This window comes from Aptenodytes patagonicus, chromosome 9, assembly GCF_965638725.1.
Source record: "Aptenodytes patagonicus chromosome 9, bAptPat1.pri.cur, whole genome shotgun sequence".
NCBI lineage: Eukaryota > Metazoa > Chordata > Aves > Sphenisciformes > Spheniscidae > Aptenodytes > Aptenodytes patagonicus.
The window spans coordinates 3,186,165-3,257,367 of NC_134957.1; the positions used below are offsets into that span (position 1 = coordinate 3,186,165).

A 71,203-nucleotide genomic window follows, 5' to 3' on the forward strand; every position below is an offset into this window, starting at 1 on the left:
ATTTTGTTATCCTTCGATTTTCCAACGCATATCCACTGCTGAACTGCATTCTTCTAGTCACCGTAACTGAAAAAAGGAAATGCAAGTTAGTACACTCTCAGAAACCAAGAGACAGACAAAAAAAGCTAAATGATCTTCGAGTTGATTTTTTTTTTAATATACACAATGTATACATTTGGATTATATTCAATCTGTCCCAACAGTATGAAAATACATCAATAGCTAAATACAATAATCAAAATTATCTGAGGACTACTTGTATTAATGCACACTCCTTGTACAACACTGTCTCCCTTGTACAACACTGTCTCCGGAGCAAGTACTAAGTGAAGCCTCTCTAATTCCTGCGCATATCCCCCTCCGAACTCTTGCCCACCACAAAATCCCACTAGCTCTTGACCACCTCAGCATGATACTCAAGAGTCCTGTAATAAACTGGTATACATACTGGTACTAATCTGTAAGTAATGATGTGCTAGAAATTAAATAAAACTTGTGATCAAGAGAAGGTGAACAGCTTGCTGAATGAGTACAATTATGTTGTTATTTTTTACAAAGTTAGTATTACCTTTCCTGCCATGTAGTCAGTTAAGTTCTATTTACCGCTCCCTAAACCAACATTCTCACCATGCCTGTTAAGAATCTGGAAATGTTTATAAGCTGCAGAGTAGGCTGAGAAAGTGTACTTTTATCTTTAATATATTTATTAATTACACCATGGCCCACTACCACCAGTAAGTGACAAAACATATCTAGTGAACTGAGAAAAAAAGCACTTCATTTTTCCAGAAGAGAGAAGCTTTTTCACTTGCCAAGAGTAATTAATCTTCAGCTTTCCAACTAATAGAGAATTGAAGCTAACATGGCACATACATATAAAAAAGTTGAAAACATTCTGACACAACCTATATGATGATTTGGCAAAACCTTTTAAAATCACCTAAGATGCTGCATATTAAAGACAGTATTCCATCTATTTATTAGAGGATTCATGATCTGGATCAGCCTTAAACTGTAAATTTAAAAATCAACTCCCGCTAATTTTTTGCAGGTTGGTGGGGGAGCAAGGGAGAAGAGCTTACTTTTAGACTGTTTCCCTAGTCCACTTCGGTGCCATACTACTGACATCAGTCATTTTTGAATGAAAAGTGATTTTTGAATGACAAAAAGGTTAGGTTTTTTAATCTTTAAGACGACACCTACAGTTCAAATGGTGTCCTTTCCAGTAGGATTTGTGATTTAAATATTTCAACAGTCACGCTTAAGAGGACCACGAAGACAAGGAAAGTAACACTTTTTTGTTGGTTGAAATTTTATCAAGTAACAGAAAAATAAAAAGCTGGTCAGGTAGCAGCTTTTACTTTATTTAACTACATGCTTCCTTTGACTCAAAACAGAAAATACCCATGATGCTTCTGTATTTGATCTGAAATACAATCCAGTACCCTGAAATAAAAGTGTATTTTTAATTCTTTATCAAGGTAACAGTAGCAATTTATCAGGAGTATTTACAAAGTATTACTGGCATATTCTGACAAAAGCATTGCACAGGTATTTATGCTGAGACTCTAAAAAGAATAAACTGTAAGCCAACTGAGATGACAAACATCACACAGTATTCAACAGAACCTATCCTTCACACAACATGAACTTCCCTGAAATCAGTGACCATGTGTCAGATGAACAACACTGTACCAACTACAGCTTTTTCTTTTCACAATTTCCAAGTTGGTTCTCAAAAGCAGTATTTGAAACTAATAGCAAAATATGTTCTTACGTTTACCGAGTACTTTGCAAACTAATTAAAAAAAATACATAAAAAGTACACACACTTCTTGCATAAATACTTCCCTTGGAAAAGGGATTTGTCCTTATCCTTCACTCTATACTAGATTTTAACAGACTTTGCACACATTAAACGTTACTTCCTTTTAATAACAATTATTTCGTAGAAAAGTTTTCTGAAAAGCTGTATTAGCATGACAGCCAGTACCACTTTTTTTCTTCTCCTAGTGAGCTATCAGAGAAACAGAAGAGACAGTCACTCTTCCACATACAAGTCTTGGAGACAGTTGCTCCTACATCTACTTGAAAAATAATTTTAATGGGGTAGGCTTCAAAATCATGAAACACAGCTGACCTACAAAGTTTTAAACCATTCTGGAGATGCCTGGAGGTTTGCAATTTAATCCAAGGACCTCTGCAGAGATCAATTCCTAATCAAAGATTATACTCAGTATAATCATTAAATTGCATGTTCCGCACATTTAACAAGACTGATTAAATGTCTGTGCTGACATTTATTATTTCAATTCAGATTTGTATGGTCTGGTCTCATGAAGATTCCTAGACTAAGTACTCTCTGCAGCATGATTTAAAGTGCATTTATGATCAGATTTTATGTTCAGCCATACCCAAATTGGACCAATTTCTGCACATCAGAAGTCTCTCGCTGTCATTCCTAACTTGGTAGACTTAAAAAGCCTACTTAAATCTCCTCCTCCAAAATTCAAACAGCAAGTTGAAAGCATTATTTAGCCACCAAGAATGTCCATCCAAATCTGTAAACACAGAACCACCAGAAATCTTCCTTCCAGCTATTATACTAGTATAATATTTACCTTATGTATTGGTACAGGCACCACCCATCTCTGCCATCAACACAGATGAACCAGAATTACTTCAGTGGCGTCTTCTAGAAGTTATCATCCTGCAATCAAGAGAAGATAAAACAAATTGAGAAAAGTACATTTTATGGCACAAGTCAACCTATAGTGCTTCCCCCCATTTCAAAAAAGTCACAAGCTTGGGTTTGCAGATTATTCTGTTGCAAGTTTTACTACCTCTCTTTTAAGTGGTGGAGGATTCACTGGCTTGGAATGGACTGGAATGGCTTAGTGATAGGTTGCATGGCTTATGGATTCTCATTCCTTTTCAATGGTGCACTGCCGTGTTAAATCCATAAATTGCACGACAAAATTTACTGAGGACTAAACAGTAGTACAAAGCTTTTGGGTTTGTGCCTTTTTTTTTTTTAGTTGGAGGTCTTCATGTCTACTATATTCAAGAGCATCTTTTGAACTTCATGGCTTTACCTGAGTCATAACAACTTGCCACAGGTTCTGCCACATGTACTAGATATCCCTGTAACGCAGTGTCAAACTAAACAGAGTCAGGCATCCAACTAAACGTCAAGTTTGCAATGGCTTGCTTCAAACTCCCAATAGCCGAGCTGGTATTTGTCAATCTAATTCCTTATTTCACAAGGCTTTAATTTTGTTTAATATAGTATATGCAGCCTCTTTAAGCATCTTCACTGAGAGATACTGGGCACCAATTACCCCCTCCCAACCCTACTTGGCAATATTCTGTCTACAGTGAGCTGCATTATGTCTTTAGTTTCAAAATTGGTGCCATAAATGCTTTTATCCAAGAAGAAATGTTGAATTTTGAGAACTTCTAATGTATTGAAGTATTTCTTTTCCTTTTTTTTTTAATCTAGACAGCACTTCCATTGCCATAATGTGCAGCTTGTCTCACTGTACTAGAAGATAACTTCGTTTAATTTTGACTTAGACTGAAAAACTAGTTTGCTTTGCTTACCATCTTTGCTGTTTCACAGGCATTTGATGCTTTAAATCAGCTGTGGAATGCTGAAAGATTCACTTGTTTTTATGAAGCCATAAGCCTTTGAGAAGTTGGAGAGAAAGACTTCTTTGCTTATCTTATTTTCTCCTTTGGAATCAAAGATGTTCCTTTAAAAGTGAAACACTACAGAGTTGCAAAAATTTGAAACAGTATGAGTAAGCATCGTTTTGCAGCTTCTTTGATGGAATTGGTCAACTTTTTTTTATTTTTTACAGTATTCTGTAGCTGACTTACATGTACATGATTTATTTGGAGGGGAGATCTTTGCAAACTCCCCTTGAAACAGTAGGAAGGCAGAAAATAGTATTATCCACTTGCTTTTTCGGGTTAAGCGAATGATATCCTCTATTTTTCTTTACACAAGGATCTGAAGGCATTTTGTACTGGGAACACTGTGACTTCAAATTCTAGGCAAAACTGAACTTTGTGTGGAATATCCCCACCACCCTCCAAATCACAAGCAATACTTTGTTTAAGAATGAGATGCTGAACATGTAGAACAATCCATCTCCATGTTAGATGGTTGGATGTTGTGTGGAAGATCTTAAGGACTGCTTGTTCCATTCATGAGGAAAATCAGATGGGAAGTGTGGCATTTCAGGGAAACTTTACTTTGAAAATTACAACACTAGTACACAGCTCAAGTTTTATACATTTAACATCTGCTTTTTGAAAGAAATGTTAACAATTTTGAAATGAAATTAAACATTGGTTTAACTTTTCCTCACAAAAGCATAAAAGTCATGGAGGGGAAAACTTAACAGGCAACAATAAAAAAAAAGGTAAAAACAACTTTTCCTTTTAGTAGTCCTCTGGTAGTAAAGATAGAACAACTTCCACTTTTCTTTTTTTTTTTTTTTTTTGAGAAGTAATCTGTCTTGGTCCAAAAGTTTAAGAGTGTTTTTAGTATCTGCTTCTGCCTCCACCTCTATCAGATCTGCTTCCACCACGGCCACCACCTCTGGGTGCTCCGCGGCTTGAACTACTGTAAGAATCACGAGGAGGTGGATAGCCCCTTTCCATGGATGGGGGAAGACCCCTGTCTTGTCTTCCAACACGATCACGGCCACTTGAGTAGACATCACTTCTGCTGCTTGAGTAACTTTCTCGGCTTCCATATCCATCTCGTGTGCTGCCGTAATCATCATATCGACTGCTTCCACCATAAGATGGCGGGGGCCCTCGTGCAGGTGGAGCACTACGTGAGTTACCTGCAGGGTCAATGGTCAGGTAATATGGCAACACCATAAGTTATATATAACAATTTCAATCTGAATTTACAGAATTGCTGTTATTAAATGTTTACTGCTACTCTTTTGTATGTATTGAGATGTTCTTAATATAATCTGCCACGTTAATGGTATTTAAAGTGGGGATTGCATATCAGGCAGTGAGTGGATTTAAAGACTCTGAAGGAATGAAGACGGTGTTTATTCAGGCAGGCTCTTTACTGGGTATTCCAGAACAGCTTGTTATTTTAGAGAAGAAACTCAGCCATATTTTCCAGAGATAGTTGCAATTCTGAACTGTAGACTTTGCTTCTTTAGCTTATAGCTTATTTAACAAGATGATCAAATGATAACCAACAACTGCACTTTCACTGTAAGGGGAAAAAAAAGCGTGCCACTTCCCCCAAACACAAGCAACCTAGTAAAAGTCATGTTTTATAAGACACCTGTACAAATTACATGATCCTCAAAATGGATTCTTACCATAACTCTCATATGAATCTCTGTAGGAGCCTCCACTTGGATGATCCGAGTAGTCTCTGTCACGTCCACCACCGTATCCATCACGATCACTATAGGAGGAAAGACTACTAAGACTTAGTACAAATCAGTGAGATCACAGCAAGAGTAAAACGACAGGAAGAAAAATCCAACAGTAGGTACCTATATCCCCTAGAGGGGTATTCGTCACGTGAACTGGAATGACCATAATCACGATATGCGTAGTCTCGTGGAGGTGGCGCATAGTCCCGTGTATCCCTGGAACTGGGATAATCTCTGCTTGAATAACTACAAAGAACAAGAATTGAGATGTTAGCTATATGTCACACCTCAAAAGATCAGGGATCAAAATCCTTCTCTGAACAACAACAAAAAAAAGACTAAACTAGTAAAAGAATTTACCCATCTTTAGTGCTATAGCCATCATCTCTTGGAGACATGTAGACATCTCTTCGTGATGGCATCGGTTCTCTGCGTGGAGGACCACCATAACTGTCTCTTCCACGTGACACAGGAGCTTAAGAGAAACAGTCCAAATTTTTTAACTTAATTAGCATTTAGCCACACAGAAGACTCCAAGGCAAGTAAGTATTAGCAGACTGTTTATAGCCATTTAAACGCATCTCTGTAGCCTGCATTTGTAATACTTTAAAACTGTACAAGCAGAAATGTAAAGCAGCACTAGAAGGAACATATCAAATCACACCAAATTGTTCCAAACAGCTACAAAATGATATAGGTATGAAGAGAACTGATAGATTAGAAAAACAATACTATCCCACAGCAGATTTAAGTTAGAATCAATGATTTGCAACAGTTCCTGAAGAAAGACTAAGGTGCTACAGCTGACTAAGCAACAAAGTAATTCAGAAAGTCCTTACCTCTTCCTCCCATACTACTGCTACGCACTGGTCCTGAAGGTGCAGATCTTTTAGGTGGAGGGCCTCCACTTCGTGGAGGTGGACCTCTCTTCATGGGAAGTGGCCCTCGCGAAGACCCTAGAAGGATAAGCCATGAACCAACTTGTTATTTCTGTGATATCCACCTGTACACCCCCTAAAGCCTGAACTACAGTAATATTACCACTATGTGATCAACACTAAACCTCTAAAATTAGTCCTCAAAGCCTTCTTTTGTGTTTTGGCCACTACTAGATGCTACTGGCAGAATTGAGAGCCCACCACGTTAACTTTTCCATAACCTGAATTCCTGTCAAGAACTGTCTTTTAGAACTTATCCAAAAGCCACAGGGTGTGACACAAGGGAGAAAGACAGCTGGTATCTGTAATCAGTCAGAACTTAAATGCTCAACAAGTTACTGTTCTCAAAAGACAAGAGCCACCTGGGAAGATGTACTAGAGAAGATCCTACAGAGAGGGAACAGAGGCACTACAGAGTCTGTAGAACCTACTACACAGACTCTTCAAGACAAGAGTTTTCACTGTTTCGGGGGGGGTGGGGGGGGTGTGGTGTGTGGGGGGTGTCTGCATTATAGCTTTTACTGTTTTACCTCAGATGCTGCTTGCTTTTTCTTTTAAGCGACAGTTTTGATACTGAAAAGTCTCTGAATAAATAGCTGTATCTTAAATTAAAGAACATCCAGTATCAAGTAATGTACTACCCTTCCACTTCAGAAAGCTTCAACTCAACACACTATTTTATAACAACAAACAAGGCTTAGCTTCCCTAACTCCCACCATGATCTGGAAGGATCAGTCCTAGAATTTACTAAGCTTAGACCTCTTGCTAGCAAGAATGAAAGGCAGTTCCCTTTCCCTGGTGGAAGAGAATCGCTTTTTCAACTTGAATACCAGAAAGCTTCCTTTCTCACGTGCAGGGCAGGAGTTTTGCTTTTCTTTCATAGCCAAAAGTCAAGTGGAGTGTTAGTTGTAGAAGGGAATCTTCATATTTGACAGCCTTTTCTTAAGGTGTACTTGCCTAATCAAAAATTGACTATACTGCTGAGATCATATTTCATCATTTTAATAAAGAACAAGGAGTGCACTATTCGGCTGTTTGACTTTTTTTCCAGTAGGATTATTGTCATCTTCCAATGGGATTGTCTTGTATGTTGTCCAAGTATATAATGAGAGAGGTAAATACATACCCAAGTGACTCCCTCTTGAAGGTGGTCCTCTCGCGCCACTTCCGCCTCTTCCACCTCTAAGGCCCCTGGGAGGACCTCTGCTTCGTGGAGGGGGTGGCGGCCCACGCCTACCACCACTTTCAAAGGATGGCTTGGTTGCTTGTTCCACTTTAATTGCTTTCCCATCTAATGACTAAAGAAGAAGCTGCTTTACTTACTGCTCAGTCATGTTTGTATTTCTTAAATTAAGCCCCTCTTGCTTCACTATTATAGGGCTTCCATTTTATAAAGTTAGAGCAACTCTAGAACTGATTTCAGTCTTCAGTATTAGTCCCCATGTACTCAGCAGCATGTTGGGCCTAATTCCTACAGTACTTCATTCTTGTGGTATTGATGAAAAAAAATACAGAGCAGCATCAGAAAGGACTTTCAGTGAAAACACAAGCGTCCAATGATTACGGCAGCCCCATGTCATTTATTCTGTAAATGAAACATGATTTATGATCTCCAATTTACTTTCAATTGCCACGGACTTTTGTACCAAACTAGGACTGCACCAGTAGTTACAGGATTAAGCTGAAGGTATCTTAGCTTCAGTTGGGATTTCTGGCAATGGGGAGGCCGTTTAGTACATTTTCTTGATGTCCTGATAAAACGGTGATCACTGAAGTATTTAGAAGTAATTTCAGCATCTACAAAGCAGACCGAGTATGATAATTCACCCCTCTTTTCTACTGTTTCAAGCTGGGTTTTCAAAAAAGGTGACTGTCACAATTTACTCTATTACTTGCTTTTCCAAAGTGGAGGTGCTTTGTGGGGTTTTTTTTGTTTGGTTGGGGTGTGTGTGTGTGTGTGGTGTGTTTGTGGGAAAAAAGTGGGAGCTTTTTCTGGAATATAGACCTGCAATAACAGGAACTCTGCAGCCAATTATTGTACCTCAAACATGAGCAAGTGGTAACACATATTGAGTAACTCAACCTAATTAATCAAATTTCTGTATAATCCTTCAGAAACCACACATTTGGTTATTATAGCAGAGCCAAGATCACAAGCTCTACTGAAGTTAGGTTACTGCGCATCTATCCTGGCAAACATGGTTTATTTGCCTTTTTTAGCAGTTAAATATTAACTCTGCTATGACAATTAATGAATTATGCATGCAGGAAGTGTTTATTGCACTTCTTTGCTGCAATAAGTGAACAAGAACATGACTGCTTGTAATGGCTTACTCTGAACTGCTTACAGTCGTTTACCGATGTCCTGAATCTTTTTTGTTCTCCATGGAAATCTAGCCCTCTCTGAAAGCATCCACTTTAGTAGCTCATGTATTCTGCCACCATATGTAGTCGTAGCTACTGTTTGAAAAACCAATGTGTATATCCACAGGTCCAACTTGATCCATTGTGAGGAAAAAAATACTAGCAAAATCATATTGGTCTTGGCTTTGACTTAATAGAAGTATTTTACTTATGAAAGGTTCCTCTAAAAGCCTTTTGGCATGACAAGCTGAAACATTCCAGGAGTGAGCATTAGTACCTCTGATCACTGGAACTTCTCAGTTTGTATCGTATTATTTTGCCATCATCATTCATCTGTCTCAGTCATCCTTCTCAAAACAGGAACAGTGGGCTTGAAGCCTTAAGCTTTGCCATCATGACCACTGCTGTCCTCAATTTCACAGCAGATTCTTGACAGCTTATTTCGAGTTTGGAAACCAAACACCATCCCCTTCTGCTAGCATCAGTTCTGAAAACATGGATGCTAGGTCCAAGTTCTTTCCCTTTTTATGTAGGAGGTACAGTTTTCCTCATCATTTCTCCTGCTATTTCCTTCTGCCTTGCACTTATGCATCTTATCTAGGCAAAAGATAGGTTTCTTTTCAAACTGCTTTATGCAAGCAGTCTTAAAGCTATGCCTAAGTTCCAAAAAGACCTTTCATTAGGTCCAAGAAGATTTTTTTTTTCCCCTCTCTAACCAGGAGAAGATATTTGTCAAAGTTTGTTCTGTTTTAAAGCAGAAGGGACAACTTCATTTTATAGGTTCTTAGGTCAAAGAAAGGTCTCATCTCACTGAACAGATAAAACTCAGACAAGCCATCTCAGAATAAGGAATTTTTTTCAATGAGCCCAAAGCACCAGCTGTCAACACAAACACTCATTAGTTCGTGTTTATAACCTTGATTCAGAGTGTTACAGTAGTATTTTTAGTATGATATGGCCACCATAAAGTGCAGTCACCTTGGTGCTAAAAAGCAGGAAAGTAATTTAAGATATGAGTCATTTAAGGATAATAGATTGGCAATCATAAAAACTCCTGTAAGTGGAATGAACAATCTATACAGATTTGCAAGGTGAGCCAGGGAACCTTAACCAAACAGAATTAAGAGAACTGTCCTGCAAACTGTTCCATGTTCGAACAGAAAAGATGAATGAAATTTGGAGTTTTGGGAGTGGGGCAGAAATCAAATATTCTGAAGAAACTGTTACAGAAACTTGCATGAAACTGCAACCTAACAGCACACAGGGCTTTCCTCTCCAATGGATCATTTTACTGTTGATGCTGCAGTGACTCCACCATTTCTGCATGTTCCTTGATGGCACATCAAGTGGGCTTCCTTTCACCAAATATATTCAAGAACTGAAGATCATTTCTTATTAGGCTGACCTTATGTATTGTATCACTTCTTCACCAAAAGAACTGGAAACGCTTTCTGTTGATTAGAGGAAGACAACCTTCTGCAGCGCTGAGTACAGTTTAGACTGTTGTTTGGATTGTAGTATTTGCTTCCAACCTCTTAACACAGTCCAGCTGGCTTGGCAGGTCTACACTGGAATTAAATCACTGGCTTGTCCTGGATGTTTCCTTTAAGGTCACATTCTCTCTTTAATTATCCATTTTGTCCTCAGGACTTAAAATCAAAAGATCATGAGAACAGCCTACTGCACAGAATGTCCACTACAGACTTGGGAGTATTCACACTTGTGTCCAGATAAGCACGTGCATTTCATGACATCAGTATGTAGACTTGAATACCATGCAATTAAGGTTGTCCTTAAAGAAGGTTAATAATTTGCTGTGATGAAGTACTTCTAGCATTTCTTCTCTGCTGCTCAGACATGCTAACATTGATCCAATTCTGCAGAGAAAGTCATTTAAATGAAAAATCTCCACCCCCACTCCAAAACCGTTATCTCCTGACCTCTTTCTGCAGGACTGAAATTAATCTTCAACAAGCAAGCTTAGACTAGTCTATGCTTGTCCCATTTTACAATGAAATACCATTAACCTCCTTCATTCCCCCCACCCAGAAAGGGGCAAAACATTGGACAAAGTTTTTCACGAACATTTGCAAAGCAAAAAATCAAATCCAAATTTACTCTTGCAGAATCTATCCAAGTCAGCCTCATCTACTGACTGCAACTTTGAACTCTTTTGGAATGACAAAATGAGCAACACGCTGGCGACGCAGAACTCTTCCCCCTGGCCAGACAGGTCAACTAAATCCTTAAAGGCTGCTTGAACTACTGCCTGCACAGTGCTTCTGCTGCTGCTTCTGAAGTGCCTAGAATTCTCATGAGCATTCCAATCCATCATTTCCAAATGGACAGAAAAACTCCAAGTTCTGATTTATTACAATGATTTCTTCCCACAGCATGCCTCAAACATTGCTCCTCAGATCTAGAACGCAGAGTCCTTTTGAGGTACAAGCAGCACTTACGGTCCAGAAGGCTTTCTGAAGATGAGGACAAGAGACTACCTTATGAACATCTTCCACATCTTTCATATCCATAGTCGAACCAAGCTAGACCAGTACAGAACTGGTACTATACACAGCAGCACCTAAAGGTTTATGTTAAGAAGGTTGTTCTAAGCCAAATCCAGAGTGAGGATGTTCTTTTCATACGCTATTTGCTGCTCAAATTTCAAAGCAGATGAAGGCACTTTCAGATTTGTGGTGTTGAAGACAAACCATGAGAACGATGATCCACAAGGCAGTACTTTCGAGCACTTCTTGACAGTGATGCAGATGGTGCATTCCAGAACATGTAGACATCACCTCAGTCACAAACATTCAGTCTCATTTAGCTACTTTACTAAGCATTACTTTCCTGAATATTTCCAACATGACCAAACACATGCCACAACATTCAAGATTTAGACCAGTTGGTGATTATTTTCAGAGGGATTTTAATTTGAAAGCTGCACTCCACAAGCTTAGGATTAGTGACTGAACTCCTTTCAGTCTGACAATTAGTTGTTGGTGCTTGAATTTACCTTATGTGAGGATTCAGCGTAATTACTACTTCAGAGGAAATCAGTGTTTAAGAACTGCAGTAAACAAGTCTTCAGAACTATAGCAAACTACACAGCGAAGAAATAAATTCAATAAAAGGAGCACCTTTAAGGATGTTTAGGCTGGTACAGAAAGGACATTATCTGACTTGCCACTCTCGGCCTCGACAAAAACTACTAACTTGTTTAAAAAGGAAGCAAGTCTCCAAAGAAAGTAACACTAATTGTCATGAGGTTGTCCTGAAGCACCCAGAAACTAAGTACACACAGCAGGAAGCCTGCTGTAACACGAAACAAGGAAGTTTTACTATGTGTGTTCACAGTGAACACTACAGCAAGCTCATTTTCTTACTCCTAAAGTGCAAATATTCGTTATGCTTTACTTACTGACTGCAATGACTGACATTTTTCTTTTACTTCAATGTCTTATGCTAACAAGACAAACAGCTATCAAAATCCCAAGTGTTAATTAATCAGAATCAGTAGAGGCTTCTTCACCTTACATGAATGGCATCTCAGAGACACTGCTTAGAAGAAGGCCAATGCAGCATGACCTTAACACCACCGTTCAGATTATGCATGAAAGACCAGAGTCTGAAATTCAAGTTAGCTGAGAAGATGGCTTTCACTGCCCAAAGACACAGTGCCTCTATGAAGATAAGCAGCTGTTGCCCATTAAGTTGCAAACTTGCATCTAGCTTTTCAAACACATGCCAGAACACACACAGATCACAATAGCCTACAGTCCTTTGACAAACTGTCCTGGTATTTATCTCAGAACTTTTGCTCCAAATTCCTAGGCTTTTCTTTTTAAAGACATTACAGATGCATTAAATTTTTATTTCCTCTTAAAGTCGTATCATTGCATTGTAGGGTGTTCGCAAGCAAATTCAAATGCTGGCTAACTGCAAAGCTATTTCACATTAACTGGCAAGACGCTCCTCATACATGCCAAGTAGATTGATGATGCAACTCACAAATGTAGGAGGTTATCTACAGATTACCAGATAGCGCATCAACACTCCAGCACAGTAGGGAAGTCACATTAAACCCATGTTAAGGGAACCATTAATAGTTTTCAGGTAAGTCACTTCCCTAAAGTGTAATTTACACAGTACTACATTCAAATATGATAAAACAAAACCATTACAGGAAACATGCAAGAATGAAGAGCCAACTAAAAAGCCCTCCATCACCAATTAAAACAAAAAAATAAAAGAGGAGAGTATAACTGACTGACAGACAGAATTCACTTTCTACTGTCAAATCCATAATCAGGAGAAAGTGATTCCAGCTTCATGGAGACAAGAGACATTTTGCCAAATTTAAGTTATGACTTGTCTCCAGGATCTTCTAACCCATTGTCCTTCCAACTTCTATTACTCATTAATTTACCCCAAAGATCAATACTGCTGGTCAACAGCAACAGCAACATATAATTGGTCTTAATTCCTACCTTTCCATTCATATCTCTGGCAGCATCTTTTGCATCTGCTGGACTCTCAAATGTGACAAATGCAAATCCTCTGGACTTGTTGGTTTCACGATCTTTCATCAAAAGGACTGCAGAAATAAAGCCAAGTTACCCTTTCCTGTAATTAGGCAGCAACACTTAACCTTTATTTAACCTTTTAAGCTCAGAACTTCTTAGAGGACATGAAAGCACCATCATTTCAGATGATCAACGCCAAAAAAGTCATCACAGCTACGTTGTTGCTTTTTATTTTTTAGTATCTTAAAATTGAAAGGTTTTTCTTCTTACCTTCCACAATGCGTCCATATTTGCCGAATACAGCCTCAAGGGCTTTTTCATTAGTCTCTGTGTTTAGGCCCCCAATGAACAGTTTCCCAGGACGATCTGCTTCAACCATTTTGATTCTCCAAATGACCTATTAAAAGCACAAGGTTGTTATTAACAAAACATCAGACTGCAACAGAGACTTTCATACCACCTCACAGAACAGAAGTTACTTCTTTCCTCAAAAGTACAAGCAAATTTTCTTGAGCAAGATGTCAATTAAGAGATATGAGATATAGAGAACATAAAAAAATAAAATTTTTAGACTGAAACAACCAGAAGTAGTACTGCCTTCAATTACTTCTTCAAATTATATAGTCTATTTCAAATTGATTAAATTAACTCTAAAAAGTGGAACAAAGCACTGATGAGAACTCTCTTAAGATCAAGTAATATTGGTGAGTGTGAAAAGTTTTTCAGGGTTACTGTCTTTTTGCCCTCAATGGTAATATCCTAGCGCTCCCTCCCTCCAAATCCTGCCATAGGCATGCCAAGAAGTTTACTTAGTATGTCAAAGTAATACCGAAAAATTAACTTTAATGTCAGCTTGGGCCAATATTCCAAATTAAGCTCATTCTTTAAATTATTTAAAGTACATCGAGACTACACCGAAGTCCTGGCCTGCACAACGTGTCAGTCTGAACGAATACCAGACTATCACTGCAGTTCTACACAGCAAGGCCATAACTAAGGCCAGTCGGGGGCGGAGGACTCAAAAAAAAAAAAACAAACCCCCCAAAAAAACAAAACACCACACCAAAAAAAAAAAAAAACCCAACCAAAACAAAAAGCCGAAGACAAAGCAAAACCTCAGAGTGCCTGGCAAAACGCCTGGCGCCTGTGGCAAACGTTACCCGCATGCCTCCAGCCCAATGGCGGGAAAGCTCGCAGCAGCGTGCAACGAGGGCCTGCGCAGCTCCCTCAGCACACAGGGGAGCAGGGACAAAGCAGCCCCGCGGGAAGCGGGAGGCCGGCGGGGGCCGGGCCGCCCAGGAGGCCGCCGCGCGCGCGCGGCCGCCCCCCTCTCTACCCCACGAAGGCGCACGCCGGGACGGGGAACGGGGGGGGAGCGGGAAGTGCGTCAGACCCTCCGCCGTCTCCAGGCACCTCCACAAAATGGCGGCCACCTCTGGCAGGCACTCTTCTGCCGGCGCCAAACGACCGCCTCGGCGCTAACCCGACCGCGCACCTCAACCCCCTTTTGAACTATCCGCCCGGCCTTCCAGGCGCGGCCGCCGCCCTCCCTTCGTTCCCCTCGGGGATGCAGAGGCCCACGCGGCGGGACCTCGAGCAGAGCCCCCCGCACTTAAAATGGCGGCCACCGCGCCTCACGCGGTTGGGAACCCCCCGCGCCCCGCTACAGCCGCACTGCTCCCTCCACCCTACACAGGGTCAAGCGTACAGGGAGGCAGGCATGGCTCCGCCGCGCCTCGCCTCGGGCCCGCAGCGGGGCGTGCGGAACACAACTCCCTCACCCACGGGCCGGGCCTTTCGCCACGCCGCCACCTTCCGCGGCCCACTCCCGCCCCGCAGGGCCCCGCTTTCCCCCTCCCCAGAGCCCCCGGGCCTGCTCAGCTCGCCTGGCAGCACTCACCTCCGCTCAGACCGAACCGCAACTGCGCAATGAGGGCGAACAAAGGCGCTGCAGGCCTTTATACCGCTGACGTCACCAGCCGGCCGGGGCCCCGGATGCACGCGGCGGCGAGCCCGGCAGGGGGAGGCCGCAGCGCGCCGCGGTGCCGGGGTCTCCCTGGGGCTGGCGCGCAGCCCTCCGCAGCTGAGGGGGGCGGGCACGGCGCTCCGGCGTGGCCAGTCGGAGGGCTTGCGGGGCCTGGAGCACCCCGTCCCGCCTGGAGACGGGGCGTGAGCCGCGGTAAATGAGCGCGACTTGATCCTCCCGGCTAGGAAAGGCGGGCTGCGGCGGGCAGCGCTTCTCTCTTTGTTTGTCGGCTTCTCCGTTGGCAGGCGCGGCAGCCCCTCGTCCCCCTTCTCAGCGGGTGTGCCCGAAGGAGCGGCTGCTTCACTAGTTTGGAAGCAAAATCACTCGCAATGGGGTCAGGTTAACTTCGGGGAAGTGTCTGTGCGGGAGGTTAACCCTGTTCAACTAAAACGGTCTCAAGGCAGTTTTAATTAATGTATGTGCACCCCTTCCTTGGAGACTTAAATAAGTGTAGCTTAAAATGAAATGTGTTGTTGACAACACCAAGTTTTGCTCTGGTTCAACTAGCTCAATTTTTAAATTGTATCTGAGGTTCAATTGCAGGTATTTTGCTGACTAAACCTCATAGCTGAAAAGTTAGGAGAAAGTCTGCATACATTGGCTAAGTTTTCATAATTTTAACCTTTAGATTATCTAAAATGGTATTAATCAGTCAACAAGGCCTATTTTCTTCGGGTCACCTAGTCTAATTACCACTCAGTCTTTTAATTCAAAAACAAAAATGGATTTTTCTGTTACCTGCTTAAAACTGATAAAAACAAAAGGGAAGTTGCCTGATTATGTATTCTGTGTGTTTTTTAAAAAGGGTAGCTATTTTGCAAGTCTGTCTCCATTTGTTACCTTTTAGATTCCAGAAGCACAGTGAACATGGTCACTGAAAACTGGGAGCCAGGACCTGTAACTGATACCCATCCCTACTCCTTGAAGAAGGACCCTTAGAGCTGATTTCTGCAAGATGCAAAAGCTAAAGAATTGCAGGTTCCTTGAACGTTTTAGTATTTTGTATAAGTCCTGACTCATCCTTATGCAGTGAGGGAACAGGGCCAAGATGTATCACAGGTAAATTATTTAATACGCCTGGTTCCCATGCTGAAATCCCCCTAGGATTAACCAAGGGACTTAAAACAGAACCTCAAGTGAATCCCCTGATCCCAGGTTTGAGTAACGGGATGCCAGTGGCCAGTCCCTGAGTATTCCTGGGGATCTGTGGTGCTGAGGGATGCCGGTCAGGTCTGAGGAGCTGATCTCCAGAGCCACTCCATGTTCCTGTACTGCATCTGCATCAGCTGTGGCAGGTCACCAGGCGGTTTTTCCTAGGGCTTTTCAAAGTGTATCCATGCTGTGTGGTAGGCAGTGGTGCCTGGTACCTACTCAGTCTCTTGCTTGTACGTACCAAGATCCCTTTCCTTATGGATACCATAGCATGTCTTCATTGAGAAGTCCCTAGGGCTGACAGGGCTCCACAATGAACCTGCTGGGAGCTAAAAGGAAAAAAAATACCACCTTTCCCATCTGTATCTGGTGCCCTCCCAACTCCCTCCCATGCTGTTATTTGTGCCAGCTGCACAGAGGGGGAGGAGGGGATGGGTGGGGTTGAAGCAATCTGAAATGGTGGTATAGTTTCCTACACCGTGTTGTCTTGTGAGAGTCACAAGAGACAATGTGGTCCACCAGCACATGACCTTATCCACTTTCTTAACGCATGGGATGGGTATTGCTGAACTCCTCTGTGACTTCTGTTCTCACTTGTGGTATTCTACAGACCTTTTTTTCTGAGAGGTGCCACAGATATAGACTCTACCGCTACTGCCCAGTGCTGTTACAGTCGCAGAGCTGCACAATTGTCGCATCCTGATAAGAGAACATCAGACTATTCTTCAGTTTTTCAGTCTCCTCTGTTCAGATACTGATATTCAACTGCTCTTTGTGTTAGGGAAAGCAGAAGGCAACATTGCTTCAGACTACCTCATAGATCTGTTGAGAATACAAAAGAAGGTGCCTCTCAAACACTTCTCTAGACTGTAGTATGTACTTAAAGATGATCACCTTTCCACAGGTGCTGAGTTTCTGGATGCTGTTACTGTGCATCGTAAAAGGGAAAGATGACCTTCGGTAACTAAGTGGGAGGGCACTGCACGTGATAACAATGCAGTTGTCAAAGAATGGCATAGCTAGATACTCATCCAATTATCATATGAAAAAAAGGTTCAAATTCTAGTTTCAATACAGAAGAATTTAAACCTCAGAGTCTCCCTGGAGTGGATAGTGAAAACTAAAGCAAATTGTTAGTCCTGTAAGAAACATGCTAAAAATAGTCTCTGTCTATGTGTGAAGTCTCTGTGACCTACGGTAGTGTATTTGCTGACCGTGCCCAGGTAACTGGAAGGATAAGCAAATGCAAACTAAAGCCTCTTTTTCCTCCTCTGATTAAAAGAGTAAAATACTTCATTGGTAACTCCTGGCTTCATTTTATTAACATTCTGTTAACACATACTGTACATGTAGGTAGATGGGATTAGCATGAACATAATTACATTTGAAACAGCATTTGAACATAACTGCTGTAATTGTATTAGGGCCAAATTCTTCTACCCTTTGTCCTAAAAGATATCTTCATCAGGCTTCTCATCAAAACCTTAGTTCCATCTGCATTGCAAACTGGAACAGTATTTTATTATATTCCACTACATAGTTTATGTATGGTCTTGCTCCAAGTTCAGTGAGACAGATCTTTTTCCTAGAGAATTAGAGGATATATAATTCTTCTAAGTCTTCCCCCTCTTCTTTTTTTTTTTTTCTTTTTTGTAAGTTTGAATTTTTGTAGAAAAATTACAGAAACCTTCAGGGAACAAACTGCAGTCTGAATAGAAACTAATCCTTCTTACGCTTCATTGAGTAAGAAGTTCAAGGCTGAAGAGCCATGACAGTTTCTTTTGCAAATGATCTTTCAACTTTGAATTTTCTGATAGGAAATTAAGATAGTAATAAGAGGTCCTAATATTGGCCCCTACAGAATAGGAAACAGACTTAGATGGGATGACTGGGGAAGCAGAGACCAGGAAAACTCCACCAACCTTTACGCAGAAGACAGTTGCTATCTAACTAGCATAGATATACTTGCCCTTGCATTGTCACAGCTTAGAAAATTTTCCTTATGTTTTTAAAAGTAGAAGAAACGCAATTAAGCATGTTACTTACCAACCCACATACATCTAAAGAAACTGATCCCTTCATGCCTTTTCACTGATAACCATAAAAATGAGCCCACTAGATGGGAGAGGTGGACAACATTCCATGAGGGTAATATTTTATGAATTTTTTTGGTAGCTTTCACCTAAAGTGTCACTCTTGAGTGAATCCTATGATGTTTAACAATGTCGTTGAATTTACACTACAAACCTGTTCATACAGAGGGCAGTACTTTAAATCTCTCTGTACCACACTGCGTATTTTCATCAAACATATTGGCCTTTTACCAAGTTCATCATATTTTGGGTTTAAACTGCATAAAGGGTTCAGGAGAGCTGGGGGATGAGGACTAATGAATACATAAATAATCTGATCACATAAGACTCATTCAGAATGAATGAAAAAGGAATGTAATGCCCTTTAGATATGTACTAAAAAACTAATAACTGAAAATATCAGTTCAATGCTATCATGACAAGAAGCAATTTTCTGGGCAGCTGTCAGTTGATAGGTATTTATAGAAACTCAGCATTTTTCCTCCATAAAACAGACTAGAGCGGATGAGAGCAGCACAAAACAATTGTTTCTGGCACTGACTTTGTCAGCCATTTCTAAACTGGAACTCCATAACGTGCTTCTCCCAAATCACCTATTTGGGATCTAATTGTGGCCCCTTTCAGTTTAGCAATACAAGGTGGATCACAGGTTCCTAAAACATAGCTGGAGCTGCCTGAAATGACAACTCGAATTTTCCAGGCTCAGCTGAAAAGACACAAGATAAGCAATTATCATGCACCCTTTATTCTTCCTCCTTTTGCCCGGTGCTGTCCTATGGTCAGGGCAACTCACTACTGATTGATGAGTTGGGTAAAACTGTTGGACATGGCAGTTTTGCAAGGGTAATGCAAATGTAATGTTACAGGTTGGAAACCAGAGTGGCAACAGCTTGCCTAAACGGGAAAGACAGAGAGGAAGATGGAGGTGTTGTTTACCTAGTATTGACATCAATGCCTTTAGCATAATGTCTTAAACAGCAGTGAGTATCTGTCTTGCCACGGCAGCACAGAGCTTGGCTTGCAGCCATCAATTGTACTTACCCTGCTTCTCAGACAGGTTTTGCAGCTGTCCCCGAGCGCTGCTCCTGCCATTGCCACCTGAACGAGTCAGTCTAGAGCTTGGCATGTTCATGGCACTGCTGTGGCTGCATTGTGGTAGCAAGGAGCCACGGGACACCGTGAGCTGGTGTGCATCCCACTGTTGTTGGCTGCAAACATCACAAGCTGCTGAAGCAGACATCAAAAAAATCATCAAGTATAATTCTTAAAAGGCACAGGGTTGCAGATAAAGGTTGCAATACAAAATCTTGGATTTGTCCAAATATAGACCCCTAATGTCTGAGCTGGTAAAATCCAATTTAATTCTTTCTCTGCTATGCTGGGAGCTAAAACCTGAAAAGAGGTTCTGGTACAAGTCACCACAGGGGACTTTGGGAAAAAGGACTGAGGTGAGCGTGGAAGGCAAGAAGAACGGAAACCACTTCCCCGCCGAGAGGGAGGTGACAGCCCGCCCAAACGTCCCGGAGCCAACGGCAGCCTCCGTGAGAAGAGCCGCCGTGCCTCACGGTGCCCTGCTTCAAGATGGCGCCCAGCGCCTCACCTCCTCACCGCGCAGGCGCCGCGGCCCCAACGCGATTGTGACGCTGCTGCTTACCGGCCTCCGCCCCGGCTGAGGCCGCCTCCGCAAGGCGCTGGCCGGGGGAGTCGGGGCTGCTGCCTCGGCTCATGCTCCTTTCGCGCCTTCAGGTTGGAAGATGAGGCTGCTGGCGGCCGGTCTCTTGTTGGTGGCACCTCTCTGTGCCGCCTTCTACCTGCCCGGCTTGGCGCCCGTCAGCTTCTGTGAGGAAGGCGAGGAGAGCGAGGGCTGCAAGGTGAGAGCTCTCACGGGAGGGCCCGACACGGGCGGTCCCGTCCCCCCGTCCCCGTCCCCCCCCGCCTCGGAAACCCCGAGCGGAGCAAGCCCCGCTCGGGGTTTTTGCGGCGGGGAGTGGACCGCCGAGTATCCCCCGACCCGCTGCGTGCGGGCCCCGGGCGGTCTCCCTCAGGCGGCAGCCTTTGCTCGGGGAAGCCAACCACCCCCAGCTCCCTTTCCCTTGGTGCACCCGCTGTTTTTTTTTACGGCGAAAACCTCCCCCTTTCCCGCTGAACTTTTCAGTCGGTGACGGGAGGGTCCTTCGCCGGTGCTTCGTTCCTCGTTGCAGCCTCCTGTGGCGGCGGCGCTGCCGAGGGAGGGCGGCTCTGGCGTGGCCCGGCGCCGCGGCGGCCGTCGGGGCCTGTCAGAAGTCTGTGGTAACTCCGCTGTGGGATAGCGAGCTCCGAAACTTGTAACAGTTCTTGCCAGCTAGCGATGCGTTTTGTGTTGGCCGCACATTTGTTTTTGCAAGTCTGTATTTTCATACTTTTTCTCCCACTGTCGTTCCCTGTTTCAGTCACTAATCGAGCTCTTCGTGAATAGACTGGACTCTGTAGAATCGGTTCTGCCCTACGAGTATGATGCGTAAGTACATCGCAGCAGGCTTCCAGAAACGTTTGGAAAGCCTGTTTTCTGTTCTCAGTGCAGTGATGCAACTCCTGATACAGTACGCGTGTTTCTTGTAAGCGGTGTTTTGGGTGTAGGGATGGAAGAGTAAATCCAGCGTTCACTTATCTTTGGTGAATAAGTACTTTTCCTCAGTAAGCAGTCCTAAATTCATTGGCTTCCATAAAGTTTAATGCAAATAGAGAAATTGTGGGCTTTTTGAGCTAGTCTCTCGTCTTGCTGCTACTGTTGCATTGCACAGGGTAGGACGTATAACCCCTGGAAGTTTCTCTTTTCTGTATGCCCAACAGCAAGACTGCAAATCATACTGTGTATCATTGCTTAGTAGACCTATAAATATCTGCAAAAACAGGTAATAATTTTCACAGACAAGAATCAAAATAAAAACAAGATTTAGATACAGAGCTTTGGTGGAAAAAGGAAATTTTTTTTTTCATAACCTACTGCTACCCGTGTTTAAATAACAAAGATCCAGAATGGTTACATCTTCTCTTCCATATTCAGCTGTTTCAGACTGTATGTAGTTGAAAAGAATTGGTGAATGGCATTTGGCAGTGTGGCACATTAAAATTAAAAGCACTTCCCTTCTTCGGAACATGTTTCACGTTAAATACTTTTTGTAAAGACTCCTGTAAGAAAGGGGTGTAGTTGTTTTTCTGAAACTTTTGCAAGAGAAAAGGACAGTCTTTTTGTCTTAATATGAAACATTCTATTGTTTGTTTAAATTGTCATTTGAAAAGGATGCTTGGACTAAGCATCATGCATTTTGTTAAAGATACTTCAGCTGTGATATATCTTGGTTGAAATTGATATTGAAATAGAAATATTTATATATAATATATTCCAAATTTCTTTGCAAAGGCACTCAAATTTTTACTAACAGTGGCTGACCCGCCAAAAGAAGCATGAAAACTGCAATGTTAAGAACATAACTTAAGAAATGGTTTTAGGCTGATATTTACAGTTATATGTCAATTAAAAATGAAAGGTAATCTTTTCCACTTTGTTCCCAGTTTTGACTTCTGTCAAGATACGGAAGAGAAAAGACCATCAGAAAATCTTGGACAAGTGCTGTTTGGGGAGAGAATAGCATCATCTCCATATAAGGTTGTTTTATCCCTTGAAGTTGATCCTGTTTAAATTTGATAGCTGTCATTCTGATGTCTGTAATCTATAGACATAGCTGAAGACTTGATTGTGTGATTCTTTTAATTTTTTTTAATATAAGCTTTATACTGCTTATGTAATAAAACCAAAACCCCTCCCACCCCAAAGGCATCTTAGGGTGGCTAATTAAAGTTAGGAAGCTGAGCCAGTAATCACTTTTCTTTCCTGTTCCTCTGTGGCAGACAAATGCAGAAACTGTATCTTAAAGCAGTTCTTTAACAGCTGGGTGTATAGTGTGTTAGGTGATCTGAAATCATTAGGTTTTAAAATGTAATATTGGAGGCTGTAAACTGGTGGTTCAGGAACTGTTTCGTATACTTGGTTGTACTATTGGGCAGCTTCCAGAGTGGGAAGGGGAAGCCAAGTTGGGGCTCACTTCCAGCTTTTCCCTGCTTGTACACACTTAACACCTGTTGTCTAAAACCAAATTCTTCATTGTTGGTGCATGTCACTTGAAATCTTCTGTAAAATAAATAAGGTATGGAAGTATTTTGTAGATTAGGTATGTAGTATTTTTCTGTCTCATGCTCTGCATTAGCAATGACCAAATGTAGCACCTCTAAAATGCCGTCGAGTCAACTTGGGAAAATTATTAGCAGTAAAGGAGATATGGTCAAACACTGGCTCTTAACGCTCGAAAGCTGTATACTATTCAAGTGCAGCTTCCAGACTGGGATTTGCTGGTGAAACTGAAAACTGGGCTATGTTTGTGTGTAAGCGTTGCCAGATAATCCAAATCCCTGTGAGAAAAAGAGGCAGCAGAGTTTCTGAGCCTACTGTTGCTCAGTCCTAGTTTACTGCTGCTAGGGATCTAGTCACATCTTTTCATAGGACTGTTAAGGAGGTGATGCAGATGTGTAAACTGCTCCTACAAGTCTCTTTTTCTTTGACTCTGAGCTAATGTAATTTTAAGTCTTACAACTGCTGGCCACAAGAAGCTTTTAAATATGGAGCGTGATGGGTCATTTGGGCTGGATACCCATTGAATAGATTAAGTATTATAACAATTACTTGTTTGAAATGGCTGCACGCTACAGTAATTAGAAAATGCTGTTATTGGTTAGCACTTAGGCCTTGATAATGTTAGAATTTTCAGTCATGTTTTAAGTATGTTAGCTCACTAACAGGTAAATCCTAACTGGGTTAGAATAGAAGTTTGATATACAAATGTGAGCACATTTGTGTTCGGTGGTGTCTGCACTTGAAGCATAGATGCTGTGCAACTTGTTGCATTTTTGGCAGCCTTGTCTAAAAACTTAGTCGTCATGGGGTAACGCAGCTAAAATTAACGTGAAACATTCAAAAAGGGTGTAGTTAAAAGTCTGGTTTAGCAGATGATGAAATTACCAAAATAAAACAAACTGACAAAAAAGCAATACCTTTTCTATTAATCTTCAAATTTCAGTCCTCAAGGTTTATCTGGAGGTAGTTTATCTGGGCTATTGAAGAGATTTTTAGCAATGTGAAAGGGGATTGCTGGTGCTGGATATACCTAAATCTTTACATTTAAGTTAAAGCTGTTGTATGGGAAATTCTGGCTTTAGAAACTTTTATAGCAAGGAAGTGAAGTATCTCAAAAAAGTCAGCTTTACATGAAAAAAAGACTGAAAGATTTTTGAAGCGAAACTGAAATTACTTTTTTTGTGTGCTTTTTTAACAGTTCACTTTTAAAAAGCAAGAAACATGCAAGAAGGTTTGTACAAGATCATATGACCCAGGAAACAGTGCTGACAAAAGCAAACTGGCTTTTTTGAAGAAAGGAATGCAGTTGAATTATCAGCATCACTGGTAAGCTGTGTGCTTGAGGTTGGGGTTTTGGTTGCTGCTTTTTTACATTGTTATCTATGTTCTAAGTGGTTGCTTTCTTCCTTCTATGTGATAGTTGTCCTCTACTGTGCATCTTGTGGGCACTACTGAAAACAATGTGCATTACATGAATGTTAAATGTCAATGTGAAATAAGGTGCATCCCTTTCTGAGGAAGTGTTTTTTGATTTCTGTCTAGGATTATCGATAACATGCCTGTAACGTGGTGCTATGATGTGGAAGATGGACAAAAATACTGTAATCCAGGATTTCCAATAGGATGTTTTGTTACTCCAGATGGTAGAGTTAAAGATGCTTGTGTTATAAATGTAAGTGGTGGGACTTTTTTCGTTAGTATAGCAGATGTAATTTCATTTACAGTTTTATTTTTAAGCTTTCTTTTCCTGAGAAAGAACAGTTACCCTTGTAAACATGGTTAATATTCAGAACATGGGCATTGACAAAGCAGAATGCTGCTTCTGTATGCAGTGTCTCACTGATAGAATTGTCCAAAAAAACCCGTTCATGTAGATCTTTTGACCAATAAAGATAAAGCTATAAAACAACCGTATTGGTGTCTAAAAGTCTTAGAAAATTGAGGTTTCTGTTCTGAAATTTCATGTGTATCCGTCTTTGTACCTATTCATTCTTTGTCCATGCAGCTAAAAGTTGTATTTGTGTGCAAGACCTTCTTTTACCGATTTCAGATAGAAGCTTTCTAGTGAAGACCTAGAAATGAGCACTGTGTTCTAGTTGGAAAAGTTATGTCTAGCACAGTTTACAAGTTAAATGTGTCAGGATTTTCCCAGATGGCTGGAAGATAACAAACACAGCTGTGGCAGGGAAAGAATTATATTGACAACAATTTGAAGTGTGTCAGTCATCCTGGGAGTTTTATGGTGAACTAGTACAGTTACAGATAATAGTGATACAGTTTTATCTCTCCTGGGGTGAGGGACCACACTCCTCTCAGTGAGGAGAGAGCTCTGCTATGGCTCTGCTCTGCCACATGACTTACCGCTTGCATGCAGTGCAGTCAATTTAGTTGTATTCAGCAGGTCTGATGCTTCTTGGAAGCGATGCGTTTATCATGCATGTTCAGTTTACTCGCTCTACAGTCACCTTCCAACTCGGTTACTCCTCAGGCTCCCTAGACTATTGAAAATGGTCTGTGAATTGAATAACCTGTTCTAGTTAGGTGTTCAATTCCATTACTTTGTATGTGAGGTGGTTTTTATGTTAAATTGATACTGGTGTGTGTTGTGTTGGAAACTGTGTGGTACACAGAAAATGGTTGTAGCAAAGTCAGCAACTTGGATGAAAAGTTTTGGGTTTTTTTAGAGGGGGGGACTTCATATGTAGGCAGCAATGGTTGAATTTTCTAGTGAGTGCTTAGGGAGCTTGTACTGTGTATCCATAAAGTGCTGTGCAAATTGTGTGTGCTAGCTGTGGTGTGGATGCTCTGCCAGTGTAGCCGTCATACCCAGTGTCAGTTTTAGTCTGCAGATTCTAATTGCGATGAGAATGTTGCATGGCATGGCGCTAGAGGGATGATTGTTACATGGGCAAATAAGAACGTAGCACCGTGGATATAACTGTAATCTCTGGGCTGAGTTGGGGAATGTCATCCTCTTTTAGAAGTATATCCAAAAACCTATTCTAGCAGACATATCTTTAAAAATGGGGGCAGGAAAGGGGTTGTTATCGTGCAATGGCCCAGCTACAGTTCATCCTCACATTTATGTAGCTGGAAGTGAAGGAAACAAGGACCTAAAGATGGGGTTATAGTATGACACAGGTATGATTCTAGTCTTCTCCCAATGGGAATCTTGATCATGGTGAAAGAAGAGGAATCCAGATAAATTTAATGCAAGACACCTTAATATTTTGCTGGGGCGGGCAGGGGATGGAAGTTGTATGGCAATTGGAAAATGGCTAATACACACCATAAAAAAAGGATTTTTTAAACTTGGAAACTCAACTAGCAGTCTGTCATCCTGGTCCCCTAATTCAAATTAAAGTTTTTTAAACAATGACAGCGTTGAGGAGAAAAGAAAATCCAAGTCAACTTAATTGACTCTGGTATCATATGAGCTTTATATGGTTCTTCATAATTCCAAATTCTGAAAGGATAGGGATGACAAAGCAGAATGGCTACTGAAGGTAAAGGTAGTTTTTTGAAGCAGAACCTGGTTTGTAAGCTTCGGTAGCTGGAGCGTCTACCAGAAAGACTAGGGGGGGGAGAAATGGTGAATCTGAATTACTTGTATTTTGAATAAATACATCTTTGAACTTTTGGCAGCTTTTTTTTTTTGTAAATACAAAAATGGTGTCAAATACATTTAAATTCTACTAGTAACACAGATGTGATACTTTATTATGTGGGTTTGTGTTTATATAATACAATATAATATATAGAAAAATATTTTATACAGGTATATTAAAAAAACAAAGTGATTGTTGAAGTATTCCCCCATCTTTCTTGCTCCTTCATTGGACAGTAGTCTCATTTTAATGTTCTTGACTGCTTGCGCCCTCTCCTGTTGAAGTTTCTCAATCTCTTGGTGATATTTTGTAGTCCGAGTTTAACAAGAAGAACACTTTCTACCTCTTCAACCACGTTGACATAACAATCATGTACCATAGTGGGAAGGATGAAAACTGGCCTGGTGCAAGACTGGTGATGGCGAGACTGAGACCGCAAAGGTAAATTGTGCATTAAAGGAGCAAGTCCTACTGCTAGGGAGTCCTAACAGTAGTTGCAAACTTAGAAATTATACTTGGTGTCAGTAAGTTCTGAGGAATTGGTTGTTTGAATTCTGATAAAGCTTTCAGTATACTGGTTCATGGCTGGAACTGTATTTACAAAGAGTAGTTCCACGACTGTAAATGTCATTTAACTTCGCTTTTAAAATGTTCCCCAAAGTCCCTCCTGATGGAAAAACTGCTTATGCAGACTCTTACAGCCTGACACAAACAATAGAAGCTTTCTCATGTTTTTATTGATTTGCATCTGGGTGTGCATTACTTTCTTTTAAAAGACATATTTTCAGATACACTGAGAAACATCCTTTAACTGAGCGACAGTTTCCCATGTCATCTCTCTTATTGTTGCCGCATTGCCTCCCAAATGTACTTTGTATGAATGCACAGTAATTGTACAGGTGTACTTTTTCCTGTTTTAGTTTGGATACTGAGTTATAGGTGAAATATCAAGTTAATACTGGTATTCAGAACAGCAGAAGACGACAGCTCATTTTCTAAGATGACTAACTTATTTTCTTAAACAGTAGCTTCTTAGTTTCTGTGTTGATCAGAGAGGAGATGCAACAATTCAGAGGTCAGAAACAGAGTGAGGTGATTACTTTGGCCTCTTGTCAGTCTGTTCATGCACAGTTCATACTTAGCCATATTTGAAAGCTGCAGTCCGTTTATAAAATTTCAAAGTAGGTTGGTTTTTTTAGCTAAACTCTTCCCTCTTTTCTACAGAGATTAAGTACACTCTTAAATTACGCTACCACAGTTTCTCAAGCCATACAGACATGTATGGTACAACATGACTCAGGTATACTTGTTTTTTCTGTTGCAACGGTATAGTGTGTTTTTAGTGAATTATACTTGCTATGCAAGTTCATTCCTTCCATTTACATCTGCTCTGAGATGGTGGCAAGAAGATTCTACCAGCCTTCTCAATTTTTGATTAACGCTTTATCAGTTGCATCCTGAATGGTTGCAAAATAAGAATTTGTCTTTTCACCAGTAATGCAGACCACAAGGGGGCACAGTTAGGTTGCACATAACCTTAATTTTGTCATTCTCTGACCTGGTGGTTTGCTTGGTGCTTTGCTTCAGCCTTGAAGCTCTCCTGATGGGAAGTATTTGTGGTTGGAGCACCCTAGGCCTTTCATGAAAGTTTTTATTATCTTGTGGCTTGACTTAGTTGTTGACATATAATAATGCATATAAGGTAGAATTGTTTATCTGAATTGGGTAAATACAACTTGCCCAAGAGGGCGTGAGAGGGAAGCTATTTTGCACTGTTAGAGGAGGTTCACAGGAATGAATTCAAGCAAACCTTAAGGTTTCTTTGACTTTGTGCTTTCTATAGCTGCAGTATGTCTAAGGTACTGCAGAGAAAGGTTTGCATATTTGAACTTTAGAATGCAGAATGTTGTTCTGAGTTCTACATTTTACAGAGTACATGAGACTGACGAGAGGTGAAATTAGACCACTTGTATAGGAATGGAAAATTGAAAGGTTCCCACAGTCATTTCTTTTGTCCCGGTGCCCCAGTGTAAAAAAATGATAGTAATAAAAAAAAGACACTCCCAAATCCACCAAAATAAAATAAACTAAACACCCTTCTGCCTAAGAAACTTGAGGGAAGGTGAGAACCTGCGGAAGATTGCTAAGAAATTCTGTCTTCCTTACTGACGAGCACACACTGAGGTTAAGTCCCTCACCGATAACGCAGTCTTGTTACAATGTGGAAGGGAGGTATGATGGCAGAGAAGCAGTATTTTGTGTTAAAACTTACCATCTTACCTGGTAAAGATTGCCAGACTTCGCAGCCGGGTTAACCAAGCAGCATTTTAGCTTAGGACTAGGACTTCATTCTGATCATGGCAGAAAAGTGGGTGAGATGAAGGTGAGAACCTGTGGAAGATTGCTAAGAAATTCTGTCTTCCTTACTGACGAGCACACACTGAGGTTAAGTCCCTCACCGATAACGCAGTCTTGTTACAATGTGGAAGGGAGGTATGATGGCAGAGGTGAAACCACATCTCGTGACCTTTCAGAGGTCTGTGGTTCTTGTCTCTCACATGCTTAGCAAACAACTTTACCTATAATGTTCTCAAATGCCTGGAAGTGTGAACAGATGATAACTGAATGTAGGATAGCGATCCAAGATCCAAATCCCTAGGATGCTTTCTGTGGAGTTTTTAGCTCTCGCCACAAGTGCCTCTGAGAGCTAGTGTTCAGTTCTGGTGTGGCTTTAAGGCTGTTACAGAAATTCTGAATAATGATACCTAATTATATACATGATTTTATTTTTCTTGTATTATCTCTAGCTACAAACATAAGTATTAATAAAAATATATTTTAAGATCTTTGACCTTTGTTAGTAGAAGAACAGAAAAGCAGGTTCTCAAAGAAGTTTAATAGCTGGTACAAAATGATATACGCAGCTCTCCTTGTTTCTTTTTTTTAAATAAAAACTTGTTTTAATTACTTTAGAAAAGAATTTGTGAAAATTCATCCTGTAGAGCATATGCAATTTTATTTAACTTTTTTTTCCCCCCTTAGCTACAAACATACAGATGAGAACAATTTAAGTTGTGAAGGTCCACCTATGGAGATTCCTGGAGAATTCACCAATAAACTGAATTTGATCTACACTTACTCTGTGACATTTGAAGTAAGTATTGAATCTGTTACATGAATATGTAATTCCCCGAAAAAATGAAGTCAAAACAACTGGATAATTTGCTAATAGCCATAACTGGATTAAAGCAGTGTAAATTCCACAAGGATGGTCTTGTGAAACAGTTTTCCCAAATCCTATTACTTTTCCATTACTGTAGTTTAAGTGACACTTGGAATGTATAAATAAAGACTTTTTTTGCCCTGTTATGTTACTAATAGAAAGGTGGTAGATTGGATAACTGCAAGAGTTGCCTCCCTTGAGGTATGCTCTATGTTTTCAGAGTTCAGTCGGTACCGAGAGTCTCCTGTTGAAGAAGTGTTTATATTATATTTGGAGATACTTTGTGTTAAATGTTGATTTTAGTATATTGTAAAGCTGCTGGTTTTTTTTTTTAGTGAAGTTGCAGTTTTTGACTCATTTTGTATTGCTTTTATTTTTTCACTAGCTTTTTTTTGAGTAGATGGCCATTTATCTTTTAGAGTTAATAGTCTAATGTTTACTAACACTCTAATCCTTATTCAGCCCGTTACGACGTAGACAGGAGGAAATTAGGCTTTCTTGTGACTGGGTCTTTACCCCAGCGTGGAAAGTGAGCCTCCTGCGGGGGAGAGAATAATTTGGTCCAAGCTACTTCAAACCTTGGTACCTTGGTTCCAGTCTGTCCCGAAAGCATGGTTGTTTTTCTGATGTAAGACACCAATCTTACAGGATTTGGCTTGAGACCACCAGCTTATTTTGTATAGGCAGTCGAGCAGCCGTCATGTGGTAACAGCTTTCATTCTACAAAATTGAATTTGATTTGAACCAATGACCTTGAGGTGCAAGGCTCTATATCCTGTTACTTTTGCCTTGAGACGCCCAGTCTTCCTTAGACTCTCTAACTTTACTACATGAAGGAGCCTCCTGTCTATTAACATTTGTGTTTGAATCTTGATGATAAATTGCAGTTTAGAATCGCAGCGTGAACTTTGTCCGGCTCCTCACGCAACGTGTTAGGCGCTTGGGCTACCTGCTCCCTTGCTCGCGGGCGGGGCGGGCGGGGCGTAGCTGCCCTGGGTTCAGGCGCTGCCGGCAGATGGCGCTCGGCACGTCCCAATCGCCAGGCGCTTCAAACCGCTGCCTTTCTGTTACCCGTCAGCCTGGGTTTGAGGTAACACCCGATATGTTTCACTTCTAAGTTATTTTGAAACTATTAATAAAAAGGGGAGCATTTAGCAGCGGAAAGTGTTTTTACATAGGAGAACGTTAGTTTCAGTAAGCCTGAATACATAAACCAGTAAAATGCCGAACTGTTTTATGGTCCTTTCTAATACGGCAGCTGACTTCTGACGAGAAAGCTGTGGTGTCTGCTTTAATTCATTGAAATGGGCAAGGTATTTAGCTCTGTGTATGTGAAAAGTATACACGATTGTGCCTGTAATGTTCAATGCACAAGCGTACAAAAATGTAAGCATGTGAGCAGTTTGGTACTCAAGTAACAAACTTTAGAACCACAGTTCTGAAACTCTGTCCCAACTAGCTGTGAACTACTGATTGAGCTGAGAAAGAGCAACATATGGCAATTTCAGCCGCCATGTTTTGTTGGTGCAGTTCTTTGTTACATGTTCTTGATCCAGAACATGAATCGGAACTTAAAAATTCTAGGCTGGAGGCGTAGTCTAAATTCTGAGAATTAACTGTACAAACGTACCACCTGGTGAATAAATGAAGAAGTTCTGCTGAACTTCATGCCAGTCAGGAGATAGAGTTTGGTAGCAGGACAGCAGCCATACACCTCATGAGACAAGCTGTAGAGGACAAGGCTTGGGCGTCAGAAAGCATCGTCATTTGTACAGCTTTCACATGAAGCGTTTAGAGGCGGAGATGGAAGAGAATGGAAGTGTTTTTTGAACGTGAAAGTTGCGGAATGATTTCTTCTTAAATCCTTCACAGGGATATCTGGAATTGAAAGTTGTCTGCCAGGAATCAGAGTGGAAAATAGTCTGTATCAGAGACCATTATGGCAGGCAGCGAGGAAGCCTGTGCTAAATACATTAAATATGATGAGAGAGAAAAATTCCAGGAAAAACTAGAAACGTACTCATAGGGTAGGTTTAACAAAGGTGAAGTTTCAAGATCAGCGTGCTGTGCTGGGAGTATCTTGTAGTGATGGTATGATTGTTTTTCAGTGTGCATTTGGGAGCTGCAGGCAGCTACATACCGAATCATGGAAAGATGAGGCTTAGTGAAGCCTCAGTTGAGGGTAGAAGACGTGGATAGGAGATTTCACTAAACAAGATATTCTTTGTGAAGCTCAAGAGATAAAAAGAATCAATGCAAGAGGGAGGTCTAACATCCAGGGTTGATACCAAGCTTAGATATTAATGCTGAATAGAAGGTTTGTGGAAGAGATTTGATGTGCTTATTCCTTCTCAGAGACTGCAACAAACTTGTACTTGTTTCTATTAATTGCTATTTAATGTCTTTATAGGAAAAGAATAATATTAAGTGGGCTTCCAGATGGGACTACATTTTGGAGTCCATGCCACATACAAACATCCAGTGGTTTAGGTAAGATTTGCATTTATTCAGTGAATAGCCTTGCAGGGGAGCACAAAGATTTCTTATTTGTGCTTCTAGGGATATATAACTTCTGCTGTGGTAGAACAAAATCTGTTAGTTTTCAGGCAAGAAAACTTTGTTTTCATGTGTGAAGTAACTTTTATCAGTCTTCCATCTCTTGGGAGCAGCTGTAGTATTGCATTTCACCAAAGGAATGCACCATTAGTGTCCAAAAAGGAAAGCAGCCTCCATCGTTTTACTTTATCATCTCTATTCTGTAGAACTTCTAAGGTGTTGCTGCTCTGCAGTGTTCTTATTGTTACTGCCTGGCTTTCTCCAGCTGCCAAGCGAGAGGTACATATGTGTACTGCATGTTTTGTACTCAGCAGCTGCGTACAGTAAAAAGAAGGGCTTTTTTTTTTTTACGAGTAAAAGATGTATATGAAAAGCTCTTACTTCCCTCTGTACCATGCAAATGATATCAAGCAAGTATATAATTTATGTTGAAATGTTAACGTTTTGCAATATAAAGTGTTTCAAAAGGCTAATCTGATGAAATATGTCTACAAAATATTAAATGGCATGATGTAGATTTCATTGCTTGATAGATATAAAATCTACTTCACAAAGTCTGCTTTAAGAGCTGTAGCTGTTTCACTAGGGAAATTACTTCTGAGCTATATAAGGAGGAAAATAAAGAAAAGCAACATGTAACTGTCTTGAGAATTAACAATATATCATAAAATACTATTCTTCTCAATTCTGTCTCCTAAGAAATCATAAAGGTACACAACTTTGTACAAAACACAACACTTTATCTTCACTGGGTGGGAAAATACTAAAAGGTCTGAATGACTTAAGTAAAGTCTGAATATCTAAGGCTATTCCTCAGACTTGAGCTGTACATGTGGTATGAATTGGAGTGCATGTCCTGAAACCTGAATAAGCGGATTGAAAGTTTGACTTTTTCTTTATCTACAGTATAATGAATTCCCTCGTAATTGTTCTCTTCTTATCTGGCATGGTGGCTATGATCATTCTGAGGACTCTTCATAAAGATATTGCACGATACAACCAGATTGACTCTTCGGTGAGTAAGATCTACAGCTTTTACATGAGCATGTTTTTCTGGTGATACTGATGTCTATCAATTAGTTCGAATACAATCTAAAGAGATGTATAACTACCAAGAATTTGATACCTGCTAGTATATCTGGGGATTAAAAATAGCTTTATTGCTATTTCATCTTTTCTAACAGCAGGAATACATGGGCAGATGTGACACACTTACTTTTGTAGCATCATTTGATGAACTTGTAATATGCAAGGACAGACTTCAGGTTTTAGAAGTATGTGGAGTGATTCACAGAAACATTTTGGTAGTGAACAAACTTGTATTTGAAATGTAAGTCCCTTTGTTCCAAGGTCTCAACCAAGGAAAGCCTCTTTTTTTAATAAATACATTCACAGTATACCAACAGCCACAAGACACAGTGCAGACATTGAAAACTGTTCTGGCATTGGTTCACCATCAAGATGTGGCAATTTCTCCTGAGTCCTATGGTTGCATTATGGAGTCAGTCTGGACATGTAGCTGGCGGTATGACACTGACCTAAGTAGCCAGTGTGTTATTTATGGAATCTCCATTCCTGGAGATACCCAGAACATGTTCAGATGGCTTTTGAGTAACCTGCTTTAGGTGGCCCTGCTTGAGCAGGGGGGTTGGACAAGATGACCTCCAGAGGTCCCTTCTGGCATCAACCATTGAGTGATTCTGTGACTCTGGCAACCTGGGATTATATGTAAGATTCCTTGTCAATGCAGCCCTGTTTTAAGTCGTGTTATGTGGAGTTAGTAAAGGACCTGCACTGTATCTGTTGCGGAGACGTTTGTAGCACAGAAGCAAAGACTTGCTACCTACTTTGGCATATTTTATGTCTAAAAATATGTCTTATAGTCTGAACAACCAAACTTGTGAAGAGAACAGTTAGTTTTATTGATAGCTGTTTTTTTCTCTCTTCAGGAGATCAGGCTTAAAACTACTGCAGCCAGGTATTGTCTCCACTGTAATGAAGCTGCGTTAGAAAGCTCAGTTGCTGTAATTTTTCCAGTTCTGAGGTAGTATTTCTTTATGGCAGTTTGTAGTATAGCTTGTCCAGAAAGCAAGTGTGGTAGCACGTGACTTGTGAAGTTTGGAAGGTTTGTGGTCTAAATTTCATGAGAAGTATGATGCTGTGCAACTTAATAAAGCAACGCATTTAAAAAAAAACTGTATCAGGTGATTACTGCAAAAAGGATCAAAAATTAAACCAACAGCTAATAATAGAGTGAAATTAGTGTGAGGATCAGTAGTTGTCTTGCTAAATGTTATGGGAGAGATTCTGATTAACATAGACTAATACAAATTGATGTTGCCTTTTGTCTGTGGCTAAAATGTGTTGGAATAGTATACTTTGTCTTCATTTAGGAGATCGTAATACCGCAGTTCATGTGCAACACAACTTCTGGTTTCTAGCTGCGTTAGAACTATCTGGTATGCGTGTAAATGATTTTTATTTATTTATTTTTTTATAATACAATTCTGGTGATCACTGTCAAACTGAGCCTGGTGTGCCTGACTTAATGTAGTGACTGAAGCTTGTTGCCATCTGACTGAACCTGTTGCGAGTTCTTTTGAAATACGTACTCCTTAAAATGGGAAAGGGGCAGGTCCCTATAGTGGCTTGCTGCCTTGGTGGAAGAGAAAGTAACTGTGAGTTAGAGACTTGACCAGTTGACTGTGAGTGAAAGGCTGAGTAAAAATTACTCTTTCTCATTGGTAAAAGTGGTATCTGCAAGCCAAAGGTGAAAAATAATGTCAGATACTACAAAGGTTTGAATTTTCACTGTTGTTGCTGTCTATCTGGATAAAGAAATACTTTCAAATGCACAAAAATGTTTCATATTGAAACTAAAACATCTGAAAGTACTTTTATTCTTCTTTGTGTTTTTGATATTTAATATCTTTTGTTAATGCAAATCCAGACAGTAATTAAAGTGGAAGAATTTTTCCACATCCTTTAACTGATCATTTTTGTGAAGCTCCTGTTTGATCTCTCAATTAAATTATGTTCAAAATCTTATACTGTGTTGTCTTTTATTAGTTGGTCATTCTTAATGTGATAAAGAGCAAGAGTTGTAGAAGCTTGACTAGTTTTTATGGATAACAGCAGGGATAGGTGTGACTCAAAAAAACATGCTTTTTTATTTTCTTGCCAGTTGTAAGAGACTTAAAGATCTGTTGCAGTTCAAGGAGCTGATTTAAAAAGGTGTGAAATAGTTGTGCAAAAGAGGACCTGGGCTAAGGAAGCTGCAATGAAGCAAATTAGTATCTCACACTTAGGGAAGGCTCGTGATTCTACTTGGAAAGAGATAGATGCACAAGCCAGTGATTGTGGTATTAGCTGAACGTTAAATGCGTATACTAATACTACCTGGCTTTTAGTGTGATGTAGGTTTAGTGAGACATACATTAATGAAGTGTTCAGAAATCATTAGATTACTTTTAGGGTCTTATGATTAAGAAAAGATTCCTGAACTGAACTGAAGAGAATTCATGTCAATATCTTTTCAACAGTGAGAGGTAAAACTCTTGTCCTCTTTTTTTAAATCTCTTTGATTGTGATTACTTGAGTGTAGGGGACTTAAATCTTTGTTAGAATATTTTGAGAACTAGGCTAAATAAATGGATAAGGTGAGGATTACTGCACTTTTAAAAATTTACAGAAGTTTTTAGCATATTGGCCAAGATTCAAAAATACCTTTAGATCTATTTTCCTCAAATATTTTTTGTAACTATAAAGTGTAGCTTCCTACTTGGATAAGTTGTACAATTCTTATCCTCATCTTTGAACAGTAAAGGTTAGCAATATAAAATACTGGTGAATTCTTTAAACAAAAATCTGGAAAATACTGACTCATAGCTAATTGGCCTGTAATGGAAGAGTTTTATTAAAAATCGAGCTTTGAGACGAACACTCCGGCCCATAGGCCCATACAAGATAAATCAGGGGTCTCAATCTGCCAAGCTTGAGATTTACCATGTAGCTATATGTTTTAAAGCTTGTATTAAAACCAGAGGGTGTCTTTTGAGAGCATTTGCGAGATTAGGTGTTGATAAGAAATCTAATACCAGCCATTCCAGATTTGTACAACATTTTCCTTGTTCTGTCAGGAACTAAAGTACTAAGCATTTTTTTCTGCTTAGTGTGTACCATTTTGAAAACAGATAAAGATTTGCTTCAGGTGGCAACCTATGAAATTCTTTCATTCCTTACTTGCAACTACCTGGGAAAAGTCTTTCTTCTGTCTTACCTCAACAACTTTCTCATCATCATCACAATTAGTTCAAGTTCAAACTTACAGGAAAGTGTGGTCTTTATGCTTCTTTAACCAAACCGTTCTTTACTGGAAGAGCACTGATGTCTTGGAATTATACCTAGATACCTGGTATCATTTTCTTTGCAGGCGTAGTTTTGTGGTTTGGTGTTGTTTTTTGTTTTTTTTTTTTTAATCAAAGTGTTATCTTGTGTTTAATAGCTTTCAATTTTTGTATTAGTATATCAGACTTCTGAGAGTAATTTCTATCCAACAAATGCAAGCAGAGGTATCAGTATGGGGAAGGCAAAGATAATCTTCCAGAAAAAAAAAAAAAAATTACATAATCTGTCGCAAGTTAAGATGTTCTGTGTCATTCGCCAGTTTGGTCTGTATTCTTTCTTACCTACTTTTTTATGCTGTAATTCTAGTGGTAAGCAGTCCATTGAACTAAACTCAGTACTCCTAGGTTGAATGAAACCTGTAGCTTTTAACTTTGTGAGGAAGAGAGGTGTCTTCTTGAGGGGTTGGTTATTTGTGGTCGTGTGTGTTTGGGGTTTTTTTTGGGAGGGGAGGTGTTTGTTTTGAGTGATGTTATTGAAAAGTTTTATTCTTCAGCAATGGTGCCTTAGAGCTGCTGGACTAAGGATCCCCCTCGTGCCATCCATCTGTTCACCTCTGGCAGCAGGACAAAGAGTGTTGGTACTTGCCCCTGGTGATTCTAGGGAGCAGACTTTCTTCTGGAATATAGGGACCATTTCATTCTTTTCCAATATTGTCATTGAGACCGATGCGCTTTGTAATGGAAGCAGAAAAAGTTAAGTGCTTGAACTAGATTGAAATGCTATAATCCAAGTGAAATTAAATGGAATGCTTTGTTTTAGTTTTAAATTTAAAATGGTGTTATACGGTTTGGCTAATTACATCTTGTTTTTTCTTGCTTTGAGATGAGGATTTTCTTGATAAATCCTGCCTTTTTCTTTCATTGAACCATTAGGGGGTTATAAAATCAATGAGTGATGAATCACATGCAATTAGTCTGTCTTTGGATCTAAACTGGAAGTTAATCAAACTTTAAATATGTGTTTTGCATCTTGTTTATGTTAAATCACTACTGCATTATGTATCTTTGCTAAAGACACTGTTGATTTTTTACAGGAAGATGCCCAAGAGGAATTTGGCTGGAAGCTGGTTCATGGAGACGTGTTTAGACCTCCAAGGAAGGGAATGTTACTGTCTGTCTTTTTGGGCCAAGGAACTCAAATTTTCATTATGACATTTATTACTTTATGTAAGTAACTTTATTAAGGTGATGTGTTCGTAATGTAGTAGTGCAAGAAAGATGCAATATTATTAAACAAATGATAGAAGCCTGCTCCTGGAAATGAAGTCCTTCCTTTAGTAAAATAAAATATTAATACTGTTTCATAACAATAGTCTAGATAGCTTCAGTACTGCTGTCATTCAAAACGTTGTGGTGTCTGGGCTAATTCAGATTCTTCATGATTGCAGAAATGAAGCTTCCTTGTTACAAGTTTCTTTTTAAAAAATAAACAGTTTGTCATGGTGTAAATTATCCAAGGATCCAGTAATGCAAGTTCAAAGACATGTAATCAAAGCTTTAATGTTCTCGGAACACTTTTTATCTAATACGTTTGACACAACAGCCTGCAGCCATGCAGAAATAAGAGCAAGAATGCATGCCAACGGAATAATCCTGACACAATATTCAGATAATATGAGAGCCTACCATAAGTAGCTATATATACATGTAATGATGTAACCTGTCACAAGTTGGTGTTTTATTATATGTTATCTATAAAGTATATGACCATTCTTTTTCTTACTGTACGGTAGAATTGGGAAGTATACTGATATTTATTACAAAAGAAGAATTTTTCAAATTCTGCTCTCCAGGTTTTATTCAGATCTTTTGGTCTTTTCATAGAGGAGCTGCTTTTTTCTATTCATTACGTGATGCTATAAGATTAATAGAATTTTCTTGATGGGCTTGTCTTTCAGTGTTGATCACAGCTCTTCGTAACTTACTTAACTGCAATAGTTTCCTGTGCAACTAGTGTAGTATAGAAAGAAATTGTGTGTGGGGGGGGATCCTTTTTCTGTTTAAAAACAAAATTTCTCGCTAGAGATCGCTGACAAACTCCTTTTCTGAGAATATCTCTGGGCTGGCTTCTACAGTTAGTTCAGACACAGGCAGCCTTCTTTTAATAAAGAGGCTTATTTTCAAGATAATGCATTCTTGAGTAAAGTGGTGTCTGTCATGGTGCCTGAGAGCCTTTTGTGGAATTTGAAGCAAGTGACTCGATACCCTTAAGATCTTCTATCTTCAGGCTTACTTATACCTTAAAAAACAAAAACCAAAAAACCCCCAAACCCCAAAAAACCTACCAAAATCTAAAAAAAACCCCAACAACTGCCCCCCGTCCCCAAACAGAAAAACCCTGACAAAAAAAGCTCTGTCAAAGTTTTTGGTTCCTCCAGACCTACTGTTCTCGGATGTCCTTTATGCCACATATTAAACTTCTCCTGTTACTTAGCATGCGTTAAGTATTGGCCATGAATGTTTACAGGATGATTGTAGGATTTTGGAAGCAGACTTTTTCAAGCTGAAATTTGGCTCAGGTTCATTGTTCATATCTGTGTGGTATTTTATTTTTCAGTCTTTTGGCTACGAGAAACTTTCTATATAAAAGATGAGGTGGAAATAATGCTTTATTATGAATGAAACTGTGACATTAGGGATATGGTTATGTGATGGGGATATATGAGAGCTTATACACATAGTCTTCATTTAAATATCTGGTGGTGAAGGGGATAAACCTGTACGATATGTGTTACAGGGGAATTTTGACATGTGTCCACAAATGACTAAATCTTTTTGTATCTTTAGTCCTAGCTTGCCTTGGTTTTCTTTCTCCTGCCAACCGTGGTGCTTTGATGACCTGTGCAGTTGTATTGTGGGTCTTACTGGGAACTCCAGCTGGTTATGTGTCTGCTAGAATGTACAAGAGTAAGTACACACATTTGTTTAATGTGACACAGCAGGTTAAATTCAGAATTGCTCGGCTTAATGTAAACCTCAGACTGGAGCTGGTGTTTCAGGCAACAAATCTGCTTCTTGCTGCTGTACTGCAAAACAGTTGGAAAAATTTCTGAACTTGAAATTTTTTTTACTTTTTCCCCTCAGCGTTTAGAGGTGAGAAGTGGAAGACAAACGTTTTGCTTACAGCTCTGCTTTGCCCTGGGTTAGTATTGTTTCCCCTCATTCTTTCCTTTATTCTTAAGTATAAACGAATCTGAGGTGGGAAGGGGGGTGGTGGTGGGGAAGTAAATGATGATGCTTGTTTGTGTGATTATTTTCTTTATTGTTCTCCAAGTTGCTGTTCCTTTTGTATATTGCCTATCTGTGAATATGAAGAAAAGTGAATTCTGAGGAGCTGGAGCCTAGCATTCTAGAAGACAGCTTCTTAGCATCTTGTTTTGTACTCAGCTGTGGGGGTAGGAGGAATGATGTGACTCTCTTGCAAGGTAGCGTCACAGCCTTTGAGAATCACTGCACCAGAACATTAGGCAAAGTGATGGGGTAATTCCAATTTGGTACCACAGCACTCGGTATGTTACAGGTAATCCTGTCTTAACTGTTAATAGGTATGGTCAGTTTGTCAGGAAGTACGTGGTTTTGTGGTAACTTTGGAGTATCTGTAGTGCTCTTTTGTAAATAGGGAGAGACAGCCCTTTAGGCAGAACCTCTGTTACCTTAGTTACAGTATCAGTGTTTTCTTGTAACCATGTTATTGAGGAGGACACAGGAAATATAATTGAGATTATTATTTTTTTAAGTAAATAGCTATATACTGCTATACTAAACAGTAGATGTTTACTATGCTTCTGGGTGAGAATGACGCAGAGATTCTCTTAAATGGGTTAGTGTCTTTTATATAAATGAGGTAGTGTCCAGTTGCAGATACGGCTGTAGCGTGTATCATACTATGGCCAATACTGCCGTGCTTGGGAAAGGTGATAGCTCTCCTATCTTTCATTTTCTCATAGCTCTCAAGACCTTCCGTGAGAATTAGGTCAGTGAAGAAAGGGAACAGGAACTAATTTCTTCTGCAAGACTTCCGTATTTCTTGGTTGCCACTTTGGGTACATGAATCTACCCTTTGACAAATGTCCTTGGCAAAAGTTGAAGAAAAGGTTATAAATAATTTCTTAAGGTATCTCCCCCCTAAAAAAGCTCAGAATTAATAAAACATGGCTTCGTTTTGAGTATAGTAGAATTTAATAAAATGAAATGTAATGCATTCGATAAAACTGAGTGTAATATTTCTATGAGGAGATCTTATTTCTAAACAAAATGTGCTTCAGTTTCCCTGCTGTCATTTAGATATTATCTTGAGAGAGAAGAAAATATTTATTGGTGGAAGAAATATTGTACTGATCATTTAAACTCCCAAATAAATTAAGTTTCACAGAGGAAGTAAAATGATTGGGGATGGTAGAATAGGAACAGATGTCTTGATTATGCTATGCTAGTTCAGTGAATTTGCATAATACCATAAACAGCCTAAGGCCGTTATAGTCTCAGTAGACTGATGGGAGTTTATATTTGCAGTATTTTTTTCTAACTTTGGAGGGGGTAAGTGGGGTCTGTGTTACGAGCTTGGGCAGATGATAAAGATTAGCAAGACTTCTAAAATGGATTTTTTTTTTTTTTTTTTGTTCAACAAATGCTTACACCAGGGGCTGCTTGGGTGCGCTTATTTAACAAGTGTATTCCCCTAAACAGTTTTGGCAAGTGTAAGGCCTCTCCAAGGAAAAAAGGAGCTTGCCTATTGCTCTAATCATCCCTCCTTCCTTTTTAAATTAAATTCAGTGGAGGATGCGTGTTCACTTCAGGGCAGTTTAAATTCTGCCTCAGGAACACTTTTTTAACAAAACCCAGACAATGGTGCACTTCGCAGGGGCCCTTCCTGAGGCTGAATTTCTGTGATACATCTCTGAATCCATGAATAATGGAAATTCAAGCAGGCTTTTATATGGGGTTCACTTGCAGTACATTTTGCTTTGCTTTCAGAATGGGATGGGTTTGAAATCTTCATCATATGTCTTCGTGTTGTTTTCTAGTGTTTTCCCAGGATGTTTAGAAAATGAGGCAGATGCACTTAACTGGGGAGGGAAGAACAGGTCTGGAGAGATGTCATGACTGATGCAGTCTTTACTTAAATTCTCAAAAGGTGTGGGCTACTTACCTGTAACTGCATGAGGTGTTAGTACAAAGATTCTTGTAGGGAAAAGCCCTCTTTAATCCACCGTTCTGTTAGCATGTTGCTGTGACACATGCTGCAGCAGGGTATATGTTTTGTTGTGAGTGATGTGTGGCTTCCTAAATATGAGGTTTTGCTATCACTGTGTTTTTTCAGAGGGAATTTACTGGTTAGAAGGGACCTAAATAAAGGAATTAAATGACTGACAATAACAGGAAGGGTGATTCAGATAGGAGGGGGGGTTATTTATTTTATCTTTTAGCATTCTTTGTATAGATTTTGACACTTAAATCTTTCTGTTACTTTTTGGTTTTACATGCAGAGTCTTTATTTAAATAGTGGCTTTACCATAGATACTTGCATTATAGGCATTGGGTGTTGCAAGCATTTTTACATTAACTGCACTATTGCTGAAAGCAACGAGGACTGTTAGGGAATGAAAGATTGCAAGAAGCTACATTTTTGTGATGCAGACTTAATGGGTTTATGTTTTTTAATATTAACTGATATTTATTCTTTACTGAATATTTTAATATCTTTTCCGATCTTTTTTCAGGATTGTCTTTGCTGATTTCTTCATTATGAATCTCATTCTGTGGGTGAAAGGATCCTCAGCTGCCATCCCTTTTGGCACTTTGGTTGCTATCCTAGCTATGTGGTTTGGAATTTCAGTCCCACTAACCTTTGTTGGTGCCTATTTTGGCTTCAAAGAGAAGGTAGGGCTCTTTGAATACAGTTTTGAAATATACCTGTCTTCTGCAGTTGAGCCATTGAATCCCTAAGCATACAAGAACTGGTTGGATTGAAACATTTATGGCCCTATGACTGTAAAATGATGTTTCGCTTTGTCATGATTTTGAAACTGAGTATATGCTTGTAATGTCACACTAAACTTTTTTTCTGTCCATTCATTAGAATCAGATTTTAATAGTGCTTTTGGAGGTCTTGCTTGCCTTTTGTACTTCAGTAATACCTCAGCAGTTTCATTTTTGAAGTAGTACTTCAGAAGTACTTCAGTTTGTACTTCACTAGTTTGAGATAATGCCAGACAACAAAGAAAATGGGTTTTTTATTAAGGACTGAACAGATTTCTTTCCTTTTGTTCTGACTTGCTTACTGACCAATAGTTGGAATACCTAAAACATATGTGTGTTTTCCTAGTGATGGATATCAAGTTTGTCGTTTTCTTGGTTTCGTAACTTGTGATGGCTTATGGATGAAAATAAAGTTAACTTATGTTTATCAAATCTTTAGATGCTAATATTAGGGAAAAGCAATCTTATTTATGATGTAACAATTTATCTTAATTTCTTTTGAAGTCTATTGAGCATCCAGTTCGTACAAACCAGATTCCTCGCCAAATTCCAGAACAGTCCTTTTTCACAAAGCCGTTGCCTGGTATCATAATGGGGGGTATCTTGCCCTTTGGCTGTATTTTTATTCAACTTTTTTTCATTCTGAATAGCATTTGGTGAGTATCACTTTTTTTTGTTCTAGTTATGCTGGTTTGATAATAAAAACACAGATGAATTTGAACATCCCAAACCAATGAATATGAGGAATAAACCGATTCTTAAAATTTTTGATCTTCTTGCAGACTTTTGTGGCATTTCCAGAATCTGCATATTTATTCCCATGCTTAGAAATTATAAAACTAGTTGTTCTTATTGACAACTGCAAAGTATGAAATTTGAGTCCTGTTTCCTTGTTTTATCTTTCTGGCTCTGAACAGCACAAACATGGTTTTTTGTGGTTAGGTGGAGCCTAATCTGTTGTGTAACTATATTATGATTTATGGACATAATATGATCTAGCAGTTTCAGCTGTTAAATCAGAATCAGGTCAAGAATTTGGGATTCATGTTCTGCAAAACAAAGACTCCACCCCCTGTGAAACATCCACACCACTCCTAAATCTTGTCAAAACCTAGTCAAGCAGGCGCATGGAAAATTAAACCAGTGCAATCTTTCATAACTTTCACAATGTAAATATGAAATGTTTAATACATTGTTGTTTAATGGAAAATATTAACCTGAAGGTGCCAAGTTTTTAAGGTGTCCTCTGTTTGTGTTGAGATTTCTTACGGAACAGTTTTCTAAATGAATTCTTAAATGCAAATATATTAGATTTGTTAGCCTTTCGCATTAGTCCTCAATAAAAGAAGAAACCGTGTAATATAGCTATGCTGGAAAATGTAATCAGCTGACAAACAGGTACGCTCTGGGCTTTTGTAGTTGAAATTACTGAATTCCCAAATTGTTTCTCATTATTTATCCTGCAGAAGGGAAGCGTGGAGGGAATGTGCAACTTCCACTCCCTCTGTCAAATCCTACAGTGTAATTGTCACCGTCACTCAATAAAGTTGATTTGGTTACTTCCCTTATCTGAAAGACACCAGATTAAAAGTAAACAAGCATATTTCCCTTGAATTTTTTTTTTTTTGAGTGTTTTGATGTTTGGTTAGCCCTTGGATTGGAGTCAGACTTGGTCTGGGGATAGACTGGAAGTGGATGAGCATCTGGTTGGATGTAGTGAGGAGGTGCAGAGACACTTGGAAAACTTAGCTGCAGTAATAGGAAGGAAGTGGATATTGTAACTGGGGAAGAGTACAAGTGATGCAAGTGTTAGGAAAGCTAAAGGAGACCTGAAGTGGTAAACATTTCTGGAAACTGCCCGTAACTGTTCTCTGTGAAAGCTGATTGAAGCTCATTTCAAGGGAAGTGTAATTGAGGACTTTGAGCATTGCTCTATGAAGCAGTGGTTTTATTTACAGAGTACATTGAGATAGAGGAGAAAAAACTTTTTATGAATCAGCCAATAGTGGTATAGGCAAATTTACCCCAGTGGTGTGGATTTTTTTTTTTCTTTTTTTATTGGCTTAGTATCTGGGCAGGTAACACTGTAAATTAACTCAGAACTTCAGCCAAAAATTAGACTCTTGCTTTTATTTATTTTTTATTTATTTTTTGTTTTAGGTCTCATCAGATGTACTACATGTTTGGTTTCCTGTTCCTGGTTTTTATAATTCTTCTAATTACGTGTTCTGAGGCTACAGTTTTGCTGTGCTACTTCCATCTGTGTGCAGAGGTAAAAAGTACAGTTTTGCGTAGATACCACTTGTAGCTGGAAGATGTTAGAAATAGAGTTGAGGTATTCGCATGTGCTGTGATGTGCTGGACACTGAATGGATTGTATTGTCAGCCCTTGACATGCCTGTCTTAGCCACTCTTCTGAAATGTGCCTTTTGCTTCAAAATCCACCGTTTGCAGCGGATAAACAAACAGCCTTGATCTTAGAATAATTTCATGTTCATAGTGGAAGCAATACAGCTGACTTCGAGAAAGAAAAAAGTAGCTACGTGCTATGTTGGAATTTTTCTTTTTTTGAGACAAGTTTTGAAGAATTAAATGTATTTCATAAGACAATGTTATTTTTTAACCAGCTTATTTATATTCTGTTTTCTACGTGACGTCTCTTACTGAATGGTTATTGCTTCTTTCAGGATTATCATTGGTGGTGGCGATCATTCTTGACGAGCAGCTTTACAGCAGTTTATCTCTTTATCTATGCAGTTCATTACTTCTTCTCTAAACTCCAGATAACAGGAACCGCTAGCACCATTTTATACTTTGGTTACACAATGATCATGGTCTTGATTTTTTTCCTTTTCACAGGTAAGTACATTGTTCAAACTAAAACGAATGAAGGGGTTTTGTTTTCGAAATGAGAAACTTTAGGTGAAATTAGACTATACAAAACATTAAATACAACTTAGGACTCTTTAGGCAGTGTTACTTTTATGGTTTGTGACACCACACGTCACAGTAAGATATTCTTTAAGGGTTTTTTTCTAACTTGAAATTACATTTATTGATAGTATAATTAATTTTCCATTATTGCATATTATATTAGCAGTGAGTTCAAACCATTATATTTTCAAAGTGCTGTTCTTGTTGATACTGATAGCAGGGGTGTTTAACTTGATTCTGGATTTCATAATTGGTTCTAGAAGCTCTATAGTTAGAGATACTGCACTCCGCATACGGAGAATAAAAGATGTTTTCAGCTTTCACTATTAGCAAGTGAAGCAGGTTGGTGCTGGGAAGAAAGCGAATGTTGACAATAGAGAGTTCTAGTACTGTTAGAGGTGGTCTTATCTGCTCATTAAGCACCACTTCTTAATGGCATGAGTGTATCTTAACCGGAGAAACCTATTTGAAATATGGCTCTCCATTTTTAGTAGTCCAACTTTTCTGATATTACTCATGCAGAGTAAGTGTATTCTACAGAATTACTCTAATGTTCATAATCACTTGGCTCAAACTATAATTTTGAGGTTGATTTGATATGAAATCTGTGCCAGATTTACCATGTGTTAGGTGAATTAGAAGCTTTTTGAAGGGTTCTGGCCCTTAAAAATAGCCAGGAGCATTTTATATTGGTGTTCATCATACTGCTGGTGTTGCGTATGTAGTTTTAACACATGAAGTCAGATCTCTTATGTATCACTCTGCTTAGCATCATGAAGTACTGCAGTGGTAGAACTAGAGAAAATGCTAGTTCATATATAATGGGTTGTTTGTAAAACCAACCTTTACATTCATTCCTAAAATTTGTAATAGAGGATTTCTCTATGGATGGCCTGATGGTTCGCATTGTTACTTAGCATCTTCTGCCTGATTATTGAAACCTGCTGTAATTACTTTGTGTTGGCTTTATGAAATGCATCACTTAACTCCCTTGTTACAGTTAAAAAAGAGTGGCTAAAATAAGTAATGAAAGTCTTAGCATCAGACTCCGAGTTTCAGTTCAGCAGTGAGAAGGACCTCTTTCATCTTTATTGCCTCTAATACTTGTTGATATGAGGCAAAAAAGCACAGTTCATAATAAAACACTGAAGAAAATTACTGTATGTGTTTTGAACAAAGCATTACTCTGTAGAAATTATAACATTAACTGGCACTTATTGCTAGATTTTTATTGTTGTTTGTTATTTAGACCTGTGTCTCTCCAAAAGAAAGTCAAAAAAAGTTTTAAAAAGAAGTGGGGGGGGGGGAAGAGGAGGATTTAATTCTTCTAATTTTTAATTACTAAAAGGCAAACATAGAAGATGGAGTATTGCCAGTTAAACCCCTGCTTAAATCCTGGAGAAACAGACAACCTCCAGATGTCCTCTATAATCTATATCTCTATATATATTTAAAAAACCCCCAAACTATAGTCTAAAATGTTTTAATTACTTTTAAACTAAAGCAGTATGTTAATATGTGTCTGGGTTTTAGCATAGGTTAGTTACTATTCTGCCAATTTCAATTTCACTTACAAGATGCAAATTGGTAGAATTAAAAATATCCCTTTCATATATAGAATGATAATTGAAATTGTCATGGCAGCTGCTGAAATGGTATTAAAAGCTTCAGATGTGCTGATCCTGGAGTTCTTAATGTGGAGGCCAGTGAGGCCCCAAAAGTGCAATAATAAACTGTGCTGCTGTTACTTTTGCAGTGTCTTTTTTCTTTTAAATAGAACCACAATAGTGATGGCTATGCTGCATTTATAGTTCATGAGGGAGGCTGCTACATGGTCCCTTTTTTTTTTTTTTTTACATTAAATAGCATAGCTAGTCACTAGAAGGGTAATGGGTATAATATGTATATAGAGTGTGTAATAAATCCTTGCTAATGTAAAATGCTGTGATAAATTTCTTTCCCATATTTAGTTTGACGATTGATTTTTTTTTTGGGGGGGGGGGGCTGAAATGTAAGCTATTCTAGATAGATGACTCAAGCAGAAGATGCCTAACTTTGCTTTGTTTTGTAAAATATTCCTTAATAGCGCTTGCTTTGGAAAATAAGGGTTCAGTCCTCCAGAAGTTTATGGAGCTGAGGGAGTTTGCTAACGTAACTTTATACACTGTTTGCATTAATAGTGTTCTTCCTGTATGTATGTTCCCAAAATGGTACCTTGATCTGTTCACTTAAGTTAGCACTAGGTATTTTGGTTTTCTCTATTCTTGCCTCTTAGGTCTCAGCAACTGTGACAGAAATATAAAGGGCAGTGTTAATACCTCCTACGTGGCGGTGTGTTGTGTTACTGTGGACATTACAAAAGATATCATAATGAATAAGTAAATAGGAACTGAATGCTTGTATGGCAAAACTGACAATAATATAATCTGACTGGTGAAATCTAACAATTAATGTGCACACCCAAACAAGACAATTTTATTTTAATGTACAGAGTGCGGCTAATCTTCCATGAAATAATAAGTGTGGTTGAATGGGGATAGCTACATGATTACATGCATTTTATACTAGGAGACAAAAAAATGCTGAACATAGTCAAAGCATGTTGCTTTACAGTGACCTCTATTTTTGAACATCATTTTCACTTGTGCGTTAATGCTATTTTCAAAATTGAGTTTTGATCTTCTGGGTAGATTGTGTTTAGAATCCGAGATTCTGAAGCACCCACCACTGTGCGGTGATTGAAACCAGTATGATACAGAGAGCTTTTAAGGTACATAAGAAGTATCAGCCAAGTGCAGAGTGCTTTTCTGTTTGCTTTCTTACAATCTGTTCGTGCTTTGAATCTTTTTTCTTCATTAAACAATAAAGCTAGAAGAAACGAATAGAGCAGAACAGTCTGCTTAATGTATTTTGGCATTATTCTGTGCAATAATCCTTGTTTTTAATTTTGAATTTAAACTAGTTTACTAATAACTTTCCCTTACCCAGCTAGATGCTAGCTTTCTGTGTATAAGATCTTCTCTCTGTGTATAAGAAAACTGTTGCTGAGTGGTAGTATATATATTGCAGACCAGAGTATTCAGCAGTATATAAACCGGAGGACAAAAAGATCAAAAAACAGCTGAGGTGTCAGTGTCTCCCTAGTAAGTATAAATGGGTGTATTGGACACATTTTGCTTCTTGGCTGGAGAAATGACTTGAGACATCTTCACAACTGGGTTCTTGAATTTTTAAATAGCTCCCGCAAAAATGATCTTTCAGCTGTACCTCCCTAGGATGATCAGTGATGTACAGTGCACTGCAGTGCACTAGGATGGCATCGGTTTCCTAGACTAGTAGGGGTTATTTAGAAAGGCAGAATCTTAAAATATGAAGGTCACCCACTTGGGGGAAAAATAAAGGTCTACCACGCAAAAGTAAGTTCTTAAATGTATGTTGTTCAGATGCTTTTTCATTTAATTTAATCTGGTGAGTGGTTAGGATTGGTTAAAATAAACATTAGCCACAAAACTAATTTGTAATATTAGATTAAAACAAACAAACAGATTTTACAGGCTCATCGGAGGAATTGGTGTCAGGCTTGGTATCTTTGTGCTGTGTCGTTTGACAGAGTTGTGCATATGAAAGCTGTAAAAACCTTACAATGGAAAGGAGTTTAGACCAATCAGAAAATAATTTTGGAGGTCTCAACTCTTTCAACTAGTGGGGGTTTTTTTGTTTGTTTGGGGGTTTGGGGTTTTTTTAAGTACTTACTGTTAGAATTTTTTTAATGGCTTAAAAAAAAAAAAACACCTTTGGGTATGTTTTCTGTCACGTTGTGTTCATTGATGTCTGTCACTGAAGCAGTAAGCTGAAGAGGTATGCTCCTTGTTGATAGTGCTTTAAAACTTTGGTTTTGGTTTGAATGTGTTTTGAAAGAAACAAATACAAGCAAGATCCTAGAGTGGTCTTATCTAAAGCTTACCTAAATAGTCCTACTATTCTAATGAGAGGCACATTTTAAGTAATGTGATTGATGATGATTCTAATTTTGGTGCAAGATGTGCTTAGAAAATGCTCAAGATTGAAAAGCTGAGTAGGCTTTTTGAGAAAATATATTTCAAGCCATGCTACTTGAGATGGCAAGGTTGTATTTTAGCTAGCGCAACTAATAATGGCAATTTTACTGGGTAGAGCTATAGTTGTAGGAAACTAATCGTGCACTTATCTGTATTTTAAGATTGGCCTTAGTCAAAGAAGTTAAAAGGGGAATCTGAGAACCTGTTATACTAGTCAGAACTGGCCTAAAGATCCAGTATGTTGATGCTTTTCTTTATAAAGTGTTAAAATTTGGAACAAGTAGCAAACTTGTGAAATGGGCTAAAATGTAGAAAACATATTCTAGCTAAAATTTTCAAACAAGCCAAACTAGTTCAGAGTTACTCTTCCACAATCATTATTCATTTGCAGATCCCTTTCTGATTGGGGTATTTACTCCTGTATAGAAAATTGGGAGCTTTTTGACTGAATTACCTTTTGTCGACCTCTTAGCGGTTCATGGAATCACAAGCACCCCCAGGTCTGAGGTGGAAGAAACACTGAATCTCAGTGGAACCAGGCACTGTACTGCTTACATTCTTCAAAAAAAAAGTTAAGCTTTTTGCTGCAGTACCATAAGCAATCCTGTAGGTAAAGCGGGTTATAAATAATGTTTCCTTAACTTACATTCATTTTTGTCTATTAATACTGATTTTGTAATATCAATGCAACTTTGTGCTGACCTGAGCTTTTGGAAGTTCATAGTCTGAGTGTTTGGCCCATGTTACTTTAAAAAAAAAAAAAAAACAAAAACCAAACGAGCCTAGTTGATTTGCTGTGATCTGATTCTCACTTCTAAATCTGCAGTTGGATTCTTGAGGTAGATTTTCAACCTAGTTGTGATTCTGACAGCACCTTTAAACCATTCTGATCTTTGCATGTCAAGTATACTGTTTAGGAGAGGTACTTTTGGGGTCCTTAGTTTGATGCTGTTTTTGAAGTTTCCGGTCCATAGAGCTATCCACATCTGGAATTTGTAGGATACATTCGTTCATGGGAGGGAAGAAGAAACTACAGTACTGGTAAGCCCTAATTATCGATGTGGAGGTGACAACAGAAGGAAACTGCTGACGAGGGAAGGTACTGACTACATAAGGCTGTATCTTGGTCATGAGTCTAGCCTTTATCTCCTGAGCTTATAAGTTCATGGTTCAAATCTGGTGTCTGACAAACATTACCACTTACTGCTTGTGTTAGGAAACATAGTCTTACTCTAGTTCCACTACATTGGCAAAATTTCTGATAAAGTTTAAAAAAGGAGCAGGGGGTACTTGGTCTTTGATTTGCTAAACAGACTTTTTTTAGGAGGGAAGCTGAAAATCAGTGTTACTGAAACCTGTGAAAATCTGTTTATAGATAAAATGCTTGTTCACAGTATGAAGTCTTCAGATTCTGCTATGAATGAGGCCATGTTTTATAGAAAGCTGTGTATCAGAAAGATTCAGAGTGACAAGGATTGGAAGAAAATACCATGGATTTAGTGTGTTCTCATATTAAGTTATGGCATGCTCAGAAAACTGTGTGGAAAATCTCATTCTTGTGTTAGTTATACATTTTTGTTATGATATTACAATTTTGTTCTAGAAAAGCAGACAGATTTTTTTAAGATCTCATATGTTAAACATTTGGAAGAAACATTGCTTTCAAAGCCATAAAAGGCTCAAAGTGGGCTATATTATAAAAAAAAAACCTAGAAAGCAGATGCTGAGAACCATTATTAGGAAAAAAACATGAGAGTAAGGCATAGAGTAACAATGCTGATATTGGAGTCTTGGACACAGTAGGAAGGAGTGAGAATTGACCATAAACTGCAAAGCCTTAGTGATGTCAAGCCTACAAAGGAATTAAATTCCTTCTGTGGTTGGTGTCTGATCTCCTATCAACAGCAGTAAATCTGCCGTCTCCTACTGTTTCAGAGGATGATAACTGCAAACTTGGAGGGAAAGGGTAATCTGTGGCATATAATAGTAGGCTGTTAAAAAGCCTTTAACTGCAAATATACATGGTAGCACAAAGAATACAAGAATTGGCATATAGATAATAAGCATCCAAAGGCAGGTTCCTCACTTAGCAAATGCGTAGGTGTGGTCTGAAAGACAGAAATGTAATGAATGTAGAAAAGACAAGCGCTTAAGAAAGAACCTCCTAGTTAGTAAACCAGTCACAATGAAATAGTGCAAAAAGTTGGAGCTGATGTTAAACATGGGCTGTACAAGGAGAAAAGGTTGAATGTAAAACTGGAGGAGCTGAGTGCATGATCTTACAAGTGCCTATAGCGTAGCTGGTAAGGGCTGTCTGTCACAGGGCTGGCACGTAGCTGTGTCTTTGAGAGTGAATTCAGCTGAAACTGAGACCTTCCCTTTTCCTAGCTGGTGAGGCTTAACATCTGTGTGGCAGTTTACCTCTAGGTAAAAGCATGAGGAACAATGCATCGCTTCCCTTAGAGGCTTAAGACTTAATTAATTTTATGGTACTCAATGTCTCCTTGCATACTAAGGTCTTAAAATAATTTAAAAATAAACGTGATGGACAATGTCTTTGCAGTTGCCCCATAATAGTGACTGTGGGGTGCAAATTACAGACTTGTTCTTCAGCTTAAAAATAGAAAATTGGTATAGACTAATCTCATTCAGTGTCATCTCCTCTCTCCATCATCTTACTCTGCACTGTGCTAACTCGAGCCATGGGACTTGACATGTGGCCCAAAGTCCCTCCAGAAGGTAGTTGTGGGTTTTTTTTCCTCCTACTGTTGGGTTGGAGGACTAAAGAACTGGATTGGTAAGAAATCAAGGAAGGCCAAACCAGACCACAGGTCTGCTACCCAAGCACCCTAACAGCAGTACGCCCAGGAAGGGGTATGAGAACAGGGCAAGCATGTACTGGTACTTTCTCCCAGCCTCCCATCAGCTGTGGCTCACGGGCTTTTTTAACACTTGAAATGGTGTCTCTGTAATTAATAGCCTTTGGATTTCTTCGTTCATGAATTTGTTCAGTTGCCCAAACTAGTGTATGTTTTTATTATCTATAGTGACCTGTGACAAGAAAATCCGCAGCTTGAATATGTGTTACACAAAATTACGTGTTTTGGTTTGTGTCGCTGCTAGTTTAATTTGATGCTTGCTCCCAACCGCTATAGCACTCAGAGCATTGCTTCAGCAAAAGGAAGTTACAGGATATACAGAGTAAGAAGTTGCCTGTTCTTGAGTATAAACAGAGCACGATGAACAGAAAATGGGGCCAGGTGATTTTTCCCACGGCCTTGTTTTGTGTCATAATTTGTAGGTGGCTGTGAACTGTGGTAGACCTGAAAAACCCAGGTAGGTGTTGACTTTGTGTGCGTATAAAAGTCAGTTTCTTAAATGGCGCTCTGTGCCTGCTAGTGGTGATAGTAGCATCACCTTCAGTGGTTTAAATGTACATCAAGCAGCCTGGTCCTAAAAGTCATCTTTTATCTAAATCAGTAACTTAGCCTAGGGATGAATGTGTGTTGTTAAACTTAACAAGTGCTGTTATTCTGGATAGTTAGGTGGATTACAATGTTATGTTCTGTCCTGCTGGGAAGTACTTGTTAGATTTTTCTCTCAAAGCAAACTGGAAGATAAACTAACCATTTTCACTTTCTCATTTTAGGGACTATTGGATTTTTTGCCTGCTTCTGGTTTGTAAGTAAGATTTACAGTGTTGTGAAAGTGGACTGAAAAGCTTCAAAGTGTCTTTTGAACATATCTCCCTTGCTGTTTGATAATTTTTACCATGTATTGAAAAACATCCTGTGTAATTATTCTGATTTGTAAAAGCTGAAGAGCGGACTACAGTATAAAATACAGATTTTTATGGAAGGAAATGGCACCATTGGAAAAATGTTTACATCAGTATACTCATTGAATATTGTAATTTTAATAATTCTAAAAATTATATCAAAAAATTTGATTTAGGGCAAATAAAAATTCTGTGAGCTAGTTTATTTGAAAAATGAGTGCATTATACAGTCCTCCAGCTGAAATTCCTTGTGATTTTCTTTGGTTTTTTTGTTACCTCTTTTGGTTACCATTTATATACCATGAAAGCATAGGACTGTCAAGTAAATCTATGTAAAATGTGAATTTTTTTAACTTAACTATGATTGTACATATTATCCTGCACCTTCTTTACAACTAGATATCTTCTTACAAATGTACATGCATTTAGTGTAATGTAGACTTTATTAAAAATATCGACACTGGTTTTTGTTCAAATAAAACTGCACAACTCTAGCTGACTTGTTTCCTTTCTTGTTAGTTAAGCCTTTACTACTTGGACACAGATCACATTAGTTTGACCAGTTGATACCTCTTGAGTTTTATATTGTTTATAAGCAGTTTGGCTGTGACTTTGGCTGCAAATTGTCTATGCAAGCAGAAGGACCGGTAGGTCACTTGAATCCATGGCCATAGGATGGACAGGGGCTTCTGAAGCTGCTGCTGCCACTACCTGTGCCTCAGCTGTGCGCTTACTCTGACCTTCCCCAAAATATTTTTTGGTGGGCAAACCATTACTTTCTATCAAAGAGCGAAAACCTTTTCCTTCTTTTAGCCCTCTGAAACACACATCTCATTGTTCTTCCTCCTGTGAAGACTCTGCAGCTTGTTGGGAAGTTAGCTGTGAATCTAGTGGGCTTGGGAATGGGTGATTCTTAAAGGTGAAGCCTTTCTTCCCACTCTGCAGAGCTTGTGCTTAAATACTGGATTACATAAGATGAGGATCTTAATAGCCTCTTCAGTTACAAGATTGCAAGCATTCTTCTCTCAGGAATGTCAAGGTTTTAAAGAGGCTCCCCAAAGTCTTGAATTGCACTTGAAGATGAGCAGAGTCACCGCAGACAGATAATTCAAATGGCCGTGTTACTGACCCCGTTGGAGATGAATAAGGGGAATGTCACTCAGATTAATGGGCGAAATGCTCAAAGCTTATTAACTGGCATATGGAAACATTGCTGGAAGCTGCTTTTCAATGTCTAAGCCCACAATTTAACAAGACCCAAAATGACTCGTATCTTTTCATAGTCATACAAATACCAGGAAATTGTAGTTAATGTTTAATAGCCTTTCCTGAATGGAATCTTTGGTATGAGGATTTCAAGTCTCACCTCTATGTGTAGTTGTTCCTTCCAGGTTACTTAAGTGTGGGACAGATCACCTGGGTAAGCTGGGATGAGTACCAGGCTATATCTTTTGAACAGTGCCTGTGGCATAAAAGGGAGGCTTTAGACAACTTAATAAAAAGAGCTAAGCGTTAGTGTACCAGGAGGAGCTGGCTACAATAAAGATTGTTTCAAGTGATGGCAACTCAGCCTCCCAACTGTTTTCTCCTCCTACCACAACACTCTCCATTTCTTTTCTGTTCCCTCCCAGAGGTGGGAAACTACAGGGTTGCTGTTAGAGAAATCAGCTTGCGGTTATCTGCTGGTTCAGGAGCACCATTCACTCTATTAAAGATTTCATGCTCATACTGAAATGGGTCCTGCTCTGTTTAAAAAGGTCCTTCCTATTAAATCTTATGTTTAAAGTTGGGGAGGGGGGGCTTTATTGGATACTTTAAACAAAAAAAAAAATTGTTGGCTGAAGCGACTTTTGAATTTTACATGTTCAAAGGGAAATGAATTCATGAGAGAATTTGGAGCTACCATTGGCATAAACTCCCAGCAGGAAAATTTGCCAGATTAATAAATATGCATTTCACAAGAGGCAAAGTAAAAAGAGTTGTGAAATTGTATTTACGGTGCTTTCTCTGCTTTACTGTGACTATTGGTGAGCTAAAAAGTAGAAACTGAGTTAAGCAAGTTTCTGAAGCTTGCCCGTAGTCTAGAGCCAAAGGCATAAAAGTAAAATCAGTTGTTCTCATGCAGTTGTCATCAGAGAACTTGGTTTGTTTTTTGTAATAGGCCCCATTCATGCAAATCTGACCTAATTCATAATTAAACAGTCTTTGTGGTGGAGGCACACTCTGTTGCTCTGCAACATTTTATCTAAAACAATCAGAAAAAGGCTTGAGTTTTGGTCTCATTTCTTCAAAATCGATGGATGCTGTCATGGCAAAGGCAATGATTCTGCTGTAATGGTCTGTCGTGGCCTGTATGTTTGAGTATAATTAAAGTGAATTTTAAGGATGCTCTTTATTTACATGCTGCAGGGATGAGCTGGGGCAGGCAGTATCCTGACTGACCAATATCTGAGTGGTGGCATGTTTTAAAACAGTTTGTCCATTGTCGTTCTCCCATCTGTGGACACCTGTGAGATTTGCTGCTGCTGCTGTACTCCCCCTGCCTAAGAGACGACTACCCGTCTCATCTCTTTAAGTCCTCTACATCTAAATATTTTTGCTGGTCCCAGATCCGAGATTTGTGCTGTTTGCAGAGAATCTGGACATAAGCCCTTGGAATTTTCTGCCATCTTTTTTTGACCAAGGAAAAGCAGCTGCAAGCTGACTTTTGGCTTTGCACTTCTGGAGAAAGCCACCAGGCTGTAAGCTAAATACCAATTGTTATGAGCATGTATCAATTTAAAGGCGGTGTAAGCCCTAGTCAGAAAGTAGTAGGCAAACCTCTTGATTTTAATTTCATTGGGCACAGAATGGGCTGTAGTAATGTGATTTTCCAGTGACTCTCAGCGTTCTTTGGGAGTTCTTAAACTACGGGTGAAGATCTTGTCCGCTCTGTGTTGAATCAGCCATGGGTTTTGAAGATGAAATGGTCAGTATGGGGACGCGGATGTTTTAAGTACTTAGATTACCAGTAACTAGTGTCTAATCTCTAACCCATTTTATATTAACTTATGAGTAATAGCTGTCACGTAGAAATAACCATTATTCATCTACTCCTATTAGAACAATGGGCTTAGTAAAACATTCCCTATTCTGTTGCAGATACTCAAGCCTTCCTGCCCTCTTTAAAAAAGAAAAAAATGAGGCTGTTTAGCTTTCCTGAAGTGTGCGTATAGGCATCTACACTGCATTTTTGCAATGCTCCCAGTAACGGACTCGCAGCAGACGAAGTAAAGCATCTCCCGTGTAAGACTCTTCTTGTAATAACCACCCAAATCCAGCAGACTTTGTAGGATGTCATGTTTGTCAAATTTTAAGTAAAACTTGACAAGTTATAACAGAACCTCAAAGGAAGGAGGGATTTCAGTGCTGATGTTGCACATTTCATTCCACTTGCTTGAACAGTGTTGAACAGATAACAGCCTCATCTATATTCCCGAATGTAGATGCCAGAACAAGGCCATGCTGATGTACAGCGAGGGCGGGAGTCAAGTGCAGTATGTATATGGGATTCATGCCCATACCTGCGTAAACCTCCTTGAGGACTGTAAACGGTGCTGCTGTGGGGGAGCTGGGAACACGTGGCGTATTCATGATTAGTTGTGATGGAAGGATGTTTGATGAACAGCAATAAACTTGACTTCAATGGCCTGCTTAATGTGCTTTTGTATTTGGTAACACATTCTAAGTTCACATTTAAAATTTGTTTCAGAATTAAGTCTTCCATGACAATAGCTTGAATGTTTACGGAGATGTGTTGCAAAGGACTGGGGGAGAGGAAATTTAAACCAAACTTCGCCTGCAGTTAAATGCTAGTGTAGACATGAGATCTTTTCTGGAACCTGTGGGTGAGACCTTTAACAGCAATCACGGCATGAAGGTCCAGCTGTGAAAATCACACATAAAAGAAGGAATATTAGGCATTTTGCATCGTAAGAATTGGGGACAAGGCAAATGGCTGCTGAAGTGGATGGAGAAAGGTTAGGTCATGCTGGTCAGAAACTGTAAGGAAAGGATGGTTCTTAGACCTGTGATTTCCTGATGGAGATCTGTCCTCCGTGGTCTTACACCAGATGTTCAGATGTCCAGTTCCATTCCCATGAGCTGTATCACCACCGAAGCTAATGGAAATAAAGTAGTAAAGGTCAGCAGAGGTGTCACTCTTTCTCTGACCACTCATGTTACTTTGCATTTTCACTTGCAAGCAGGAATGAAATCACTGCATTTCTACAGAACAGCTGCTGGTGTTTCCAGGCTTAAGAATAGAAAGATGAAGCTGCTGTGCTCTTCACCCGCAACCATGGCTTGTTTAATTCAACTAAACTTAGATATGAGTCTTAAAAACAGTGTCTGCTAAACTTGTGTCATGGAGCGGAGTTATTTCAATATTCCTATTTTTATTAAATATGGACTGTGTGCACTAGCCATTTGTTATTTGCTATTATGCTACTAAAGGCTACTGCCTTTTCTGCAACTGTGCTGTTTTCATACTGTTAACAGGCATTAAATACCATGCACAAACCTGGTAACATGAAGCTGTAAAATCTCCTGAGCTGCGACACAGACGCAGCAGTTCCTCCGGGAGCGCCCAGAAAGGCACTCAAGGCGGTGCGGGAGGCTTTGGGTTACATGACCTCATTTTCCCTTTCTCTTTCACATCCAGGGACACCATTCTGCCCTGAGCAGAGCTGCTCCTGCTAGAGAAGTGTGAAAAAGAGGGTCCGACCCCATTTCCCAGAGCTCTCCAGCGCACTCCCGCAGCGACGGAGACCAGGAGGGGGTCCCAGAGGGCACAGCCCTTGCAGCAAGCCCTGAGGGTCCACGTACATGAGAAGAGATCAAGCTGTTCTAGCCTCTTCATTAAGGCCAAAGTCATGACCTGACCGCAGTGTGATTCACTTGTGGAGAATGGACTTTTTATGGCAAAGAGCAGGTGGGAAAGGGCTTAACAACAGCCTAGGCTTTCCCCTAGGAAAATAACCAGCGATGCAACTCTCCTGGAGACACGGTGGATCCTTCTTAGTACGGTTTCTTTACACCTGGGTGGGATGTCTTTGACTTCGCTGGGATAAAAGCAGGAGGGATGTCTTTCATGTTCTGTTGGGATGCTGCAAGCCTGTACCCAAAACTTCATGTCAGGGTCATGGTCTATTTTGCTACCCAAAGTAACTACAGTTAGGGAGTTCACAGTACGGTACTTTATCTTCCCAATCTAGATGCCTCTTAGTTACAGGCTACACACACTAATTAGCTTTGTTCATACAAACCAGGAAGCCCTTAGACTTTCTGTGAAGTTATTAGCGCCAGGATTTTTATAGATAACATTAGCATCTGTGGAGTTTACCCAAGGGAATTTATGTTCTATTTGCAACTCGGGGAAAACTCTTAGATGTTTGACATCATAAAACAGTAAAACCAGGAGATTTATTACAGGGACAGAGAGAACAGGGCCCTTGAGCTGCTTTGTGTATCATAAAAAGTTGGGTTAATCAGACGTGCACATGTGCCTCCCATATTTTCTGGTTTCGTTTCCCTCCTGTGCTGCTCCTTGACAGGCTCTGCAGTGGATGAAAAGGCATGGGAGCCCTGGCAAAAGTCCTTTGGACTCTACAGGATGAGGATTATATTTATACATCTCCCTCTTGAGCTACCGTTAATGGAGAAGAGACATATGCAACCGAGCTCTCAGTGAGGCTGTAACTTCTCCCAGGGAAGGGCAATATAGGAAATCCCAGTAGCACGGTTGGTGGGTGGATCAAGAGCCGATGCTCCCGGACTGCGCCAGAGCTACCGGTGTGATGTCAGCACCTCAAAAACACCCATCCCAAGGGATGACGGCTGCAGGCAAAAAGATATACAGTAAAGATACATTTTGGGCACCGTGGTTGGACCCTGCGCTACCCGGTGCCCTCGGGCAGGGCTGCAGCCGACACAGCAGCCTGGCCAGGGGAGCGGGGCTGGGGAGGGCAGCCTGCAGCCGGGTGTCCTGGCTGTCTTAGTTGGCTTAATAAGACACTCCCTCTGCCTAGAGAGCTTTTCCCACCACTATCCCGAGACCACCGTGGCTGCAACAGCCCTGCCTCTTCTTTGTGGGGGTTTCTGCAATACTGATGTGAGTAACATGTGGGCATTTTTGGGGGGGTTGCAGGGAAATGCTGCAATGAATTACCTTAGAGGTGACACCACATAGAGAAAGTGGCTTCCCCAAACTGTGCAGAAGCTGTGGCTGCATTTGGCTCGGCTCATCCGGCAGATGCTGCTCGTGCCTTTACGTTCGCAGGTCTTTGCTTTGTACAGCCTGGTCACATGCTTGGGGTTAAACTTAATCCAGATTAAGAGACAATCCATCAGATTGGCAGGGGCCAATATGTAATTTCCCCTCTGGGTTAGCATGGAGTATTTTTTCCAACAAATTTCCTACTGATGCCGGCACTAGGCATCTCAGGATGATCCCCATCCTGCCTGCTATAGCTACTCAGATCTTGGTCTTTCTTGGCCGGTCTTCTGTTTGCTGTGGACATGTGGGGTGCATCAAGTAGATGTTCTCTGATGCTCCTGGGCAGCAGCAGGAGAGAACCTCCAAGTTCCTCACTGGTGTTGGCCTGTGAGCAGAAAGAGAAGTGTTGTTAGCATCAGGTGGGTCCTGTGTCATTCAAGCAGGGCAAAATGGTTGCATGTGGCCAGGCATTGCTCTGGGAGGGGTGCAGATGGGGTAATAGCAGGGAGCTCCCAGCCAGCTGGGAGCGCTCAGGCTCCTCACAGGATCAGCTGGCTTCCAGCTTTCTCCTGTCTCTCCTCTCCAAACACCTCCTTCGGAGGTTGCATCAGCAGGGAAGATTTGGTTAAGAGAGAGGAGAAAAAAAAAAGGCAGATAATTCAGCTGAAAAAAATGCCCATCATCCTCCATGCATTGCAGGAAGGGCAAGCTCATAGAAGTCCCATGGGAATTAGGGAAGCCGAAGCGGAGGTAGAGGAAAAGCAGGTAAAATGGTCTAGTGCGTGCCTCCAGGAGCTGTGTGGACAGCTTCATGCAGGACGGACTGCAGGAGCTGAGCTAGCTCCAGCATCAAAGAGGGAAAGTGGTGAACTGGTATTAATTGTGCAGCTGAGAGTGATTAAGCAGCAAAGCCCATAAGACCCTGTGACTTTCTGAAGTTGTCAGGGCTTTCAGGTGTGGTGAGGAGTGGAGCTGGGGAAGGATGCGAGTGGGCTGTTGGCTGGAGCTTCTGTTGGTCCTGTACCCCCAGCGGCAGGACAAGATGTGAGTTAAACAAGCCACAGTTGTTGAACTTCCCCGCTCTGTAAGGGGGTGTGGGGACAAAGGGGATGTTTGTGGCATCAATTGTGGTGACGTTGCTTTGGGATGAGGGCTTTCTGGGCAGAAGTGGGCTGTGTGGTCAGCTGGGAGGTAGGACCTGGTTTCTGAGGCTCCCTTGGAGCAGGGAGTATCTCTGGGCAGGAGGGTGGCTGTGCTATGGTGTGTCCTGGCAGGGTGTCCCCAGGCTGCAATGCCACTGTCACAGCAAGCTTGGGGACACCCAGATGAGGTACCTTCCCAGGAGCTGGCAGACACATGCCTTCTGGAAAACAGCAGGACCCTGGTGCTGCAGGGCCTCGGAGCGGGAAGGATTGTCCTGGGCTTAACTGAGTCCAAATGGCTTCATGGTGAGGTGTCCACACTGGTAAATTTAAAGCAGGGAATGAGACCCTGTGGGCTTCCCCTGTCAGCCAGTGTGTTTCTGTGCCTTGGGTATAAAACCAGGAGGATGGCACTTGTCCCATGGTGGCAATGGGAGAAGGTGCTTGGCCCTCAGAGATGGCAGAACAGACATGTCACTGCCATGGATGGCTAGATGTTGCATGTGGCACCAGCCTTTGGTTGCACAGGAGAGGTCCTCAGGGCACGTGTCATGCTTAGCTCCTGTCCTGTCACGCTATGGTCTATGTTGTGGCTGGTGGAGATAGGTCTGTAATGTGTTTAGGGCTTGCACTTTGTGAAAGGGCTGACTGGGGTGGCTGGGGGCATGGAGAATGCCTGCAGACATAGGACAACGTTGTGTTGGGTGATGTAGGGAGGAGGATGTCTTTTACCTCCCAGACTTCTGACTCAACCCCAAACCAGCCTGAAAGAAGATCCCTTTGAGGCCCCTGAACAGGTCCATGGCCCGTAGATAAAACCCAGTGGGCAGCTGTTATCTCCAGCTCCCTCTTTGCATGGCAGATGCTGCAGCGTGTGCTTTGCAGGAGCAGCTATGCTTTCCTGGCCTGATGCAGGTATCCCTCGGGAAGCGCAGGATGCCTTCCCACGCACCGCATCACTAATAACTTTAAACCACCATTCCTGCATACTATCTGTAATTCTCTTTACGTACTAACTAGAGGTGTTCAAGCTTCAGAAGTATGCTCACTGCGTATGAAATCACATGCCAGCAGTGATCTAATTAGCTGGCTCCTCAGGATCTTGCCATGGGGCACGTGGGACCGGGCCTCTTTATTTCCCCCTTCTTCCAGCTCTGAATGACTCCCAAGTTTCCTCCTGCTCTTTCCCTTAATGAGTTGTGCCGTGCTGGGACAGACCTCTCAGCTGAAAGAGTCTAATTGCTGGAGTAAGGATGAAATAGCCATTAGAGTGTTTGCTACTAATTAATTATTGCTTGTCACTGCTCAGAAGTGGAAGGGTTCAATTGCAATGTAACAGGCCTACCAGTGCTAAATAATTCCTATTTACAGCTATGGGGACCTGAAGGCTGATGGTTACTTGCTGCTTGTAGTGTCGGCTTCTGGGGACGTGGGGAGGGCTGAGCCCCCTGTCTGTGTCACACCTTTTTTTTTTTTTTTTTTTTGGCAAAGTCTTGTGGTTTCTTGTTCATCCTGAATGTTTTTAGTTCGATTAAAATGGATGGTGTCTGCCTTACCAGTCAAATATTGCACTCTAGGAAATATCAAAGAACTAATTAACCTGCCAGGCTGCTTAACAACATTACAAAAAGATTTCTTGTAACTAAATACAGGACATATCTGCCATCTACTTTGCTCATTTTTAATTTAGAAAAGGTGGAAAGCTGGCGGGGAGAAGAGGAGAAATCTGTGCCTCCAACTGGAGGGCTGATGGTTGACAGCCAAGCGGCGGTGATTTATGGCTGGGTAATTTTCCAGCTGCCATAGTTTGTGTTAGCACAAATAAGAATTGATGGCAGTTTGAGTTAATAGCCGATGCAGTGAGGAGCTGGCACATGGCAGCTTTGATCTCCTCTGCCACAGGAGCAGCCGCTTCCCAAACCACCCAGGCTCATCTGCTGAAACCCAGAGGAGCGGGTGGGCTCCAGCCACGTGGAGGGGTGGGTGCCTGGGAGGAAGCGGGGAAGGTGTGAATGGATTGGGGCAAGACCTGGAAAGGGCTGTGAGTGGGGCAGCGCTGTGGGAGCAGAGCCCAGTGCATGCCCAGGATGGCTGGGAGAAAATTTGGATTTCTTTCTTTGCTCCCCTTTTCCAGTGCCTTGCTGCTCTGCTGTCCAGGGCACCCCAAACCTGCTCTGTGCTGTGCCCTTCCTTAAGCATCTTGCGCTGCTCCTCCAAGCACGGATAAAACAGCCAAGGACAGTACTCGTCTACCAAGGCATGACAGGCCATGCCACCAAGCATCACGATGGTGCTGAGACTACTGGACAAGGAGCCGGGGTGTTGGAGCATGATTAAAAAAACCTGAAGGTTTCCCTTCCTCTCCCTTGCTAATGCCCTGGGGATATTTGGGATGCCTCTACCCAGCCCTATCTCCACCTTGTCCCCCACTCCATGGGGATGTAGCGGCTGGGGCAGGAGCATCGTGCCTGCGGAGCTGAAGCAGGGCTAGTCCCAAGGTGACAGGAGCAGGACTGGAGCAGGGTGTCAGTGTTACGGTGGGGGCAGGACCAGTGCTGGCATCGTGATGCTGCCCACCGTGCGTGCACAGGGCTCGCCTGGCCTCGGGGAAACGCCAGTGGCCATTGGAGAGGTGTTTAGTGGAGGAGAAACGAAGTGCATGGAGAGAGCGTTCACCAAACACGAATCCCCTTGGGGCTGCCCTGTGAGCATGCCACGGTGGCAGCCTGGCCCCAAGCTTATGTGAACACATCAGTGTGTGGTCCCCAAACCAGGCGTTACACTCTCTATAAGGCGTTTTTCATTTTTCACTGAATTATTTTCTCAGCTCTATCAGTGATAGAAAGAGGTTTTTATTCCAATGTAGTTTTTTTCAATAATTAAGGGGGATAAGACGACAATTTCTGACAAAGTACATTGCTTATAGCATAAATAGTCTTTGTTTTAAGGTTTTCCCCAGTGTCAAAGTTCTTCAGTGGCTCTCATTAGGAAATATAACACATGCCGGTCTTTGACAAGCAGCAGCGAGAGGAGCGTAGCCTAGTGGGAAGAGTCTAAAATATTTAAATATAAATTATTTACCTCAGAAGTTGACTCTCTGAATGTTTCTTGCCATGGTACCTGACTAATTATCATGTTATCAAAGGAGCATGCAAACCTCTAAGCCTCGGTGTCTGGAGTGGCTTGACAGATAAGCCTTCCTGATGGAAATAGATGTAACTTCTCTATTATCAGTCTGGTTCACTTTTGAATTTTGAATTACTTTTTTTTTTTTAAACTAATAGTCTGTTTTATGTAAACCGCTCAGAGATTAGGAGTTGATTTCAAAGATCATCCTCTATAAAGTCTCTTGATCGTATTTTATGGTTCCTGTGACTCATGGGTGTAATCTTGTATCCCTGGGATATTCATGACATGTTCGCCTAATTCCCCACGGTAGCTAATCTTACTTCTGTACCTTAAAAAAATATTAAAATAGCTTTAAAGCAGGACTGGTAAAAAGGCCACTTTTACAGCCAATCTTCAGCTCCAATTGCTCCTGCTGGGGAAGTCATAATGATGAATTTGTGACATAATTTCTGTGGCAACATGCTGGGATTTCATAAATGGGGATGGTGATTATAAAGCAGGATCAGGTGAAGCTGGATTGTGATGGAAAAAGCCCCAATTCAAATGCAAATTGTCCAATAATGGCATAGGGGATACCAGAAATTACTGGCAATTTATTTTATTTGGGTTAAGCTCCTCATTCAGTCTTCTCCAGTTGGAAAGTCACTCTTTTAAGGACGCGAGCAAAAGAAATGGCTGGAAAACATATCTTTCTCCTCTCAAGAGAACAAAATTGTCCTAATTTAATAATAATTAATCAATTAGTGTAATTAATAACAATATCCTGTATTTCTGTGATTCCTCCCATTGAAGACTCTCCAAGTGCTTCACAAACCCTAACTGATTCCACCTTGCCACTCCCTGTAGCAGGACCACATCATTTACCCCATTTTCTGGAGATGGGGAGGCGTGTGAGCCAGGAAAATAATTTTGACCATGTTAAATGATTTGCCCAAGGTCAGACGAGGAGCTGAAGTCAGGACAGATCTGCATTTCAAAGGTCAGCAGTTGGGTTTTGGCTATGGGACAGCGCATGCACCTATTGCATGGCCACGTGAGTGGCGGCCACCCAGTTGCAGCCCCACAATAAATCTGGCTGTTTTCTGGTGTCCAGCACGTGGAATTGGGAATAGGAACAAGCCCCGTGGGCGCGCACCGGTGGTGAAACCAGCAGAATTGGCTTTTCATTAGTTATTCTCACTGAAATTGGAAGCAAGTTGGTTTGTTTTTTGGGTTTTTCTCTTCCTCTCCCCCCCCTCCCCCCCCCCCCCCGGTCGCTTGGAATTTAAACTGTTTAGCTGAGGATTAAACTAATTGCTTATGTAAAATGCTGTTCCCACACCATCTAGTGTACATCTGTTAACTGGGGAGGGATAACTGAAACAGTTGCCAGATGGTCTCTTGGATTTGGGTGGCCGGGAGCCAAGGAGCTGCCAGTTGGTGGTTTGTGGGGTTCTAGCAAAACAGTTGCACTATGTGCGCATTCCCCTCGGTTACTCTTCTCTGCCTTAATGAAGATACTGTCTAATGCAATAAAGCAGCCATTAGCCCCCTCCCCAAAAGGGGTGAGTTTATAAGTCTGATTTGTCTGACTGAAGCAGGCTTTTCCAGGAGCTCGGGTTCTCAGCACGCTGTGTGTGCAAAAGCGCTTTCTCAAGTACGTGAGTTATTCAGTCCTGTGCCCGTCGGCTGCCTCTTTCTACGCTGTAGTGGAAAGATGCTGTTGCAACAAAACTGCTATTTGAAGGTGTGTTTTACTTTTATAGCTAGCAACTCAAAAACTTCATTGTTTAGCCTTGATTATTGAATGGCATGTCCATAATGCGTATCAGCTCACACCGCACTGTACCATTTTAAAAACTCCAACCTGAGAGCTAGATGCTGTGCTTTGTATTTAAAAAGCATGCAATATTTACCTGTGCTTGGAGGAGGACACAGCCCTGCTCTGCTGGAAAGGAGCATTATGTCAGACTCCGAAGAGACTGTCCATAGTGGGGTAACACAGGCGTCCTTGGCTGAAACTCAGAGCGTCTTTCCTGGGATGGGGCCAGCGCTTGGGATCCTCAGAGGTGACAACTAGGCAGTGTGTTTTGCATGGGACTGCTGATGGGGGGACAGCCATGGCATCCAGAACCCAACCTAGGCATGGACCTTGCTCTGTTTCTGACCATGCAGTGTTAGACAGGGATGGGAATTGCATCTGGTGGGTGGTGGAGTCACTCCCAGGTGTGGGACAGTCACAGTCTGGGGTGGTTTGGAGTGGGAAGGGGCACCCCATGCTGCAGGTACAGCGCAGAGGAGGCAGAGAGCAGTATCTGAGCTGACGGCCAGCTTAGACTGTATTCCCACTTTGACTTTGTGCTGGTGAGGCTTCCTTGTCAGGGTGCATACCTTTGATAGCCATGCAAATCCAAAGCTGCCTGCTGGGGTAGGAAAGGACAGAGCTGGGAGCAAATCCAGTTTTACAGCAGTGTTTTCTTTTTGGCAGAGTGTGTATTTACTGAGGAATATTAGGCTTATGTGACTTACACTGAATGCTGCAGTGTAAATACTCAGCTGGATCCCCTGCAGTGTAAGTACTTGCTAAGCCATGGTGCCGTTACTCTCCTACCTGGGCTGGAGCTTGCATGCAGTAATGTGTGTGTGTCTGCCCAGGTGAAGCACGGCTCAGTAAAAATAACTAATAAAAGCAATGGATGCACTTGGAGGTGACGATACAACCAAATCCAACTGCTCTTGACAGCCAGAGCCTCATCCAGAGCCTGCTGTAGTCTGTGGGAAGACTCCTGCTGAAGCAGGTGGATTTTGCAGGTAGAAAATTCCTACCTCTGGGGGGTTTATCTGCACATGTCAGCATGGGCTCTGGTGCCCATAGTTGTCATGATGGGTTGTGGAGTGGAAAGCACCCACCTTGAGATGAGTTAGTGAAAATGGGGCTTTCCTCTAATTGAAGAGGTCTGGGGTGGTGCAATGTGGACTCTCCCCCCTTACACCAGCAAACCCTTTCCTGCCCTGGCTTGGTGAGCCTGCTGGCTTGAAGGCTGCAGCTCTTGCAGAGGTCTCCTCGGAGGCAGGCCCCAACAACAGCATGAGGAAAACTCAAAGGAGGGGGGAATTTATGGCTTCACCACTAAAAAAACACTTTGGCAGCTGAAAATTTGGTATTTGGTTTACTGTCAGAAAGGTGGTGGACATGGACAAGTTCCAACCAAAACCATTTGTCAGGGGAAAGTCAGCAATAGTTTCTTCTCTGCTCCATAAGTGAAATGGAGTAGCATCTCCAAACCCATCGGTGCCAGGGTAAGACCATGGGGGCTGCACTCCCATCCCACCCAGGCTGGGACGGCAGCGGACCCTTGCTCTCTCCTGATGTTGTGAGAGGAAGCTCAGCTTGATGAGGATGTTGGAGTCTTAGGCTTTGGAGGATGATTTGCCACCTTGCAGGAGCCTGTGGCCATGGCTCCTTGGTATTTCCCTCTTGGCTGTGCGTGGCTGATTCCCTCCCATGCTTGTGGCAGGCAACAGGGGCTTTCTCTGATGGAAGAGCAGCATGGAGGGAAGGGGTGGCAGCACCTTTGGGTCTACGTCACCCGGAGGGTGACTGAGCCTACTTCCATTTGTTTCTGGAAATTTTTTTCTTCGTTGTTAGAGTTAAAAATTGACTTCCCATAGTCAATGACTGCCAACTTACTGAATTTGTCTGGTGTACAACACAAAGCAAATAACACAAAGGCTAATGAATATTGCCCTCTGCCGTACCCCGTGCACTTCTCTGCCCAGGATAGACTGAACCACTTGGCTCCATTAATGATGGTGTTAAATGGGCTGCTTAGCAATTGCTATCGCTTTGAAAGGTGAATTTTATTTTTTTTAAAGGAAGGGTTTGGCAAGGGGCAGAAGTGGTGTGTGCCCCCACTGCTTGTCTTGCACAGCTTGCAGACCTTCCTGGGGTGGGTTGTGCTGGTGAGTGAACTGCCTGATATTGCAAAGCAGTGGCTGTTTCCAGATGTGTTATGTGCCAACGGGGAGATCTGAAACCCTGTCTGTGGGGAGCTGGGAGCTACCTTGGGCACAGGGATGTCAAAAAGCGCTTTGCTCTGTGTCTGGAGAGGTGCTTGGTCAAGTCAGGCCCAACCTTTGGTGGGGCAATGCCCGTGCAGAGGCTCTCTTGGGACGTGGCATCACTTGGTGAATGTTTGCGTGGCTTCTGGTGCAAGCAGGGCTGGGATCTGTGAGGCACCCTGTGTAGGCATGGGAAACAGCCCTGGCCCCATGGAGCTTTCTCCCGGCTTGCCGTGGTGCCCTGCAGCACACTCCGGTGAGCCCCTGACCGTGCCTCTCATGCAGCATGCAAGCGCGGGTTGGGCAGCAGCTTCCCTGGGCAGGGGCTGCGTGGGGATGAGAATAGCGCACAGCTATATACGGAGATGTCTGTGGTGCCGTTCAAACCCGCATCCTTTTGTCCCTCCTCCGGAGGAACGGGATGTTCCCTGCCAAAGTGCTGTTCTCCGGAGGAATAACACCCTGTCCTGGGGGCCCAGTGCCAGGAGCAAGCAGCTGCCTGTGCTGTTGCCCTGCCAGGCAGAGCCCTAGGAGCTGTTAGGGACCTATGCCTTTTCACTTTGCTCCAGCTTTAATGTGAAAAGTCTTCTAGAAAAATATGCCTGAACACTTGGGGTTTGGGCAGGGATCTGGGCAGGAGCGGGGGAGGGAGGAGAGGGGTCTCTGGCGGGTATTCGTTCTTATCTGGGGATGTTCCTGCTCCCTCTGAGCTCCTTCATCTGCCCTAGCCCCAGGGGTGCCATGGAGCTGGCTTATGGATGTAACCACCACCATTGTCCATGTGTTGCAGGCTTCCCTCCTCAGCGGCCTCGCATGGTGCTGGATCTGTCCCTGGACCTTTTGGCAGCTCATGGCTTATGTGAGCAATGATGTGTCTTGATGGTGAGGAAATAAAGTAAAAAAAAAAAAGAGGCATTTCTGTTCCTGACGGTGGCTGTCGGGAGGCTGAGGATACCTTGACACCTTCTTTGCAAAGCCTATGTTTCCAGGGGTGTTTTGCTGTGCAGGGGGCAGGGGAGGGGTCCCCAGAGAAGAAGTAAGTAGCGGTGGGGACTGGGAGCAGGGGAGGGGTCCCCAGAGAAGGAGTAAGTAGCGGTGGGGACTGGATGCGGTGGAGTTGCTGGAGCTGGGACCATTTCATCTGTACCTTTCAGACTTCCCAGCGAGGAAGGGTGTTGGGTGGGTGCGTGATGGTGTGGGGGGCAGATGATTTGAGTTGGCTTTTCTTCTCTACTGGCTGCAAGCCTCTGGTGGTGGGTTGGGGCTGGCCTGCAGCAGGAGCTGCCAGATCATATCCATTGCTGTGCTGCAGCTCTCCCAGGACCATGCTGTGTCAGCCCGGCTCGCAGCCCTCCTGCTGAGCTCCATGTTGCCCGTTTGTCTTGTGCCTGCTTGGCTTCTCCTGCCTGCTGCTCACGCACGTGCAACACCAAGGGAGGACAAAATGTGCGTGTGGCACTGGAGGAAGGAGGAGACGAATAGAGATTTGGGCTCAGAAGGGAGTTTTGTCTGCTGTCTACATACAGGGATGAGGGTAAGGCCTTGTCTGAAATTCCCAAGGAATATAAAGTAGAAAATAGCATGCTTTTTTTGGGAGTGGAGAAAGCAAAGCGAAACATCCTGAACAGGACCCATTGAGAGTGCAGTGCTGCTGCTTGGATGCTCAAAGGGCAGGGCCCAGAGGCTGCCCTTGGAGCAATATTAGATATATCACCAAGTCAAGATATGTAGATGTACAAACTCCATCCGTGCAGTCACGCTCTGCCCTGCCCATCCCTGAGAAGGGAGCTTGTGCATCTCTGTCCTTGGAAGGCACTTCTGAGAAATAGGAGATGAAATGTGAAACGAGCCTTTATGGCTGTTTTTAAGGATGAATCAAAGAGATAAAAGCAAACCAAGATGCTGAGAAGGTGCACATATGGAAGAAGCTCCTTTATTGAAATTACAGGCACACAAATCCAGAAAAGCCTCGTGGGTTGGGTCTAAGAAGCTTACCAAAATCAGCACCTAATCAGCATGATCCCTCCTTGCCTGGGCTACGGGGAAACTGACCTTCAGAAACCCGGGTCTGGGATGAGCACGGCGATCCCTGAGGCTGTGTGGTGGCACACGAGGGGCCCCTGCTCCGCAGGGCTGTGACACAGGGCAGAAGAGTGAAGGAAATGGTCAAGGGCAGAGGACAAGCCCCAGCTCCTCAGAGTCCCAATTTCCCAAGACAATGCTGAGCTGTGATGCTTAGAGAGGGTCCTTTGGAAATGACTGACAAGGAAATGTTAGCTTTGGTTTCTGTACCCATCCATTGCATTTTTAGGAGGGTTGCTTTTTCACCTGGTCCAGAAGCTCAGGTTTATCGCAGCCCTTGTGCGGAGAGGATCCTTGGAGGTTGTAAAAGCCATGGGCAGCTTGGAAACACCAGCCTGGCGTTAGGACAGCATGTGGCTTTACAGGGAGCCATCCCGCTGCGCAGAGCTGCATCACTCCTTCGCACATCCGAGTCATTAATGTGCAAGGAAATTTGGGAGGTCATCATTCAAAACTCCATGTCTTCCACATAATGGCCTGTCTTTCTCTGAGCTCATTTGGAATGTGTTTGGGGGTTGGATGAGAAATGAAGCGGGATCAGAGTTAGCCTGAGGGAAGCTCCCATTTACGTGCATTTCTCTCTTTCCAAAAAGAGGTCTCCAGTGTATGCATGTGTAGCAGAGAGTGGTCTGGGCAAAGAATGCGCCCTCAAAGCAATTCCAGTTCTGTCTTGGGGATTTGCCTTGCGTTTTGCATAAACTGAACTCGGTCCAATATGCTCTGCACTTTAGATTATGAGCACGTTCAAATGCAAGACTAGTATTAGTAGGCACTCGCACTTCAATTTATGCTAAAAGCCAACAGATGGGAAAGTAAATGCCAGGAAACCAGGCCATGATCAGGTGGCTCGAGCTGTGCTCATACTGTATTTAGACAATAGGTTGTATTGCATATTTGGAGGCTGATCTTGTGAAAATGAAACCCTGCTGGTGCTAACCCACAGAGGCTTTGCACACTGGGAAAATGGCCAAATTCCTCTGGAAAATGGTGAACCTCCAGCTGGGGGAATTAATGAAAATTCACTTTTGCCAAAAAGCTGAATTTCATCTTTTTGCATGACAAAGATTGGCTCTCGCTGATGGAGATTCCCTCTTTCCTGCCACCCCATCTTGCACACACGCAGGAGGAAACATGTGGCAGTCAAATACCCAAAACTGCTGCAGGGAGCACAAGCAACTTGTTCGCCGTATCTGCTAGGGCTAAGGCAAGAAGTCAGGGCTTTGGGCTGCAGGAGGAACGGGTAGCCTTCATGCTCAGAAACCCTTCCTAGATGTAAGGAGTCACCAGGGATGGGATTGCCCAGGGCATCTCTGGTACTGGAGA

The 71,203-nt window shown here is 41.4% G+C and overlaps 2 protein-coding genes and 1 non-coding gene across 4 annotated transcripts; 1 reads left to right on the forward strand and 2 right to left on the reverse strand.

Moving 5' to 3' along the window:
* Nucleotides 1–4,238: 4,238 nt before the first annotated feature.
* Nucleotides 4,239–15,230, reverse strand: RBMX (RNA binding motif protein X-linked). Of its 2 annotated transcripts, none has more exons than XM_076346958.1 (9): nt 15,150–15,230; nt 13,520–13,646; nt 13,214–13,320; nt 7,486–7,657; nt 6,260–6,376; nt 5,781–5,895; nt 5,541–5,666; nt 5,361–5,449; nt 4,239–4,859 (listed from the first exon to the last, which is right to left on the reverse strand). In XM_076346958.1, the coding sequence occupies exons 2-9, from the start codon at nt 13,626–13,628 to the stop codon at nt 4,552–4,554; spliced, it is 1,143 nt and encodes a 380-aa protein (XP_076203073.1). In that variant the 5' UTR covers nt 13,629–13,646; nt 15,150–15,230; the 3' UTR covers nt 4,239–4,551. The 2 variants fall into 2 exon arrangements, with proteins under 2 accessions (XP_076203073.1, XP_076203072.1); XM_076346957.1 differs by having other exon boundaries at nt 5,361–5,464.
* On the reverse strand, nt 13,391–13,463 carry LOC143164777 (small nucleolar RNA SNORD61). Its single transcript, XR_012996140.1, has one exon. It is a non-coding gene; the product is annotated as a small nucleolar RNA SNORD61 (small nucleolar RNA).
* Nucleotides 15,231–20,174: 4,944 nt separating the features above from the next.
* Nucleotides 20,175–53,724, forward strand: LOC143164408 (transmembrane 9 superfamily member 2-like). Its single transcript, XM_076346959.1, has 17 exons — nt 20,175–20,391; nt 20,950–21,017; nt 22,073–22,166; nt 23,887–24,014; nt 24,231–24,360; nt 26,610–26,737; nt 29,339–29,450; nt 31,930–32,009; nt 32,982–33,090; nt 37,516–37,648; nt 39,269–39,388; nt 39,566–39,623; nt 42,202–42,361; nt 42,965–43,116; nt 44,621–44,732; nt 45,148–45,319; nt 53,102–53,724. The coding sequence occupies exons 1-17, from the start codon at nt 20,275–20,277 to the stop codon at nt 53,167–53,169; spliced, it is 1,941 nt and encodes a 646-aa protein (XP_076203074.1). The 5' UTR covers nt 20,175–20,274; the 3' UTR covers nt 53,170–53,724.
* The last annotated feature ends 17,479 nt before the right edge of the window (nt 53,725–71,203 follow it).

What these genes read in the sequence shown, in the direction of transcription:
- LOC143164408 (XM_076346959.1), top strand. Translation starts at nt 20,275, where the DNA reads ATGAGGCTGCTGGCGGCCGGTCTCTTGTTGGTGGCACCTCTCTGTGCC. An exon ending in GTCTGCTAGAATGTACAAGA is followed by an intron (nt 39,389 to 39,565) that starts GTAAGTACACAC and finishes TTTTCCCCTCAG; the next exon opens with CGTTTAGAGGTGAGAAGTGG. An exon ending in TTCATTCTGAATAGCATTTG is followed by an intron (nt 43,117 to 44,620) that starts GTGAGTATCACT and finishes TTTTTGTTTTAG; the next exon opens with GTCTCATCAGATGTACTACA.
- RBMX (XM_076346957.1), bottom strand. Translation starts at nt 13,628, where the DNA reads ATGGTTGAAGCAGATCGTCCTGGGAAACTGTTCATTGGGGGCCTAAAC. An exon ending in CCAGAGATATGAATGGAAAG is followed by an intron (nt 7,658 to 13,213) that starts GTAGGAATTAAG and finishes CTTCTTCTTTAG; the next exon opens with TCATTAGATGGGAAAGCAAT. An exon ending in TTCAAGAGGGAGTCACTTGG is followed by an intron (nt 6,377 to 7,485) that starts GTATGTATTTAC and finishes TTATCCTTCTAG; the next exon opens with GGTCTTCGCGAGGGCCACTT.